This window comes from Helianthus annuus, chromosome 17, assembly GCF_002127325.2.
Source record: "Helianthus annuus cultivar XRQ/B chromosome 17, HanXRQr2.0-SUNRISE, whole genome shotgun sequence".
Lineage (NCBI taxonomy): Eukaryota > Viridiplantae > Streptophyta > Magnoliopsida > Asterales > Asteraceae > Helianthus > Helianthus annuus.
Window position 1 is genome coordinate 27,351,957 of NC_035449.2, and position 72,089 is coordinate 27,424,045.

Here is a 72,089-nt window from a genome sequence, read left to right on the forward strand (position 1 = left end):
GAGAGACTGATGCTTATAATCAGAATATGCTCAATAGGGGTATCGCTAATATCCATATTTTAGCAACCATCGCTGCTGACCCAAACCTGGAACAAATGCTAGCACCCCAACCACAACCACAAAATCCTGACCAACCCATGGAAGTAGAAAATCAAATAGAAATGCCTGATTACAACCCGGAGGAGATACCTAGGGTACCTGCACCAAATCCTCTAGACCCAAACAACTACGACCCCTGGTGGGACGATGTTAGGGACTACGTGCAACAAAACCCAATACAGGAAAATGTGCCAATGCCCAACTTAGGAGCTTACCCAGGGTTAGATCCTCAAGATCCCTACAACATTAGTGATACATATGTTAGGGAAATTTTAGAGAATCCATACCCGTACCAGGCCCCTATGCCTCCATATCAGGAACCCGCACCCTATATTCCAAACCCAGTCCTAGAACCTGCACCCCCAATGAGTGCAGAAAATGTCCAAGAATTTAGGACTTTCGGTGAGGAAATTTTAGAAAGCAGTGAGAGAATGCGACAGGTGGGAGAACGCCTCGTCTGGAAATACGACGAGCGTAATATGGATTTTTGGATGAATCCATATCAGTAAATGTGATGGCAGGAACGGTAGTAATAATAATAATAATAATAATAATAATAATAATAATAATAATAATAATAATAATAAAATAATATATGTGTGTATGTGTTAGAAAAAAAATATATACCACTACGGATGCCTACTACTAGTATTGTAGCTTTACATTTCAGTCGGTATTGTAATTTAAATTTCAGTACTGGTGTGTAATGATGCATACTATATAAATAGAGTAAAAGTCGCAATGCTCGACGCTTTTGGTTAAAAGTGTGTGTTATGTGATTGGCTATATTCAAATATTATTTGTGATATTAATATTTGGTAATGTTTAAAATTCAGATGGCCGACGAGGAAAATCAAGATAATCTGAATAACGATAACCAGAGTAACAATAACGTGATTAATGAGAATCCTGACAACAATAACAATGGAAACCAAATGGATAATAGTGCCGTTCAACACATAGTGGCACAAGGAATTATAGATGCAAAGCCCTTTATTATTCAAACAGTTCAAGAAGCAAATAATAAAAGTAAGCATAGCAGTAAACGGCCAAGTGAACCGGAACACAGCGTGAACAATGGACCCGTACGCGCCCATTCCCAATAGAAGAAGAACCATGCCATATGGTTGTTCTTACAAAGAATTCTGGTCCTGTAAACCAATAGAATTCTCGGGCAATGAAGGACCCATTGTAGCCCTACGCTGGATAGAGAAAACTGAGGCCGTTCTGAAAATAAGCAAATGTGCTGAAGAAGATAAGATAATGTTTGCTTCAAATCTGTTTAAAAACGCAGCCCTAGAATGGTGGAACACTATCCTCCAGTCAAGAGGAAGTGATAGAATTTATAACATGGAATGGGAGGAATTCAAAAATATGGTAGAGAGGAAATTCTGTCCTCCCAATGAAAAGGAACAGATAGCAAATAAGTTTCTGAAATTTTTAATGGTCGGGGTAGACAGTAAGGGTTATACTACCACATTCTTTGAATATGCTAGGATAGTACCAACCCTTGCATCACCAGAACCAGTGTTAATCTCCCGTTATATCTGGGGATTAATTGGAGAGATTAGACATGTAGTCAAGGCAGCTAGACCCCAAACCATAGAGGAAGCTGTAGAACTAGCCAATACCTTGACTGATGAACTAGTGCGAACTAGAGAAGAAGACCAGAGGAGAAACCTAACCCAAAAGCTTACTCAAGAATTCCGTTCAGGGAATTTCAACCGTAGGAATGTAGGTTCTACCTCAGCGCCATACTACAGAAACTGCAAGAAGAAGCATTCTGGAAGATGCTCTCCTTACTGCAATTACTGTAATGCACCAGGACACAAGGAAGAAAATTGCAGGAGAAAAACCAGTAATGGAATGTGTTATAACTGTGGTGAAAAAAGGTCATATTAAGACAAACTGTCCAAAACTGGCTCCAGCCGCCAATACCAAGAATACTAAAAATGCTAGAGCATTCGTTCTAACTGCAGACGAAGCTAGGATGATTCCAGACGTCATAGCTGGTACGTTTTTAGTTAATGATATATTTGCTAAAGTATTATTCGACTCTGGTGCAAACCAAAGTTTTATTAATACTTCATTTTGCAAACTCCTAAATCAATCATTAACTAAACTACCACAAGAATGTCTAGTAGAAACCGCAAATGGAGAAACCGTTAAGATTTCTGAAATCTTGCAAGGAGCAAGAATAGAAATTTTTAATCAAAAATTTATTGCAAACCTTTATCCAATGAATCTGGTAGGATTTGATGTCATATTAGGAATGCATTGGTCAATAGCCAATAAAGCTAATATCTTATGTGATCAAAAGTCAATTCAGATAAAATCACCAAGAGGTGAAAAGATCACAATTAAAGGAGATAAACCATTTAGATCCACTAAATTCATCTCTGTGATGAAAACTGCAAGTTATATAAGGAAAGGATCTATAGTGTATTTGATTTCTATAATCACTAACACTAAAGGAAAATAATTAACAGACATTCCAGTAGTATCTCAATTTTCAGATGTCTTTCCAGAAGAATTGCCAGGACTACCGCCAGACAGGGAAGTTGAATTCAGAATTCACCTGTTACCAGGGACAGCGCCAATTGCCAAAGCACCTTATCGTTTAGCACCCGCTGAAATGCAAGAACTGAAGAAACAGCTAGACGAATTGTTGGGGAAAGGATTCATACAGCCAAGCTCATCACCATGGGGAGCGCCGATTTTATTTGTTAAAAAGAAGGACGGATCAATGCGTATGTGCATTGACTACCGTGAATTGAACAAAGTCACGATTAAGAATCGGTATCCATTACCGAGGATCGATGATTTGTTTGATCAACTTCAAGGAGCACGATTTTTCTCTAAAATCGATTTAAGATCAGGATATCATCAATTAAAGGTACAGGAAGAGGACATTCCTAAAACCGCATTTAGAACAAGGTATGGTCATTATGAGTTTACTGTCATGCCATTTGGTTTAACCAATGCCTCAGCTGCATTTATGGACATGATGAACCAAATATGTAAGCCATATTTGGATAAATTCATAATTGTTTTCATAGATGATATTCTAATTTATTCTAAAAGTAAAGAAGAGCATGCAAAGCACTTGCACTTACTTTTAAGCTTATTGAGAAAAGAAAAGCTTTATGCTAAATTTTCAAAGTGCGAGTTTTGGTTAGAACAGGTACAATTTCTCGGACATTTAGTTAACCATGAAGGAATTCATGTGGATCCAACAAAGATCTAGGCAATTGCTAAATGGAAAACCCCTGAATCACCAACCGAGGTTAGAAGTTTCTTAGGATTGGCCGGTTATTATAGAAGATTTATTCGAGATTTTTCTAGAATAGCCATTCCTTTAACTAAGCTGACCTGTAAATCTGTTAAGTTTGAATGGGGACCAAAACAAGAAGAAGCTTTTAGAATCCTTAAGCAAAGATTAACCCATACACCCATACTAGCGTTACCAGAAGGAACTGAAGACTTTGTAGTCTATTGTGACGCTTCTAAGTTAGGATATGGATGTGTGTTAATGCAACGTCAAAAGGTTATAGCTTATGCCTCCAGACAACTTAAGAGTCATGAAGAAAATTATTCAACCCATGATCTGGAATTAGGAGCCATAATTTTTGCCCTTAAGATTTGGAAACATTATCTTTATGGTAGTAAATTTACCATTTTTACAGATCATAAGAGTTTAAGGTATGTCTTCGGGCAAAAAGAGCTGAATATGAGGCAAAGACGCTGGATGGAGTTACTTAGCGATTATGATTGTAAGATCCAGTATCATGCAGAAAAAGCAAATGTAGTGGCAGATGCTTTAAGTCGAAAGTATCATGAAAAGCCAAAAAGGGTACGTTCTCTAAAATTAAATCTACAAGTAGATTTAAATGATCAGATTAGAAAAGCACAAGAATCAGTAATCAAGGAGGATACTGAAAGACTAAAAGGAATGATTAAGGAGTTAGAACAAGGAACAGATGGAATTTGGAGGTTCCATAAAAATAGAATGTGGATACCTAAATTAGGAAATTTACGTCACCGTATATTAGAAGAAGCTCATAAGTCTAAATATACGATGCATCCAGGAAGTGATAAAATGTACCAGGATTTAAGGAAAAAATTCTAGTGGATAGGAATGAAAAAGGATGTAGCCGCCTATGTTTCTAAATGTTTAACTTGCTTACAAGTTAAAGCTGAACATCAGAAACCCTCAGGTTTGCTACAACAATTAGAAATGCCAGTTTGGAAATGAGAATTGATAACAATGGATTTTGTTACCAAATTACCCAAAACAAGAAAAGGTAATGATACAATCTGGGTGATTGTAGATAGGCTAACCAAATCAGCTCATTTCTTACCAATGAAGGAAACCTTTAGTATGGAACAATTAGCCAAATTGTATGTAAATGAAATCGTTTCATTACATGGAATTCCTTTATCAATTGTTTCTGATAGGGATAGCCGTTTTACCTCTCATTTTTGGTCAAGCTTCCAAAAAGCAATGGGAACCAAATTGAATCTAAGCACAGCTTATCATCCTCAAACAGACGGGCAAAGCGAAAGGACAATCCAGACAATGGAAGACATGCTTAGAGCTTGTGTAATTGATTTCGGAGGTAATTGAGATAATCACTTACCTTTAATAGAATTTTCTTATAATAACAGTCATCACATAAGTATCAATGCGGCACCATTCGAAGCACTTTATGGACGAAAGTGTAGAACCCCAGTCTGTTGGGCAGAAATTGGGGAAAAACAACTATCTGGACCTGAGATAGTACAAGAAACTACTGACAAAATCATTCAAGTCAAGGAACGACTAAAAGCAGCACGTGATCGACAAAAGAGCTACGCTGACAACAGACGTAAACCATTAGAATTCCAAGTAGGCGATAAAGTGTTATTAAAAGTCTCTCCTTGGAAAGGAGTGGTAAGATTCATCAAAAGAGGAAAGCTAAGTTCCAAGTATATTGGACCTTTTAAGATTATTAAACGAATAGGACCTGTAGCATATCAGCTACAACTGCCAGAGGAAATGGCAGGAATACATGATGTATTTCATGTATCTAATCTCAAAAAGTGCTTAGCTGATGAGTCACTCGTAATACCTCTCAAGGATATAGAGGTAAATGAACAACTCAAATTTGTAGAAAGACCTCTACAAATTGAAGATAGGAAAATTAAGAATCTCAAATATAAGAGATTAGTTCTGGTCAAAGTGAAGTGGGACTCCAAAAGAGGACCTGAGTACACATGGGAACTTGAATCAGAAATGCAAAGGAAATATCCACACTTGTTCCAGTAGATCTCGAGGACGAGCTCTAAAACAAGGTGGGGAGGATATAACAACCCTCGGTAAAATTGATGTCCTCCTGATAATTTTTACACCCTAATATATCTTAAAATATCTCAACATGTCTTTATATGCACCCCGTATGTGAAAACCGAGCCAAAATAGATTATAATATATAAAAATAAATTAAAAACCCTAAAAAGTAAGCTGAGGCGGGCTGCGTAGGGCCTCACCTCAACTTAAGGCGGGCCGCATTAGTATGTAAATGAACTTCGCTGCAATCTTTAGTTCATGCGGGCCGCGTATGTGTTTGTCTAAGTTAATGCGGGCCGCGAGCGACCCAGGTTGTGGCACAGCCCGGTGATGACACGTGTCATAACGCGTGTTGAACCTAGGTGGTGACCCGGACCAGCTACGCCTAGACCCCTAGGCCATGCGGGCCGCGTAAGCCCTGCCCATATTTCACGCGGGCCGCGAGAGGGTGCGATTACAGCCCTATAAATAGAAGGCAACGGGCCTTCAGTCTGCTCGTTCAACTTTCTTTTCTTAATCTAAATTTCTGTAGTGGCGTTATTATACCCGGGCATTATACCCCCTAATTAGCGAGGTTCTGCTACGATGTAAGTATTATAACCCCTGGAGACGTATTAGATACGCTGCCCGATTGATCTAGGGTTCCGTAACGGCTGTCGTGGTTCTGCCCGACGTAGTCGTTGGAATGCCGTCTCGGGGAGGGTATTACTAATGTTAAAATGGGTTATTATACTAACACACGTACATTTGTGTAAATTATAGATATTCACCAGGAAACTCTAAAGAATAACCTAAGACAGCAATGTGAGTTGATCCACTTTTTGTTAACTGTTTTTACAAAACCTTACATACTTTTCTATGCGAATAACAGTTATTGAGTATTTGTAAGAATACAATTATCGGGGGTATGTTGGGGTTTTGTATACAAAATTGGTTACAACCTGGTTAAGGAGTAACATTTCCACAAGTCGGGTTTCGACAGTACCAACGGGTGATAATTGATATAACTTGGAAACAAATGTAATTGCGGGATCGCCCTCAATACTGTTCACTGTGAATTTTATTTAAAGCTGATTAAACTGGGATTCACTCACCAGTATTTCCCACTGACAAAATGTTTTTAAAACGCGTTTCAGGTAACAAAATGTGAAAGCCAAATAGAGGCCAGCTGGACAGCACTGGAGGCTTGGAAAAGTGGCAATAAAGTTACCTAAGAATAAAAATGGATGTTTTTATTAAATAAATAGGATTTATTCCTATGAATTGTGTGTATTGAAAACTTGGGTTTTACCCAATATGTTTAATGTTATAAAACATGGTGGTTTACTCTGATTAAATATTTCCTAACTACGGTCCTGATGAAAATTTCCGCTGCCAAATTGGATAAATAAACGCGATACCACCGAAACTGGCTCACGACCGCCCGTTCCCGGGAACTAGGGATCGGGGGTTGTGACAACAATTTTCCGGTTGATGTTCAGGTTCGACAGAATCACAGTATACGCACGGTTTTGGCACTTCTGCTCCAGCCTTTTGGAGCTCGCTCAACCTGAGACAGTTCTTCAGATGAGTTGCTACTACGTTTCTTCCACCTTGGAGGTGGAGGCCACACCAGTGGCACTTGAGCTTGTTGACGACGTGAGCCTCCCGTACAACAACAGTTCCGGCGGGTGTTTCAGAAGGCATTTTTGAATTTTGAAATATACCAAAATAAACTTTATATACGATGAAACATTATATTCTCACCCCCTATGCTTTGGTCAAGATTGCAATATCACCACTATTTTTTGGTCGGAATTGGAATATGACACTTTATCTTTTAGTCTTTTTTTGTCTAATGATATCTTGTGCTTAGGGTTGTAAACAAAGCCCAAAGGCTACTTGTTACCGGCTCGGTTAAAAGCTCAAACGAGCCGAGCTTTAACGAGCCTGAATTAGAGCTCGTTTAGTTATCGAGCCGAGAGCCTAAACGTGCCCAAACAAAAATTTATTTATTTTATAGATAATATCATAATAATAATGACGATGATGATAACATTGGCGAGCCGAGCTTTGGCGAGCCGAGCTTTGGCTCGTTTAAGCAATATTGAAGCGAGGCCGAGCCGAGTTTTTAGCTCGTTTGAGGTTTTTCTTAAAACAGGAACGATGGTGATGCACCAAACAAACTTATGTTCTCAAAATTAGGAATTCAAAAGAAGTCTAGTGACAACGATAATCAAAGAGGGCAAGTTAGAGGCCAAGAATCATCTCGCACTAATCGCGGCTGAGATAGAGGAAGAAATAACTACCATGAAACTACTTTGCACCAGAGTAATCAAACAGGAGACAAAAGTATCGTTCGGTGATACAATTGTAACACACTTGGGCGTTTTGCATGGGAGGGAGATTCACCAATTAACCGGCTAACTAAGCAAATCTAAAGCAAACCACACTTGATGGTGTTTTACTTCTATATATACAAGAGTCATGCTTCTAAACATAACATTAAATTTTATAGATTGTTTATTCGAAAACAGATTTGTTACCTAACCATATCATTATATTGAATGGATTGTTTCTATCAATATCATTAGATTCCGTTGCCTATTTCTCAATAACATATTTAGTTATAGTAGTCATCATATTTCATAGCTATATGTTGTATGTGTATGAACCGGTTTATTAACAATATTCGCACTCCTAACCATATCATCAAATTTCATATGTTATTCCTAATTTCTATGATAAATCAAGAGGCTTTTTTTTTTATTTTTTTCTTTTTAGTCGATCATACCATAGGTGTTGATGGACCCAACACCTTCACACCTAAACCAATCAATATACATACATGTAACACCTTTAATTCTTTTACTAATAAATTCACTCATATTTCACTTCATCTAATAAAATATAATCTCCAAATACTGTTTAATAAACAAGCTCTTCAAGATGATTGATATTTAGCAATTAACTCTCTTTTAACAACCTTGGGTGGAAGAGACGAGCATTGTTGATTAGATCAACCACGATCATCTGTAATGCATCCTTGTGACCCTAAGTCTTAACAATGTATTTCGGGCACATGATGCGTAACTTTATTTATTAATTTATAACCATAAGACCCGTTATCTAAAAACTTTACAATCCTAGGTATATGTTGTATGTATGTGAACCGGTTTGTTTACAAACAACCAATAAATGTAAGTACGTAGTTCTCGACACTTTTGTGAAACCATCAATAGGATTCTATTTTCAGTTAAAAAGGTATTTGGTGATGAAGTGAACACATTTGTTGATTGAAATAAAATTAATAATTAGATTTATGTCGAACATATTTTCATTTCTTGTTTTCTATAATAGCTTTTTATTATGGTTGTATCACATCTTAAGACGTTTTAGTTTGGCTAACATAACCCGTTTGCTTCATCATATCTACCATAACATGACTATTAAACCCTTATATTTCAAAATACCGTTGCAAGGCTTCTAGCGGGCTAAGTTAGAAATACATAATTGTACTACACACTACCATTACATTCATTCAAAATATAAGTTTAAAGAAAAGTATTTAACGACAAATTTTAGTACCAAAGATTTTGACCCGTTGGCCGTGGATCAACTCGGAAGCGCATGATGGCATGTAATTTGTTCTTTCCAAGTTCGTCGACAACCTATTAGGAGGATTTACCTACGAGCATGTAAGTAGAAATTAGACACAATAAGGCACAGAAGCATGGATTTAACCTTCTCATTCAATATGGTAATCATTCTATCAAATTTCATTCTTAACAAAACTTCCATTCCATTCAAACTTCATTATTTTCCTTCTAAAAGTCTTTCTAAACATCCTTGATATTGAATTATTTAAACTACACATACCGGATTCGGTATCTTGGTTTTCCTTTTATTTTGACATTCTTTATTCGTTTGACTCGTTTCGACAGGTCTACTTTATACCATCTAAAATTATATATTTCATAAACCTTAATTCATTTGACACAATTAACAACTAATAAGCAAACTTATAAGCTAAAAGAACTTACCTCGATCGCACGACCCTTATGATTTCTTATCGCTTGGACCTTCTCCTTTCACATCTACACTTCACGATTTCATACTTAGCCTTTTCATAACGCAACTCAAACACAAACTCATTCAAAAAGGTGATTTGAATTATTACATATATTAATTTCTCACATTCCCAAATGATATTCAACAAGAGTTCATCATAAAAATAAACAAACCATCTTTAATACATTTCATCAAACACTTGGTACGCGTTCATTTTTAATTACTTGGAAAACCTACATTTTCATATTATTATCTCCTATTGGCATTCCAGACATCAATTTCCTACCATCATATTCATCATAATATCTCTTGATCCGAAAATTCACCATACTTCCTCACCACTTTGTTTTCTGTGTTGTGGTGAATGTGAAATGTGAAAAACTGTGTCACATAGGCGCCACATAGACGATGGAGGGTTTCACATTTCACAACGAATCATATTTGTTGTGGAGAGGTGAAATGTGATATAGTGGTAGTTAGGCGGTTTTATGTGACTGGGTTATATCTTATTTGATATTAAAAAAATCAAACCACCATCGTCTGCATGCCCACTAGCTGCCCCGGTGCCCTCCTCACCCCTATCTTAAGGGTGTGGTCATGACCAAACCACTATCCCCTTATTTATTTTAATTTATTTTTGTCTAAAGAAAAAAGAAAGGAAATCTTGGAAAATGGAAAAGAGGATCATGTTTGCCATGGTTTAATACATGCAAACCATGGTGGATAAGCCAAGAGGGTGATGTAACCTTCCAATGATGTTCCTATGTGACGAATCATATCCCAAATATAACTCTCACATCCTTCGCCTTATATATATGCTATATTAGAATACAATACGTTTGGAAATCACATTTTACAATACCATTCTTTTAAATTTAGTGCATAATGGTTGAATCTTAAAATAACAGTAAATTACTTTTTTAAATACTAATTATAAACTTAATTACACTTTAATCACTAATCTTTAACTAAATTCTAGTTAATTAATTAGTGGTTCACTTTATCTTCATTATAAAAAAGTAACTACCTCTCGATTTTTAAATGATCATAACCTTTTCGTACATTAATATATATAAATTACATCATCAAAACGAGCACGTTATTTTATTTAATTTGAGTATAACATTGCTATAGTTTTTTAATTGGAAAAATGATATGTTACGTGATTAACAGTGTATATGGGTGATCAATAACTGAATTGTTAGCTAAAATCAAATCGAAAATAGACGAAACTGAACCAAAATCAACTAAAAACTGAATTATTTGAAAAGCACATTAACCAAAAACCGGGTATCGTTTTTTTTTACCCTCGTGTAACCAAAATTTACCTGAATCGAACCGTTTCTTTCATATATTCATATAATATATCTATATAATATATCTGTAGCTTTTATGCCTCCGGTTCATGTATTTCATATTTTATAGTTTTATGTCTTAATTTCATTTATTTATAAAACTATTTCATATGTTTATACCTCAAATTTATGTATATTTAAACAAAAATTTTAGCCACGGTGTAGTTTTAGCTATTAAACGAAGCTAAATGAACCGAACCAAAAACATGTCAATCTAATTGAATAAACCAAACTAATTTACCGAAAACTGATTGGTTAATAAAAATAGACTAACCGATGACTTCAATTGAGGATACTGACTAAACCGACCGAACCATACACGCCTTCATACTGTTTGTGTTTCCCACCGTATCGCGCAAGCTGACTTCTAGTTTTTATAATGAAAAAGGTTTTCTTCACGTGTTTCTTAATCTTCACTTTTTATAGTTTACAGAACTGGATTATGTGGATTATGTAAATGGCCCAACTTCCTGTGCATCCAATTCGACCCAATGAAGCTATCTAAACTTGAGCCTTCACCAACCACAAGTATAACCGGGCGCCTTCACCAACCACAAATATAACCGGGCAATCGGCTATTGTTTTTTTATCATATTTTAGCGTTGATACGAAGTGATTTATGTTAATTATTTTACACAAAAATATACTTGAAGAATTATACATTGTACTCGCTATTATAAACGTTTGTATGTGTGCATATGCATGCGGGAGTGGCGGACCTAGAAATTATTTGTTGGGGGTGCGGATGAGTGGTTCAAGCGTATTTTCAGGGGGTGCGGTCGGGTTTTTTGCCTAAAAAATACACTAACTTTTTTTTTGTCAAGGGGTGCGCCCGCCCACCCTGAGCTTCACCTAGGTCCACCCCTAGCGGGGGCGGCAGTCCCTGGACACAATTGAAAAAAGAAGTTTTAGGTTGGCTGACATAAACAGTTTTCTTAAACAGGTAAATGACACGTATAAGAAATGGATCAACCCAAACACGGCCATTATAAAAGCGGGTTGACCCAGTAATCCCATAAGAATTTTTAAAGAAGTTAATATTTTGATTTTAGTGATGATAGTTTTTAAAAATTTAAAGTTAGATATCTTGAATTTTATTTTTTCATATAACTATTAACTTTTTAAAGTGAAAATAAAAATCATCATAAAGATTTTTATCTACTTTTCACTTCGATTCGAACAATTTTTTTGTATTAGTTCTAACTGTCCATCCTAAGATTATTCCAATTCGTTTATTTTAAACTCAAGCTAAACTAGTTTTATACTCGTCTAAGTCTAAGTCTTAGTCTGATTAATAAAATTCAGACGTAACAAAGATATTCCCTCAAAATAAGGTTACAAATTTGTTGTTTAAATTGGAAATGGTGGATTTAAATCAACAACTAATTGTAGATATGTTAAAATACACAATATGTAAAATAGGAAACATGTCGTAACACCCGTGCGTGGTTCAATAAGCTTAGGTCTATTTTTTATTTGGTTTAACATTCCCGTTGCAACGCACGGGTCCTAATGACTCGTTTTTATTAGAGAGCAAAAATATAATAGTTATTATTTCTATAATAATAATAATAATAATAATAATAATAATAATAATAATAATAATAATAATAATAATAATAATAAGAAAATGTTTTCACTTGTACATGTATATGTATATGTGTATAATTATCGTATAATATAGTATCGCATACTACCGTTTCGCATCGTGTCGTATCGTATAATGTCGTGTAGTATACTATTGTACAATATAATGGTACAATATAGTATAGTCCAGTATAGCATCGTGTCGTATACAGTATCATAAAGTATCGTATCTTATGTATCACATAGTATCGTATAGCCCTATATTAGGCCCTAGTATCGTATATCATTGTGTCGTATAGGGTCATATCATATCGTATCAACTAGGCCCTATAGTATCGTATAGTATAGTATCGAATAACACTGTGTCACATAGCATCATGTCAGTATCCCCTCATACAATGATAGAGGGGCGAAGTCCTTATCGGACGAGGAGGATGAACATCTCCTTGGACAATTTTGCTAGGAATGATGGGATAGAAAAAAGTGGCCACGTTAGGGCACTTGGTCAATGTCTTAAAGGTATGCCTCGTATGCTCAATATGAAACTTCTTCCTAATGGAGTTAAGAAAGCAAGCGAGTGAGGCCGTATAGTAAAGCATTGTGTCGTATACAGTATCATAAAGTATCGCATCTTATGTATCACATAGCATCGTATAGCGCTATATTAGGTCATAGTATCGTATATCATCATGTCATATAGCGCCATATCGTATCGAATAACTCTATAATAGGCCCTATAGTATCGTATCGTTTAGAATAATATAGAATAACACCGTGTCATATAGCATCATGTCAGTATCCCCTCATACAATGATAGAGGGGCGGCGTCCTTATCGGGCGAGGAGGATAAACATCTCGATCCTTGGGAAATTTTGCTATGAATGATGGGACATAAAAAGTGGCCACGTTAGGGCACTTAGCCAATGTCTTAAAGGTATGCCTCGTATGCTTAATATGAAACTTATTCCTAATGGAGTTAAGTATCGTATATCACCGTGTCCTATAGCGTCATATCGTATCGAATAACCCTATACTAGGCGATATAGTATCGTATAGTATACGTATATGCATGTGTTTGTTGTGTTATAGTGTAAGGGATGCGTGTATGCATATGTAATTGTGTATGTATATGATGTATGTGTGTGTACGTATGGTTTTGTATGTGTACATATCCTTCGAGTAATGATTTTGACTTTTGAATTATGCCTTATAAATATAACCACATAGTGCTTAAGAAACGTAAAAGCGAAAACTAGACGAAAAGTCTCAAGTTGATGCGTTATTGAAGTTGAGCTTCATGAATACATATATATATGTATATGCAATTGTGTCCGTTTGTGTATGCGTTACTTATATACATATGGTTTTATAATAAATTTACCTGAAGAATAAATAATATAATATAAAAAGGAGTCTCCCAAAAGCTGGTAGGATGGAGATAGGGGAGTGCAGTCGTTTTCCGGCGAGACAAAGAAGAACACCAAGGGAAGAATACTTTGACAACATTGAAGATCTACGTCGACGCAAAATCGAGGAACAACAGAAGCTGGCAAAAGGAAAGGGTCATCAAGATGAAGATTGGGAAGTCCAAAGAAGCAGGCGTGCAAGAAAGCAAGAGGCTAGCAAGAATCAGAGATGGAAAGTGAAGATTAAGACGACCAATGTCTTTATCTCGAACCTTCCGGATGATATTACGGAATCAACTATCTGGAAGAAATTCGAGGGTTTCGGGGAGCTAACGGCGGTGTACGTTTCTAAGAAAAAAGACAAGAGAGGCAACTTCTTTGGCTTTCTACGGTTCATTAATATACAAGATAAGGAGGTTCTGATCAATAGCATGTCAAACATTGTTATTGGAGGAGCCAAAGTGGGTGTCAATATCGCCAGGTATGACAAATGGTCGACTAACCATCAAAACCCGGATGCGAAAAAGATACCAGTGCAGAATCCCAGAAAGGCTTTCAGCAGGTTGGCGGCCGACCAGTGGCCACAGGTTATTCAGAAAAAGAAGGTTGGTTCAAGCTCCTACGCAGAAGTTGTGACAAACATCTCTACTAACAAACCGCAACCCAAATCCATTCTACTTTCTCACAACCCCACCACTGATGCTGATTCTTGGATGAATCTTTCTTTGGTCGGAGAAGTTAAATCTTTTACCGACCTTTCCAAGGTTCATGCCAGTCTGGCTTTGTTAGGGGTTGACAACTGCTCGATCAAGTATCTAGGAGGGTTGAACATCTTCATGTCTTTCCAGAAGCAGGAACTGGCCCAGGATTTTTTGCAAGACAGGAGAGCGGAATGGAGTAATTTTTTTGTCTCCGTCGTTCCTTGGGACGAGAACTACAAGCAACAGGACAAAATTGCTTGGATTAATATCTGGGGCTTACCGGCTCATCTTTGGGAGGCCGAGTCGTTCGATCTCATAGGCAATAGCTTTGGGATTGTGTTCCATGCATCTGGTGCATCAGTGTCAGATGTGAACCTCACCACTGGTAAGGTGGCCATCCTTACTCGTTGTTCAGGTAGGATTAACCAAGAGGTAAATATCCGTTGGAAGGCGCGGTCCTACCCTATCTGGGTGGAGGAAGACCTCTCCCCGTGGTCACCGGATCTTAGGAAGTATGGGGATATTCCGCTTGTTTCATCTCCGACACAGGTAACCTCACCGGAGACGGGGAGACCAAAGGTTGCTGGTGACTCTACATCTTCTGGGAATGGTTCTCATGGGGAAACGGGTTTTCTGCATATGGATGTCCTCATGCATGCAAAGACGGCGCCGAACAACTCTTCTTTTTTCCTATGGATATTAATGATGAGGAGACCCACATGGAAAATCAGTCACATGGCTCTCCACCTAACCATTGTGGGCCTGCCTCAAGAAAAAGGCCCAGGCTCTACTCACCTGGGTCAAACGATGACCTTGTAACCCAACAAGCTTTTTCTCACTCATGGGACCTTAATACACCACCCCCTGGATTTAATTTTAAACGTATATTGGGCTGCGATGGTGGGGCTCAGCTCGAGTCTAAAAAGGTTTCTTTTGGGGGGAAAAGAAAACCTCGTTGCAGAGCTTCATATTCACAGGGAGAGGGTGAAACCCCTTGGAACTTCCCTCTTCCCAAGGTTAGTGATCAATTCCCTGAAACACAGAAGATGACGAAGCTCCCGTTTGACACAGAACACTTACTAGTGGCAGTAGCAACAGGGAACTTGACAGGTCTTTCGGTTGACGAAGAAGCTGCTAGCACCATGGAAGTCGGAATCGAGGTTGGTGTGGACCTACACAATCGTGATACCCAGGTTCGTTCACTAATCCCAGGCTAGGAGTCTACAGTAATGAACAAATGAATTATCTATCCATAAATGTTAGAGGGATGGGCGATTCTGTTTCAGATAAGCCAAAGTGGATTAAGGATATCAAGCGTAATCACCGTATTGGTTTCATGGGTCTGCACGAAACACCATTTGCTAACGTTTCTGGGATTAATATCCCAGCTTTTTGGGGTCTTGCCCCTTTTGACTTTGATTTTGTAGATGCTCAGGGGCGCTCAGGGGGTATCATCTCGATTTGGGACCCCGACCTGTTCATCAAATCGGGAGCTGAAAAGAGCAGACACTGGTTACTCACTAGTGGTTTTATTAAAGGCATTAATTTGGAGGTTCACATCTTGAACATTTATGCCCCGCAAACTGCTCCGGCTAAACGTTTACTTTGGGAAGATATTTCAGCTCTAAAAGCATCCAAGCAAGGAATCTGGATCATTTTCGGAGACTTTAACGCGGTTTGTATTCCGGAAGACAGGAGAAACTCGACTTTCAACTCATCTGAAGCCAAGGATTTCAATGAGTTTATTCATAATTCAGGGCTAGAAAAGTTCTCTATGAAAGGTAGGCGGTACACTTACGCTAAAAAGAAAGGCGCAAAAATGAGTAAGATTGATCGCTTCCTGATTTGCACCAACTTCATGGAAAATTGGTCCGACGCTTGTTTAACGGCCTTACCGAGATTTTTATCGGACCATTCTCCACTCGTTTTAGCCACCAATCCGCTTGACTTTGGCTCGATCCCATTCCGCTTTTTCAACTCGTGGTTGACCGTCCAAGGTTTGATGTGATTATTCGTAATGCGAATGCCTCTTTTATTTTCTCTGGAAATCCAGATGAATAATTTCTGGCTGCAAAATTAAGACACTTTAAAGGGGCTATTAAAGCTTGGGGCCCATAACCTTAAGGACGCCAAACCTTAAGGATGCCAAACAAAAATCCCGTGTTAAATGGGCTTCATTTGGCGATGACAACTCAAAATATTTCCACGGCATTATTAAGGCAAAATCTCTGAAAAATCGCATACATGGGATGGATATCAATGGAGTTTGGTGTAAAAATCCAAAGCTTATCAAACGTGAGGCGCTTAGTTTTTTTCTTCCTGTTTTAAAGAACGAGATAAAAACCGACCTTCTCTCAATTGTTACAATATCAAGAAAATTTCAGATTCGGATGCGGCGTTTCTTATCTCCTCCTTTTCAGCAAATGAGATAAAAGACGCCGTTTGGACTTGTGGGGATGACCGTGCACCGGGACCGGACGGTTTCAACTTTAGATTCTTCAAAAGACATTGGGACCTCATCAGGGAAGACTTCATTAATGCTTTAACTTTCTTCCATGACACGGGTAAGTTGTCAAATGGTTGCGGGTCTTCCTTTATCACCCTTATTCCCAAAGTCAATGATCCTCTTGGGTTCAATGACTTTCGCCCAATTAATTTAATCAGGGCCATCAGTAAGGTCTTGTCAAAAGTCCTTGCTACTCGACTAAAATACGTCATCGGGTCAGTCATTTCGGATACTCAATCAGCTTTCATCAAGGACCGTAACATCATAGATGGACCTCTCATCATCAACGAGCTTATCTCTTGGTTAAAGAAGTCGTAGTCCAAAGCTTTCCTCTTTAAAAATGATTTTGAGAAGGCTTTTTATCATATTAGTTGGAATTCTTGGACTCGGTACAACAACAAATGAATTTCCCGGATACTTGGCGGAAATGGATTTGGGGTATTTTAACTTCGGCAAGGTCTTCGGCGCTTGTCAACGGCTCTCCAACTTATGAGTTTCAATATCATAGAGGATTGCAGCAAGGCGACCCTCTTTCACCTTTTCTATTCCTCATTGGTATGGAAGCTCTCTCTTGTATGATTAATTGTGCGTGCGACAAGAGCATCCTCAAAGGGATTGGCACTCCTAATGGCGGCCCGGTAATCTCTCGCCTTTTTTATGCGGATGACGCCCTTATAATTGGTGATTGGTCGGTCTCAAATGTGCGTAATATGACCCGAATCTTGAGATGTTTCTTTTTGGTTTCGGGGCTACAAATTAATTATAATAAATCCAAGCTTTTCGGTGTTGGTGTGGATCATGTTGCTATCGAACACTTTGCTGAATTTATCGGTTGCTCCTCAGATTCGCTTCCCTTCTCCTACCTTGGCCTCCCGGTTGGGGCAAATATGAGCATAATTTCTCATTGGGACCCATCCTCAACACGTTCGACTCAAGGTTATCCTCTTGGAAAGCCTCTACACTCTCGATTGGAGGTCGTCTCACCCTCCTTAAATCGGTGTTGGAAACTCTCCCAACTTATTTCTTTTCATTACACAAAGCTCCATCCAAGATCATTGATCAACTTGAGGCGAAGAGGAGGAAATTTTTTTGGGCAGGCAACTCGGAAAGTAATAAGCTCTGTTGGGTCAGCTGGGCGAAAGTCACCTCTCTTCTCAAGGATGGGGGCTTGGGGCTTACTCCACTTAGGGAAGCAAATATCACGCTCCTCACCAAGTGGTGGTGGTGTTTCAAAACGGAGCATGAGGCGCTTTGGAGAAAAGTCATCATGGCCATTCATGGGTCGAGTAGAACATGGCCAGCTCTTCCACACTCCAAACGGGTTTCCGGAACTTGGCGTACCATAGCACATCTGAACAACACCTTGACCCCTTTCAGCATTAACCTGGAAAATATGCTCATCGGCAAAAAGTTGGAAATGGTTGCAACACCCGTTTCTGGCTGGATACTTGGCTGTCCTCTAGCCCGTTAAAGGAGACCTTCCCCAACATCTTTCGCATGGCCGCCAAAAAGTCCTGTTCTGTGGCTGATTGCTTTGATCGTGTCAATCAAACTTGGAGTTGGAACTGGAAGTCAGGTAGTCCTAATGCAATTCAAATGTTGGAACATGAAAATTTATTATCACTTCTCCAACAAATGATAATGATAAATGGTCTTAGACTTTAGAAAAGGATGGGAATTTCATGGTTTCATCTATGAAAAAGGCTCTTTGTAACTCTCATGGATCTCATTCCTCCTATATTGTGCCTTGGAATAATTGGGTTCCAAAGAAAATTAATGTCTTTGTATGGAAAGCTGTTTTAGACCGTCTTCGGACTTGTGAAGGCCTTGCTAGAAGAAATATCCACGTTGATTCAGTGTTATGCGGCTTGTGCAATGATGATACGGAAAATGCGCCTCACCTCCTTACATCATGTACTCGGTCCAATCCAATTTAGAGCCATATTTCAGCATGGTGTAAACAGGGGCGCAGGATAAGTCGGGCGGCCGCCCCTCGAATTTTTCGCTCAGTAGTGTTATATATGTAGTTTTCGTATAGAAATTTTTGGGTATATACGTTTTCGCGCCTCCCCCCCCCCGCGGTTCTATAGAAATTTTTGGATATATACATTTTCGCCCCCTGGCTTTCGAGGGCAAGCTTCGTCACTGGGTGTAAGGTTCCCCCTATCTTTCGTTTCTTAGTAGAGGATCTCTTATCCCTCCATAAAACAGCCCCTATGGATAAAAAGAAGAAAAAGGTTTTTCAAGGTATCATAATGACGGCTAGTTGGTGCATATGGAAAACAAGAAACAAGGCGATTTTCTCTCAAGAAGTTTACTCGGTTCGGAAGGTGATTGAAGACATAAAGTCTTTTGCTTTTCTTTGGATTAAAAATAGGTCGACTTATAATTCTCTAAATTGGAACGATTTGTGTAATTTCTCTTTTGAGTAAATTGTCATTTTGGTCCCTGAGGTTTGGCGAGTTTTGCCACTTTAGTCCAAATTTTAAACCTGTTGCCATTTTGGTCCCTGTGATTTCGTTTTGTTGCCATTTTGGTCCAAATTTCAAATTTAACCAGATTTTTCAACTTAAAACTTTCTATTTTGTCTTTACCCTCAGAGGTATTTTGGTCATTTTGGAATTATTATAACACATTTTTAATTAAACAATAAACATTAATCAATAAACCCAATAAACCCATTTTGGCCTCCTACATTAATCAATAAACCCAATAAACTCAGATCCATTTCCCCCAAATTCATCCACCTTCACTACCGTCAACACCACACCGTCAACCAACAACCACCGTCAACACCGTCGCAACCAGCACCACCACCGCCTCCCCCCCCCCTTCGCAACACTGTTGCAACACCACCCCCTCTCTCTCTCTCTTTCTTAGTCTCTCTCTCTCCTGAACTCTTCTTATTCCAGCGATGGCGGATAACAACCACCGTCAACACCGTCGCAACCACCACCACCATACATCCACCCCCGCCCCGAGCCATTTGACCATCACCACCGCCACCTCCTCCCCCTTCTTACCACCACCGCCACCATAACCGTACTCGGTTCGGAAGGTGATTGAAGACATAAAGTCTTTTGCTTTTCTTTGGATTAAAAATAGGTCGACTTATAATTCTCTAAATTGGAACGATTTGTGTAATTTCTCTTTTGAGTAAATTGTCATTTTGGTCCCTCAGGTTTGGCGAGTTTTGCCACTTTAGTCCAAATTTTAAACCTGTTGCCATTTTGGTCCCTGTGATTTCGTTTTGTTGCCATTTTGGTCCAAATTTCAAATTTAACCAGATTTTTCAACTTAAAACTTTCTATTTTGTCTTTACCCTCAGAGGTATTTTGGTCATTTTTGGAATTATTATAACACATTTTTAATTAAACAATAAACATTAATCAATAAACCCAATAAACCCATTTTGGCCTCCTACATTAATCAATAAACCCAATAAACTCAGATCCATTTCCCCCAAATTCATCCACCTTCACTACCGTCAACACCACACCGTCAACCAACAACCACCGTCAACACCGTCGCAACCAGCACCACCACCGCCTCCCCCCCCCCTTCGCAACACTGTCGCAACACCACCCTCTCTCTCTCTCTCTTTCTTAGTCTCTCTCTCTCCTGAACTCTTCTTATTCCAGCGATGGCGGATAACAACCACCGTCAACACCGTCGCAACCACCACCACCATACATCCACCCCCGCCCCGAGCCATTTGACCATCACCACCGCCACCTCCTCCCCCTTCTTACCACCACCGCCACCATAACCGTTCCCCAAAATCAACCAAACCGTCATTTTAAACCCACAACGAATCACTCGCCAAAAAGCTCTTAAACGCTGAAGAACAGCTCGAACAGCTGTACTCATGGAGAAAAGAGGATTATAAAGCGAATGCGAGGGTTGTTGAGATATTCGCCAGCCACCGTCACGGGTGGCAGCAGGAGGAGAAGCGGCTGCTCCGCTAGATCGATGATGACGTGGAGGAGATTGCTAATTTGAGGGCTAAAGTCGAGGATCTTGAAATTAGGGTTCTTGAGTTGCAGAGAGAGGTGAGTGAGAGGGATGAGTTGTTGAATTTTATGAGTAATAATAATAATAGGGATGATGATGATGATGGAGAGTTTTATGGGAAATTTAGGGGTTCAGATGAAAATGTTAATTGTAATGAAAAGGATTACTATAATGTGGATGATTTGGGGCTACAGTGCCTCCCTTAACTGTGTTTCTTTAGATCTGACACTGTACAACTCCGGTGATGATGGGGGTTAGCAGATAGTGTGATGATGGCTGTGGGTGGTGGTGGTGGAGAGAGAGTGAGGGTTTTGGGGCATCTGGGGAAGATGAAGAACTAAGAAGATGAAGAACATTGATCTTTTACAGGGATTAGTTTTATATAATGTTTAATAATTAATAATTTGTTATAATAAACCTAAAATGATCAAAATGCCCTTGAAAGAGCAGAGTTGCTCCCAAAGAATTATGAACTGCGAAAGTGGGTTGACCTTATTGATACACTGTTCTTGGATCCTGCCTATGTAAGACGACGATGCAATGCAAATAAGAGAAACAGAGAAAAAACAAAAATACCCTAGTTATCATGGTAGTCAATCTAATGCTCAAAAGCGATATATAGAGGTAAGAAAAATTGTTAGTTTTACCCAAGCATGTATTAACTTGCTTATTGAATCTCAATAATAATAGTATTTATTTATTTATTTATTTTTTTGTTTACATGGAGCAAAAAAATGGAAGCGCGAACCATATTGCTGTTTTTGAAAAGACACATTACAAGGAAGGGCAGGGGTGGGCAAACGATGCTTGTGCAGCAGATTGGGTGAGTAAAAAACTTTCAGTTGTATTTGTATGATTAAGTATCTTGTTATTATGCGTGGTCAAATGACCCATACCTACTTTAATACACTAGAAGTCGGATATTTTAGTGCTTGACCCAAATCTACTTTAATGCATTTAATATGTCCATCCTTTTAGTTTAAATGGGTCAAAATGAACAGAACCCACTTTAATACACTTATTCTGTCCATTTTTTAGTTTAACGGGTCTAAAGTGGGTCGGGTGACTTTGACCCGTTTAAAGGTATTACCCGGTTTCATCATTCTTCATTTAACTACATGTATAAAAAAAGCAAGTATTTTTATACAGGATGGCCTGAATCTGAAATAATTAAAGTTAATATACATAACAAGTGTGTCATATAGGTTCATGACAACTATATATATCAACATGACAAGTTTTTTTTCCACTTGTTTATACTGTTTTTTCTTGGACAGAAATGTTTAATTTAATTTAATATCAAATTATGTGTCTACTGAACTTTATACCAGTGATAAACTATTTTTTTTAACATTTTCTTTTTAAATATATGGAATTACCAGGTAACTCAAAATTTTAGGTAACATGGTGTTTCATTAACAAGAGAACTATTTGTGTATGTTCGGACCTAACAAGTTTTATTGATATACATCATTTGGTTTATTAAAATATCCAACTTTACGTTTAGACGGGTTAAAATGACCCAAACCCACTTTTATACGCTTATGTTGACCCGAAACCACTTCATTAGACTAAACATCGGATGTTATTGTTAATATAGTTGCATTTATTGAAATAAATTAATCGTTATTTTTTATTATTAATGATGGAACGGGTTGGTTTTATTGATTTTAAAGCGGTTTTGTGTCGAATTTTAGTAAATGAGTCGTTATTTTAACTCTATAGGAACAATAAGTCTTCCCTAAAGGTTGGCCTATTGGAACAACATACAAGGACGGCCTAGGTAACCTATAGGGAGGGGCCTGTAGAAACAAAAGTTGTGGATACCACGTGTCGTCCCTATAGGGTTAAAAAAATTGGTTTCTATAGATTGTTTTTCTTGTAGTACCCCCTCATTATTCGTTTCTTTTTGTATTTATACGAAGACTATAACGACCCTTATATCATGGCGGATTCGGTTCTTACTCCAACTTCAATGTGTGGAAATCAATCAGCATCTCAGCCAACAACATTTAATCAAGTTATAGATCAGATGTCACAAAAGCTACCCCTAAAACCTCTAATTTGTATGTGGCATCCACAAGTGAAAACAAAACGGTGTACGTGACTGACTGCACAGTGTGTCGAAGGTATGACTCAGGGCCGTTGCCAAACCTGCATGAATACCGACCGCATATGACACATTAAATGATTGCTTCCAATAATGTGGTGGCAGTGAAGAAAGTTCTAGTAAAGCATAATGGAGCAAAAGAAGAATTTGAGAGTGAAGTTAAGCTTATAAGTAACATTCATCAACGTCTCCTTGGATGGTCCATTGAAGGATCTTATTTACTTCTTGTCATGGAATGGATACATGTCGAATGGAAGTCTTAACTCGCAAAATTTAGAACGAAACGTAAAATGAAAAATTTGCGAAAGATGAAAAGTACGGGGACCAAAGTTGAAAATAAAAAGTGTTTGAGTTAAATTTCAAAAGATGAAAAGCTTTGAGTTAAAAGTATAAAAAATCAAAAGTGTTAAAATGTAAAAGATGAAAACTTTGGGTTAGAAGTGAAAAATCATTTTTTCACATGCATGTGGTACATCTCCATGAAGCACAAAAAAATTGCTAATTAACCGTATGAAAATTAATAGATGTTAATCAACGAGTATTAACCAAAATAACTACACTAATCCACTCGTATCTAACCAAAATAACTTATTAAGTTCACTACATGCCACACGAAGTTTATCGGCAATTGCCTCAGCTTGAAATGGCATCTAATCGACTGGTGGTGTGCGACCGGTGGTCGAACGGAGGTGGTGAGCCACGATGGTGGCAGTGGCGAAGCTTGAGATTTCCGACCGGGGGGTAGGAAGTCACCGGACCTAAAATTATACCTTAAAAATTATAAAACCAGGGGGTCGAAAACGTATATATCTAAAAAATTCCATACGAAACGTACATACATAACACTACTGAGCGAAAAGTTCGGGGGGTCGGGCGCCCCTCCCGGCCCCTTCAAAGCTACGCCCATGGATGGTGGTGTCCGATCTTCGAATCGAAGTTAAAAGGAGACTGATGGTGATGTGCAACAATGGAGGGACGATGGTTGTATCCGATCAAGGGTTCGAATCAAAACAGACTGGGGAACGGTGGTGGTGGTGGTGGTGTACGATTGTGACAACCGGTAATTTCCGGTTATAATTACGCGCATAATAGATATTAAGGCTGTCGCATCCTCAATTTCCACATGCGATAGAGAAGTAATTGACTCAAATTCTGGATACTCTCTGGATTGTTACATAGCATTCAATTTATAAAAGATAAACTTACACATAAGACCCTCAAACAAATAGAAAACAACCCTTATTACCCCTTACATAATGCATAATATGAAAAACGCAAATAAACTAAAAAAGACACGTAACAAAGACATGGATAGAATTATAGAGGATGTATATGAGAATCATAATTCTGAAAGTGAGGGTGATGCTTTTGAGTCAAGGCAACAAAATAACGAAATAAATAGCGCAGACCCTTTTGTGTTAGCTAAGATTACTAAGGGTGGTGTAGAGGCACAACAACTAGTTAAGGGTTTTGGATGTTTTCTTCTGATTCATTTAGAAGAACAATGGGAGTGGAATCTGGCTTGTGATGAGGAATTTTCTGTTGTAGGGGTTAGAACTTAGAAGATGTATTAATTGTCTTGCCCTTTAGGATTAGGGCTGCAAAGAGTCGGTATTCGTTTGTTAAGAAATATATGTGTTAACAAACTGTTTATGAACACTTACCGAACGAAATTTTGTGTTCGTGTTCGTTTGTTAAGGAAATGAACTTGTTAGTGTTCGTTAGTGTTTGTTTGTTAATTTCAGGTAAGGAACAAAAACGAACGTTGATGAACACAAATGAACACAAACTAATGTTCATGAACATAAATGGAAACGAACAAGCTTTCGTTAACAAAATATATAATATACTGACAATTATCAAATATTTAATTTCGGAATTTTGAAGTATTTAAATAATATATAAAAACTTAAAACACTAATGAACTATCGAACACAAACAAACACGTTACCGAACGTTCACGAACATAAATGAACGAACACGACCTCTGTTCATGTTTGTTCATTTAACTAAACGAACGAGTTCGTGTTCATTTGTTTAATAAGCGGACAAACACAAACGAACTTTTCGCCGAACGGTTCACGAACTGTTCGCTGAACGTTTGGTTTGTTTTGCAACCCAATTTAGGATGGTTTGCTTGCTACGAGGCAGAATAGAATGATGCCAAGGAAAGTGAACATTCATGTGTGGTTATGTATGTTTTATTTAATATTTAATAATTATAATTTTTTTATTAAAAAACAATCAATCATTAGATAATTGATAATTAATCAATGCAAAGGTGGGTGAACCGCTACACCCCTTTACCATGTGGTTTGGCTCCTCATTACAGATTTATATTTTTCTAAGAAGATTTAGTGTATCTAATCTAACAAAAAAGTACTGATTAATTTAAAGATATATTTTTTCAAGTGAGAGAGATAAAAATTAAGATAAAAAAATTAAAATAAGCAATATAGTTTTATTCTTTAAAACCATTTAATAGAAGTAGGATTTAAGTGTTAGGGGGAAACATTGAAACTAGGGGGTGTTTGAGATTCCTTCTCAAAAAGGATTTATTAACTTATATAAGTTATAAGTGAGAAGTTGTAAATACTAACTTTCTTAAAAAAAAAAGTAAACGTCTGTTTTGCCCCCAGTGGTTTGGTCGTTTTAACAGTTTTGCCCCAATCCTTTAAAAATAGCCATTTTACTCCCTGATGTTTCAGTTTTATCGCCAGTTTGCTCCGCGGTGTTAACTCCATCCAAAATGCATGTTACAAGGGAGGGCATTTTAGTAATTATATATATATATATATATATATATATATATATATATATATATATATATATATATATAATGTAAGTATCTATAGAAAACCCACTTTAATTTAGAAAACCCGGGAAACTCAAAGCTCCTGATTTTTTTTTTCTTGAAAACTTTTACGCATGTTATATACATGTTTTTAAGGGTTTTGGTAAAAAAAATCAAAAAAGCGCCAAGTAGATATTTTTTAAAAAAATAAACAAGTTTTGGTGTAACACATGTTACAAATATGTCAAATGAATGTAACATGTGTTACACCAAAACTTGTTTATTTTTTTAAAAAATATCTACTCGGCGCTTTTTTGATTTTTTTTGCCCAAAACCCTTAAAAACATGTATATAACATGTGTAAATTTTTTCAAGAAAAAAAAACATCGGTAGCTTTGAGTTTCCCGGGTTTTCTAAATTAAAGTGGGTTTTCTATACATCCTTCTCCTATATATATATATATATATATATATATATATATATATATATATATATATATATATATATATATATATATATATATATATATATATATATATATATATATATATATATATGATTGGGTTCATTTGTGAACCCTTCCTATTTTATGAACAAAACGAACAAATCCTGACCACAGATTTTGTTAACTATAATATCTTAAGGGTATGATTGTCTTTTAACATATATAGGATTAATTATAATTTTCATTTTTAAAGATAATGTTCAGTTATCAGAACCAAAATAACCGCCAACCAGGTTTTGTTCATAATTGCAATTCCAGTTCGTCATGGGGAAAAAAAACCGCTGCCATATTTTTTTCAGATTGTTCTTCACATCAAGAGAATTCATACCATTAGCCAATTCGTTTCATTCTTGTATTTTTTCTACTAAGGATTTATAAATTATGTCAGACGCGAACACGAACGATCTTGTAACACCCCGTGTTACCGAATGTCAAAGTCAGAGTCAAAGTCAAGATTGACTTCTTTGACTATAGTTAGTCTATTCTATGTTGGTGTTTCTGTTAGTTGTATTATGTGGAGTAAGTGTTATTAATCAAAGTAATCGAATGTTTATCGACGCGAAACGACTTGCGACTGTGAATAATAGGAAGTAACAATGCGATAAAGTCAATCAATCAATAATCAAGCTAATCGAATCATCATCGAACTCGAAACTCGAATTACGCAAATTCTGGTGTTAGTATATGTGTGTGTGTGCCTTATGTGTTACTTGTGCATGCTTACTTTATGTAATGTGTGGTAATCAATCGAAACTCGGAACTCAATCGAAATCGAATTATGATAAATGGTGGCGAAAAGATAGTGTGAAATATAGATGCTTGTATGTAGATATAGTGGTTGGGATAAAAAGTAATTTGAATAGGAAACTCTATCGTATTCGTATCATCTTCAATCGAAATCGAAATATCAGAAATCGTCGCACCGAACGCTCGAAACAGGCTGTTGATCGATCAGGCTCCTAGCCGATCGAACAGCCCAGCCGATCGGACGGACTGTCCGATCGAGCAGGCTATCCGATCGGGATGCCTGGCCGATCGGCCAGCCCTTTCCTCTTTGGGAAGCCTATAAATAGCCCTGTCATTGTCATTCTTTCCACTTTTGGAAACTCTCTGACCGAGCAGCTCGTGCTCTTCACTTTTCCTCAGATTTCTCTCAATCCCGGTAAGATTTCGTCCTAAATCTTGTACTTTCTTGATCTATACACACTCCTACACCTTTCTATCTTTCAAATCTTAACTTTTAACCCTGAAATCATCAAGATTCAAGCATTCTAGGATGATGTCATCATGGCGTTCTTGAGAAACTTCATGTTTTGGCCTCAATCCACCAAGAATAGCTTGGATCTAACCGATTTCCACATAAACAAACAAAGATCTACCACAGATCTAAACATATTCACGGTGGAAGAGAGTGAAAGATGGATTTTCCAACTTTCTTTCAACTCTTTTACACTCAATGCCTTCAAACCGGTAGAAACGGAGCTTGAGCCCACTCACTAATCACTCTAGTAGTTGTGCGGTTCGAGATTCAGGATTCTATCCACGAGGTTCACCGATTTCGGGTTAAACGTCAAACTACCGTTCTGAACAGTTCACCGGCCGGACTTGGGTGATTCCTGTCCGAGCAGGGGAAACAAGTAAGAACGAAGGTTCCATGGTTCAGCTCGTTGTCAAATTACCTAGATATAACGTCAAGCAATCAGAACAGCCAATTGTTAGACGAACAGGCCGACCAGGTCAGGATGCTGACCGATCGGACAGGCTGTTCGAATGAACCGCCCAACCAATCGGACATGTCAGCCGATCGACCAGGCCAGCCGATCGACCATGCTAGCCGATCGGCTAGCACATGGCCCCACACTTTAACAATTTCATGAAGTCTAGTATTGAACGAAGTGCTGTTCAATCAAACTACGGTTTGATTTGAATTACTCTTCGGATCATGAGATACTATGCTTCAACACTTAATCGATTTTCAAATCGTTCGACGTATTGGAGTGCCACCCGATCGAACATGCCGTCCGATCAGGTGACATCCTGCTAAGGACTTATTACTGAAGCACCTAACCGATCAGTTAAGCCGACCGATCGAACGGCCCGTTCGATCGATCGACCCGAAAGGTAAGGACACTTCAATGTTCTCGAATACTACAACGAAAACTTCAAAAGGACAAGCCATCATACACAAACACATCCTACACAAAGGAAGAAACAATCCACTCGAACAACCCAACCGATGGAGCCCACCGGCCGACCGAACAGGCTGTCTGAATGGACTGTCAAACCGAACGAACAACCCATCCGATCGAACCTACCGTTCGATCGACCAGGCTGTTCGACCCATCAACACTTGTATTCGTTTTACGCGTTGCTTATCGTCATGCTATCGAACTATTCAGGCTAACCCTACTCTCAAGTGCTCCCTTCAATCCATCAATCACTGTGAGTATACTCGAATCCCTTTTTGTTTTTAGCACTTTTGGGTGTTACATACGTTACTTATACGAAATCACATCAAACACACTACTCAATCATTTCAAACGCTAACCGTTACCGCATGTATTACGTGACTAAATGAATGCTTGTTGTTATGTTTACACATGGAATGCTGTCTACCTGCCTTAACCACGATAGTACTATAGTTTGGACTCAGCACCCGTTCACACGGGGGTTGTTAAGGGCAATTACTTGCATGGATTACGGTAGTAATCATGTATTGCGAACTGCCTCGGGCAGTCAACTCGCAGTCATTGGTATCAATAGATCCATGTCGATAATTAACATGCTTCGTTTTCCTCTGTGTACGTGCTGGTTATGCGTAAACTATTTCGAACTCTATTATGCTATTATCAAACTTGTATGCTCACCTTTACATTTTATGTATTGACTTTATTTTAACGTATGTGGCAGACAATTAGGATGCTTATCTGCTAGGAAGGCGAGCTTAGAATAAGCGTCTAGAGCATAGTTGTCTGTAGATCTTGCAGATCGAGTCTCTAGAAGCATTTGAACAATTTTTATATTTAAAATCTGAGTTGTCTGAACAGAATATTTGACTTGATGTTATCTGTAATAATTTGTTTGCTATTTGAGGTATGGTATGGACGTATTATATAAATTGAATAGTGATAATAATTGTTATGGAAACTTCTGGACAATCTGTTTCGCTCAGTGCCATGACCCGATGATTCCGCCATCGGTTGGGGTGTGACAGATTAGTATCAGAGCCATAACTATAGGGAATTAGGCTAGACACGACCTAGTCCGGGTCGCTGTCTTAGAGACCTAGACTATAGTTAGGAACCAACAGACCAAGCGTATGTGCTAAATCCTGCTATTCTCATCATCACTGCACTCGAATTTTTTAGACAAATGACAAGTTACTCAGTCGGGATTAGGTGTGAAAACCGCAAACTCTCGACTAAGCTGCTAAGTCAATATTGTTTTATCAATGATTTCTTCACTATTTTTCAATAACGAACGCTTGTTTAACGAGGAGAATTATACCAAATCAGGAGTTAAATCCATATTTTGATGAATAATCTCCTCAATATTGCTAAAGCAAGGAAGAAGTTGCTAAGCTAGGGGTGAAACCCTAATCTTGACAACTTGCTCCGAATTTTTATTTTATCTCACCAAAGCCTCGACGGACTCCAACGACCTGAACTCACGAGTATAACCTAGGGAATGCGTGCTGAATGCCCAAGAAACGAGGCAGAGACACGATCCCGAAAGTCGAAATGTGACGACAAGTCTATTCCGAATAGTCGAATCGCTTTGGGTAGTCAACGTCTAATAGCTGCAGACAATCTATTTCTCGATTTTATGTGTTTCGATTCTGAGCCCACGATTGCTTACTCTGATCATTCGTCGATTTATATGTTTTATGTGTATATATCTGTTTATGTGTTTAAAATTTTGGGGAATTATTCGATTTTTGCTATCACTTCGATCGACACGCACGACTCGCATTGCTCTTCTATCTCAACACGCTAACAAGTCGCTACAAATCTAAACGACATTATGCTACGATATACATTTATACTATACTCAACTTGCTATACGATTATACTATACTACTCGATGTATTATACGCGATCGCTATATTCGAAAATACTCGCAAACTTTGAGGCAGTCAGGATATTGTATGTGCTTCTGTGTGTTGATAGGAGGATTACGTGATAGTATCTGCCTCTGTGATTAAATAGGAATGTGCTTCTGTGTTTATGTGTCTCTGTGCTCTACGTGCTTATGTGCTTCTGTGACTATGTGAATCTGTGATTATGTGCTTATGAGTTTATGTGATACATGTTTCGACGTGTTCCTGAGCTTTAGTAAGTAGTAGACGTGTGAGGTGAGATTCGATTTTGATGTGTGTCTGAGACCTACGACGATGTCTGTTGCAGACCAAGTCGTCATCCGACACCGAACCCCATTTACCCGCCAAGAGAAGAGAGACAGACGTCTTGCTGCTATCATCGCCAAGCAAGTGGCAAAAGCTGTGAGCGATGTCTATGAAAACGTCAGCAAATCTTCTGAGGAGCGAAGAACCGAAGCTCTTAAAGATGCTAACAAGACTGTTTTCAGCTTCAAACAGTTCAAGGCATGCATACCAAAAGAGTTTACCGGAGAAGATGGCCCAACGGCTATGTTTCAATGGTTTGATTCTATCGAAGCCACTCTGCGCCAAAGCGGCTGTCCTGCAAATCTCCATACCCTAAACGCAACTGGCGTCTTCCAGTCTCGAGCTCTATACTGGTGGACGGCCGAACGAAATAAACGCGGGAATGATGCAGCTTATGAGCTGACTTGGGAAGAGCTGAAAGCCATAATGATGGACGAATTCTGCCCTCCCCATGAACGCCAAAAGCTGGAGGACGAGTTTTGGAACATCAAGTAGAAGGACGGAGACAACGCTGCCTTGAACGCTCGCTTTAAACAACTCAGCATCATCTGTCCCGATCAAGTCAAGACGTCAGACATGGCCATCAAGAAGTACATTCGAGCTCTACCCCATTGCGTTGCCGATTTTGTTCACGCCGCGAAAACCTCATAGATAGAGGAAACTTACTTGCTTGCCGCCGAGATCAATGACAAGCGAGTAAAAGCTGGTTTCTGGGATAAGCCCTCCAAGTCTCTGCATCAGGCCACCACTGCATCGACCGCCGACACCACCACTGCTCAACCATCCAAGTCATCACGCCGCAAGAAGAAGCACAATAATAGCAGCTCCAGCAACAAGAACTGTGCTGTCACTACCGTTGCTACTCCTCTGCAAGCCGTACCGGCTCAGCAGCAGTCTCATCCTCGACCAGCACCAGTTACTCAAGCGCCGCCCACAAAGCGTGCTTACACAGGTCCCCACCCGCTCTGCCCGACATGCTCATATCATCATCCGGTGGGACTTGCATGTCGTTTCTGTGCTCATTGCAACCTATACGGTCATTTCACTGCCAATTGTCGCTATGGTCCTCGTCAAGCCCCAGTTCAAGCCACTGCTCAACAAGCTCTACTCCCAGCCCCGCAAGGCCAACACGCAGCTCAAGCACCCGCGATCAACGCTCGAGTCTGCTTTGCATGTGGTGACCCTAACCACTTTGCAAACATGTGCCCGAACAGGGTCGTGAAGCAAGAACCCCAGCAGCAGCAGCAGCCTCAGCAGCAGCAACAAGCAGCCCGCGCCAGAACCTTCAACATCAATGCTCGTCAAGCCTAGGCTGACAACAACGTGGTTAATGGTACGTTCCTTGTGAATGGTATATATGCATCATGTTTGTTTGATACTGGAGTCGATAACAGCTTTGTGTCATTTGAATTCGAGAAGCTCCTTAGTCGTAAGCGTTCTTATCTCCCCTCGTCATTCGAAGTTGAAGTCGTTACTGGAAGAACTGTCGCCGTTAATTCTGTTCTTCGTGATTGTATTCTCGAGCTCAACAATCACGTCTTCCCAATCGACCTTATTCCGATGCAGCTCGGAAGTTTTGACCTCATAGTAGGCATGGACTTTCTTCGTGAAAACCATGCTGAAGTTGTGTGCTTCGACAAGATGATTCGATTCTCGCTCGCGAATGGTGATTTATTATGTGTGTACGGTGAAACTGCTTCGAAAGGTCTCAAGCTCATGTAGTGTATCCAAGCTAGCAAGCATCTCCGCAAGGAATACAGAGCTTTCTTGGCTAACATCGTGGTAGCGGAGAAGGAAAAGAAAAGGAAGACAGAAATCAGAGAAGTTCTAGTGGTCCGTGAATTCCCTCAGGTGTTCCCTGATGATCTTCCCCGGATTACCGCCTAATCGTGATATCGACTTCCGCATCGATCTCATTCCTGGAGCTAACCCCGTAGCCAAAGCCCCTTATCGACTCGCGCCATCCGAGATGCGGGAACTCTCGAACCAACTCCAGGAGTTACTTGAGAAAGGCTTTATTCGCCCGAGCACCTCTCCTTGGGGCGCGCCAGTCCTTTTCGTCAAAAAGAAGGATGGTTCGTTCAGGATGTGCATCGACTATCGGGAGTTGAATAAGTTAACCATCAAGAACCGATACCCTCTGCCTCGAATCGATGACCTATTTTATCAGCTACAAGGCGTTAAGTGTTTCTCGAAGATCGATCTACGCTCAGGTTATCATCAATTGCGCATTCAAGAAGAAGATATACCCAAAACCACTTTTCGCACTCGTTACGGCCACTATGAGTTCGTTGTTATACCTTTTGGTTTAACCAACGCACCCGCGGTTTTCATGGATCTGATGAATCGCGTGTGTAAGCCTTATCTTGACCGTTTCGTCGTCGTGTTCATCGACGATGTCTTGATTTATTCTAAGTCGGAATCCAAACACGCGCAACATCTACGTTTGGTTCTCAAGCTACTCCAGGGGAATCAACTTTATGCCAATTTCTCCAAGTGCGAATTCTAGCTGGAGGAGGTTCAGTTTCTGGGTCACATCGTTCATAGTCAAGGTATTCATGTCGATCCCGCGAAGATTGAAGCAGTTAAGAGTTGGATTACACCAAAGAATCTGTCCGAAGTCCGTTCTTTTCTCGGACTAGCGGGCTATTATCGACGATTTATCGAATGATTCTCTAAGATCGTTGTGCCGCTTACCGTTCTTACGCATAAAGACAGGTCTTTTGTTTGGGGAACCGAACAAGAGTCTGCTTTCCAAACCCTCAAGCATAAGCTTTGTAATGCTCCTATTCTCTCATTGCCCGATGGGAACGACGACTTCATTGTCTACTGTGATGCTTCCAACCTTGGTCTTGGTTGTGTTCTCATGCAGCGGGACAAGGTTATAGCTTACGCATCTCGTCAGCTCAAAATCCACGAGAAGAACTATACAACCCATGATCTCGAGCTAGGCGCAGTCGTTTTTTGCATTAAAGATATGGCAACACTACCTGTATGGTACCAAGTGTACGATCTTCACCGATCACAGTAGTTTACAACACATCTTTAATCAGAGGGAACTTAATATGCGTCAACGCCGATGGGTAGAACTCCTCGATGATTACGACTGCGAGATTCGTTATCACCCAGGCAAGGCACATGTCGTTGCCGACGCGCTCAGCAGACGGAGTTATTTGCTCAACATTCGTAATACCCAAGCCCAACACGATCTCGAAACCCTCATCCGCGAAGCCCAACATGCTTGCTTTAATGAACGCACCTTGAAGAAGGAGAGAATCTATCATGATGGAGCTCAGCTTGTAAGCAAATCGAATGGGATCTTCTATTTTCTAGACCGAATTTGGATCCCTAAGCGGACCGAATTGCGAAAGATTTTAATGGATGAAGCCCACAAATCTCGGTATTCTATTCATCCCGGTGCCGACAAAATGTACCAGGACCTTCGTTACAAGTACTGGTGGCCGGGAATGAAAAGAGATATCGCCCTCTACGTCGGAAGATGCCTGACTTGTGTTAGGGTCAAGGCTGAACATCAACGACCTTCTGGCTTACTCGAACAACCGCCAATTCCGATATGGAAGTGGGAGAGTATAGCTATGGATTTCATAACCGAACTTCCGCCCACGCCATCAGGTAACGACAACATTTGGGTTATAGTTGATCGTTTGACCAAATCAGCCCACTTTTTGCCAATACGGGAAGACTACAAGGCCGAACGACTAGCCCGAATCTACACCGACGAGATCATTTGTAATCATGGTACGCCTCGTGACATCATCTCTGACCGTGATGCTCGGTTTACCTCGCGATTGTGGGAAACGTTTCAAGCAGCGCTCGGTACGTCGCTTAACCTAAGTACCGCATTCCATCCTCAAACCTATGGACAGACTGAAAGAACGATCCGTACTCTTGAAGACATGCTCCATGCGTGTGTCATAGACTTCGGTGGTAGTTGGAACAAATACCTACCGTTAGTCGAATTCTCGTACAACAACAGCTATCATGCCAGCATACAAATGGCACCATTCGAAGCCCTATATGGAAGAAGATGTCGATCGCCTATTGTATGGCACGAGATCGGTCACTCGCAATTAACCGGTCCTGAGCTATTACAAGAAACGACTGACAAAATCCTCCAGATTCGAGACAACTTGTCGAAAGACCGGGATAGACAGAAAAGTTACGCCAATAGAAAACGCAAGCCCCTTGAATTTGACGTTGGCGACTACGTACTCCTAAAGGTATCACCTTGGAAGGGTGTGGTCAGATTCGGCAAGAAAAGGAAACTAGCGCCTCGATATGTTGGACCTTTTAAGATTCTGGAAAGGATCGGAAAATTCGCCTACAGACTCGAACTACCGGAGGAACTTAGTAACGTCCACCCAACTTTCCATGTGTCGAACCTTCGAAAGTGTCTAGCTGACCATGATCTGATTGTACCTCTCGATGACCTTCAAGTCAACGAAACGCTATACTTCATGGAAAAGCCTGTCGAAATCATGGACCGCCAAACCAAGTAACTCAGGCGCTCGCGAATACCTATCATGAAAGTCCAATGGGAAGGCAAACGAGGCGCAGAGTTCACTTGGGAACTCGAAAGCGACATGAAGGCAAAGTACCCGCAGTTGTTCAGGTGAGAGCCTAGAGAGAGAAAGTAGCAAGAGGTGATCCACGGTGCTGTGCAGCTTTCAGTCTAATTTCGGGACGAAATTCCCTAAACAAGGGGAGGCTGTAACACCCCGTGTTACCGAATGTCAAAGTCAGAGTCAAAGTCAAGATTGACTTCTTTGACTATAGTTAGTCTATTCTATGTTGGTGTTTTTGTTAGTTGTATTATGTGGAGTAAGTGTTATTAATCAAAGTAATCGAATGTTTATCGACGCGAAACGACAAGCTAATTGAATCATCATCGAACTCGAAACTCGAATTACGCAAATTCTGGTGTTAGTATACGTGTGTGTGTGCCTTATGTGTTACTTGTGCATGCTTAATTTATGTAATATGTGGTAATCAATCGAAACTCGGAACTCAATCGAAATCGAACTATGATAAATGGTGGCGAAAAGATAGTGTGAAATATAGATGCTTGTATGTAGATATAGTGGTTGGGATTAAAAGTAATTTGAATAGGAAACTCTATCGTATTCGTATCATCTTCAATCGAAATCGAAATATCAGAAATCGTCGCACCGAACGCTCGAAACAGGCTGTTGATCGATCAGGCTCCTAGCCGATCGAACAGCCCAACCGATCGGACGGACTGTCCGATCGAGCAGGCTGTCCGATCGGGATGCCTGGCCGATCGGCCAGCCCTTTCCTATTTGGGAAGCCTATAAATAGCCCTGTCATTGTCATTCTTTCCACTTTTGGAAACTCTCTGACCAACCAGCTCGTGCTCTTCACTTTTCCTCAGATTTCTCTCAATCTCGGTAAGTTTTCGTCCTAAATCTTGTACTTTCTTGATCTATACACACTCCTACACCTTTCTATCTTTCAAATCTTAACTTTTAACCGTGAAATCATCAAGATTCAAGCATTCTAGGATGATGTCATCATGGTGTTCTTGAGAAACTTCATGTTTTGGCCTCAATCCACCAAGAATAGCTTGGATCTAACCGATTTCCACATAAACAAACAAAGATCTACCACAGATCTAAACATATTCACGGTGGAAGAGAGTGAAAGATGGATTTTCCAACTTTCTTTCAACTCTTTTACACTCAATGCCTTCAAACCGGTAGAAACGGAGCTTGAACCCACTCACTAATCACTCTAGTAGTTGTGCGGTTCGAGATTCGGGATTCTATCCACGAGGTTCACCGATTTCGGGTTAAACGTCAAACTACCGTTCTGAACAGTTCACCGGCCGGACTTGGGTGATTCCTGTCCGAGCAGGGGAAACAAGTAAAGAACGAAGGTTCCATGGTTCAGCTCGTTGTCAAATTACCTCGATATAACGTCAAGCAATCAGAACAGCCAAGTGTTAGACGAACAGGCTGACCAGGTCAGTATGCTGACCGATCGGACAGGCTGTTCGAACGAACAGCCCAACCGATCGGACATGTCAGCCGATCGACCAGGCCAGCCGATCGACCAGGCCAGCCGATCGACCAGGCCAGCCGATCGGCTAGCACATGGCCCCACACTTTAACAATTTCATGAAGTCTAGTATTGAACGAAGTGCTGTTCAATCGAACTACGGTTTGATTTGAATTACTCTTCGGATCATGAGATACTATGCTTCAACACTTAGTCGATTTTCAAATCGTTCGACGTATTGGAGTGCCACCCGATCGAACATGCCGTCCGATCAGGTGACATCCTGCTGAGGACTTATTACTGAAGCACCTAACCGATCGGTTAAGCCGACCGATCGAACGGCCCGTTCGATCGATCGACCCGAAAGGTAAGGACACTTCAATGTTCTCGAATACTACAACGAAAACTTCAAAAGGACAAGCCATCATACACAAACACATCCTACACAAAGGAAGAAACAATCCACTCGAACAGCCCAACCGATCGAGCCCACCGGCGGACCGAACAGGCTGTCTGAATGGACTGTCAAACCGAACGAACAACCCATCCGATCGAACCTACCGTTCGATCGACCAGGCTGTTCGACCCATCAACACTTGTATTCGTTTTACGCGTTGCTTATCGTCATGCTATCGAACTATTCAGGCTAACCCTACTCTCAAGTGCTCCCTTCAATCCATCAATCACTGTGAGTATACTCGAATCCCTTTTTGTTTTTAGCACTTTTGGGTGTTACATACGTTACTTATACGAAATCACATCAAACACACTACTCAATCATTTCAAACACTAACCGTTACCGCATGTATTACGTGACTAAATGAATGCTTGTTGTTATGTTTACACGTGGAATGCTGTCTACCTGCCTTAACCACGATAGTACTATAGTTTGGACTCAGCACCCGTTCACACGGGGGTTGTTAAGGACAATTACTTGCATGGATTACGGTAGTAATCATGTATTGCTAACTGCCTCGGGCACTCAACTCGCAGTCATTGGTATCAATAGATCCATGTCGATAATTAACATGCTTCGTTTTCCTCTGTGTACGTGCTGGTTATGCGTAAACTATTTCGAACTCTATTATGCTATTATCAAACTTGTATGCTCACCTTTACATTTTATGTATTGACTTTATTTTAACGTATGTGGCAGGCAATTAGGATGCTTATCTGCTAGGAAGGCGAGCTTAGAATAAGCGTCTAGAGCATAGTTGTCTGTAGATCTTGCAGATCGAGTCTCTAGAAGCATTTGAACAATTTTTATATTTAAAATCTGAGTTGTCGGAACAGAATATTTGACTTGATGTTATCTGTAATAATTTGTTTGCTATTTGAGGTACGGTATGGGACGTATTATATAAATTGAATAGTGATAATAATTGTTATGGAAACTTCTGGACAATTTGTTTCGCTCAGTGCCATGCCCCGATGATTCAGCCATCGGTTGGGGTATGACAGATCTGCCAGCCAAATCGTTAAATCCTCATAGCCCTGATCGAATGGGGGAAGATCATGTGTATGTAGGTTCCATGGATCATCAAAGTATAATTTATAAACATAAGTGTATATGAGTTTGTTTCCAGTTCCACTGTTTTGTCAAATTCACACATGCATTAGCTGTAAAATCCGCCTCCATGTTTATTTAGATTGTTACTCAGATCAAGAAACTTCATTCTATAAGCGTAGTCGTATCATTCTTTGTTGTTATACTAAGGATTTATGAATTTTTACAGGCACGAACAAGAACGAGCAGCGTGTTGTTTCACCCAATTTGATAAGTCCTGATGGTTCTCAACGACCAGTAGAAGATCATGTGTATGTTGTAGCTGCCATTTGTAATAACCTTACTTATTGGTTGTTCCGCTTAAACCGTTTATTGCTTTATAACCGTCCTTGTACTCAGAGATTCGATATTAATGGAGAACAATATTTTAAACTATTTTAAAACGCATTTCATCTCGCTAATTATCACATTTATGTACATATCAGATTGTCCATCATGTTCGTATCAGATTGTTCATCAATAATACACATGTGTATGCTGTCACTTACACATGTGTATTATTACAGAGACTAACAAGAAAACCAATTCAGAATGTATTAGAATCAAAGAGACTAACAAAAAAACCAACTCATAATGTAACAGAATCAAAGAGGTTTCAACATTAATTATAGGAGAATGTAATAAACATTAGTACGTAAAAAAAATTGCGTAACATACATATGTGTACATATCAGATTGTTCATCAATAATACACATGTGTACATATCAGATTGTCGCATGTGTTTTTGGTTTTTTAGATTACTAGGAGAGAGAATTAATAGGGTTGGAGAACATCTATTTACTATTTTGCCCTTGTGCAGTTATTATAATTCAGTTTTTTGGTTTTTATTAATTAAAAAATCATGTAAATTCAAAGATCTTGATCTCCTCATCCAACGGCCAGGATCTGTTCATTTTTGTTCACTACATTAACATTGTTCACTCTTGATCCCCCACCCTATATATATATATATATATATATATATATATATATATATATATATATATATATATATATATATATAGGTAGAGGATCCTGTAAAAAGGCCTAAAGTGTGAGAAGGGTAAGAAAGAATCTCAGCCATTAGATCTTTTGATCTAATGGTTGAGATCAATAGGGACCAAATTGTAAAATATTTTCATTAATTTGGACTGATTTGAAATATCTAGGGGCAATATAGTCTTTTAAACCCACTAGAAATTAGGTAATGCATATGTAACTTCCCCCCGTCTTTTTTTAAACGTCAATAACTTTTTATACGTAACTTTAAAAAAAATTACACCATAATAACAACGAGCATTTTTTATCTTTAATATGGGTACCATATTGCTATACTTATATAGAGAAAAAAATATGTTTCGATCAGATGTTTAGTCAATGAATGATGTTATATACTTGCTGAATGATGTTATATACTTGCTGAATGGTTTATATACTTACTAAATGGTGTTATATACTTGCTGAATGGTGTTATATACTTGCTGAATGGTGTTATATACTTGCTGAATGGTGTTATATACTTGCTGAATGGTGTTATATACTTACTGAATGGTGTTATATACTTGCTAAATGGTGTTATATACTTACTAAATGGTGTTATATACTTACTGAATGGTGTTATATACTTGCTGAATGGTGTTATATACTTGCTGAATGGTGTTATATACTTGCTGAATGGTGTTATATACTTACTGGATGGTGTTATATACTTGTTGAATGGTGCTATATACTTACTGAATGGTGTTATATACTTGCTGAATGGTGTTATATATACTTCCTATAATTAAGGTGGCGGTTATTGAAAGTTTTTAATTAATTGAATTAATGATAAAATTACTTGTTTACCCTTTTCAATTATTTTATATCTAATAGCTGAGATTCTTTCTTACCTTTCTCACACTTTTGGTCTTTTTTTACAATAACCTTACCCTATATATATATATATATATATATATATATATACAGGGTAAGGATCATTTCAGAACTATAAATATTTACAGAACTCGCAAAACTCCTAATAAACAATCTTTTTATTTATATGTTTTTAGGTTTAGGATAATTTTATCATTTATTATGTGTATTTTTATGATTACATACATGTTAAGAGTAATTTTATCAATTTTTATATGTAATTTTAGAATTATACATATGTAAACTAGTTTTTTTACATATATGTTATTAGTTATTACACATGTATATAATTTGGCTATTAAACATATGTAAACTACTTTTAACATGTATGTAATCATAAAAATACATATAATAGAAGATAAAAAGATCCTAAATACAAAAAAATATATATAAAATGATTGTTTATTAGGAGTTCTGAAAGTTCTGCAATTATTTAGAGTTCTGAAATGAACCCAACCCCATGTATATATACATATATAGGGTGAAGTTATTGTAAAAAAGAACAAAAGTGTGAGAAAGGTAAGAAAGAATCTCAACCATTAGATCTAAATTAATTGAAAAGGGTATAATTGTAAATGCATTAACAAATTCAAATATGGTAATCCTTGATTTAAGGATTTGGAGAGAGAAAATCCTTGATTTAAGGACTTATAACCGTCCATAAATATAACACTATTCAGAGCATGTTCATACATGGTGTTTTAAATATAACACCATTCAGAAAATATAACACCATTCAGCACAAATATAACACCATTCAGCACAAAAAAACACCATTCACACAAAAATAACATCATTTAGCACAAACATAACACCATTCAACACAAAAAAACACCATTCACACAAAAATAACATCATTCAGCACAAAATATAACACCATTCAGCACAAAAAAAACACCATTCACACAAAAAATAACATCATTCAGCACAAAAATAACACCATTCAGCACAAAAAAAAAACACCATTCAGCAGTAAATAAAATAAACACCATTCAGTACAAGAATATAACACCATTCAGTAAAAGAAATATAACACCATTCAGAAAAAGAAAAAAAAAACACCATTCAGAAAAGAAAAAAACACGATTAAGAAAAGAAAAATAACACCATTCAAAAAAGGAAAAAACACCATTAAGAAAGGAAAATAACACCATTAATGAAAAGAAAAATAACACCATTCAATAATCCTTACAACTCTGTATCATCTTCTTCTCCGCTGCCGACACCACCACTGCCGGTCCGCCACCGCCGTCGTCGAACACAACCACCCGACAGTAAAATCTCATGGTTTCCAACCGCCACCGTTGTCGAACCCAACCACCCGCCGTCGTCGAACCCAACCAATGCCGGTCCGCCACCGCCGTCGTCGACCACCACTGCCGGTCCGCTTCCGATTGATGTTTGATCTTCCGATTCGTGGTGGTTTTGGAGTTGTGCTGTTGGATCTTCCGATTGGAATGTCTCCTGCGGATCCTTCTCGTAGCGGTTGAAATGGGCCACAACTATTTCCGTCTGATGCTATCAACGTTTTCTGTTTGCAGGGATTCTGTTCTGAAGATGGAAGAAGAAAGAGAGAGAAAGAGAGAAATTAGGAACGTATGATAGAGAGAGAACGAAATTGCAGGGATTTTGATTTACAAAATGAAGATAAAAAGACACAATTGCCCCTAGATATTTCAATTCAATCCAAATTAATAAAAATATTTTACATTTTGGTCCCTATTGATCTCAACCATTAGATCAAAAGATTTAATGGCTGAGATTCTTTCTTACCTTTCTCACACTTTGGGCCTTTTTTACAGGATCCTAGCTCTCTCTCTCTCTCTCTCTATATATATATATATATATATATATATATATATATATATATATATATATATATATAGTGTGAGGTTCATTGGGGAACACTAAAAAAGTGGGGAACAGTGGGGAACCGACTCAAACGAACTCCGATTGGACTCATTCCAGCGGCGTTGAAACCGTCTCGTCGAACCCTAACTAATATCTCTTAACCCTAAACCCTAAATCATAACCCCTAATCCCTAAGTATATTAGGGTTTTGCTTTTAGGGTTTAGCTTTAGGGTTTAGCCTTAGGGTTTAGCTTTAGGGTTTAGAGTTTAGCTTTAGGGTTTAGGGTTTAGCTTTAGGTTTAGCCTTTAGGGTTTAGCTTTTAGGGTTGATAGTTTAGATTTTGCGGTTTAGCTTAGGTTTTAGCCTTATTTTTTAGCTTTAGGGTTTAGAGTTTAGGAGTTAGAATTTAGGGTTTAGGGTAGAGATCTTAGTTAGGGTTCGACGAGCCGGTTCCAACGCCGCTGGAATGAGTCCAATTGGAGTTCGTTTGAGCCGGTTCCCCGCAGTTCCCCACTTTTTTAGTGTTCCCCAATGAACCTTACTCTATATATATATATATATATATATATATATATATAGGGTGAAGATCATTTCAGAACAATTATTTTTTTCAGAACATACAGTACTTATTACAACCCTTAGATTATATAATCAGTGGTTCAAAATAATAGTGGTAGTATCGTAATTAAAGGATGTCTAATAAACAATTAATAAAGTAAAAAGGGTAATTTGGGAAAATCTAAAAAATAAACTCCTTATTTACCCTCCATGTATTTCTCAATTTCTCTCTCTAATCCCTTCATTTCTCTTTTAGATCTGAGTTGCACATCAATTGCGTATTAGAATAGTGGAGACCGAATGCTTTAGTTTCTTTATTTTATTAGTGGCATTTGTAACCCTATTTATCAACAAAATAAAATCATTTCATAACCAGATTAAAAAGGATTTTTTAATCAAAAAGTTTGACACTGATTATAAGATTGGAGATAATTAATAAATAAGTTTGTATGGGTTGAAAAAGCTTGAGAGCTAAGTAATAGTGTTTTGAAATAGTTATATAACAAATGCAGACGTTGAATGGCTGCTTTATTAATTTATACTAGGTTATAGACCCGCGTATTACACGGGCTATGTGTATATATGTATATATTATAAATCTCTAAATAAATCATAGAACTGAAATTACATTTTATATATGATAGTGGAAACGGTTAATTAGAGTCGTATTTATCGGAAAGATTCAACTGAGTAACATGTTTCATTTAAAAAAAAAAACAAAAAATTGAAATGACCAAATGTGTCAAAAGTATTCGAATGCTATCGTTTTATTAAAAAGAAATCCTATGTCATACTTTTGATAATATGTTTTTGTTAGTCATTAACAATACATCAAATATTACAAAATGTCTATGTATAAAAAATTAGAATGCACAAAAGTTGTTGAAACGTTGGCCTAACATGACTCATATCCTTTTGACCCGTAAAAAATCACTCGTTTTGACATGAGCCTGTTACAAGTTAAAAAGAATGATAAATAAGATTCAAACACTTTCCATTAAAAGAGAGACAAAAATCTTATTACAAAAATGTGATTGAATTGAGTAGTTTATAGTATTCACCTTAAGCATAAATTATTGTAAAACACAAGAATAAATCGGAAACCACAACTAATATGTAGAATATGAAAATTATAGATCATATGAAAAAAGCATAATTATTCATTTTAAAAATATTAAAATCATAGGTTTTAAAATTACAGATAACCGCCGTTAAAAGAAAAGTTGAAGTATTATTTTAATAAAAACTTTAAGTATTTTTTTAATTATCAATCTTGAATTTTAATTAATACAAATATCAATAGCATAATATTATTAATAATAATCATTAATTTGAATTATAATATAATATTATTAATGATTTGTATAAGAAAATGCCATATGACATTATTTGAAACTTTAAATAAGAAAATGTCATGTGGCATTTATTGGAGTTTTTTATTAGATTTAGATTGCTTTTCACTAAACTAGTGGGAATGCCCGCGCGTTGCGGCGGGTGTCCGACTGATATCTGATTAAATTACTAGGTTAGTAACCCGTGTATTACACGGGTTGAACAATAAAAACGATAAAATTCACAAAATTGTAACACGAGTGAATGTTTAAAACCTGGTATTATTTTTATTTTTATTTTTTGAATATGTTGTAGACAATGGATGCCTGAAAAAACAATATAGAAGAACAACAGAAATTACCAAAGATATTGGAAAATGCAGGAATATAAACTAAAGATAATAGGCGAAGGCAAGGATATAAGAAACAACATATTATGTTAGAAAATTTACCCTTCAAACTTCATAATTAGATAGACATATAGATTGTTTACAAACGAAACGATATTCATTAGTTAATACTTGTGTAAGTTATAAGTGCTCATAAATCATCATTTAGGGGAGATGACGTATATACAATGTGTGGGCGCTCGGGGGGTAAAAGTGAAAGTGCACTAATATTAAACTAATTTCATGAAAATAATGTTAAAAGAGGGGATGGTTAATCATGTATTATGTGGTGACGTTGATAGCCCAAAGACAAGAGGGTACATGCATTAATCGGTGTTTGTCTCAATTGCTGAGTGTTATGTGCCTTATGTCCAAGGCTTAATGCAAAACTACTATCGAGCTGGGGGTCTCACTGGAAGCAGCCTCTTTATTCCTACGGGGTAGAGGTAAGGTTGTCTACATCTTACCCTCCTCAGCCACTTTTGCCCCCTGAGCGCCCACACATATATACATTGGATGTGCACACCGCAAGCGGGGCATTAAACTTACTCATGTTATCATCATACTTAAATATCCGAAATTTCTATTTTACAGTAGAGCAACTAATACAATCATAATTATATGATGCATATCCTTATATTGGTCACATAAAAAGTGTTTTGTGTTAAAATGCATCTGCAACAATCATAATCTCGCCCATAAAGCACCATACAAAAGTTAGAATAATAAACCTTAGGAAGCTTTAGAAAAACATTGCAAAATATCATGGTTCAATCAATAACATTTCTCAGTTCAACACTAAATTTAACACATCGAGTGATGCATATCATTATATTTGCCAAACTGATTCTGTTTTTTTTTAAGTTGGACAAAGTGTTTCGGGCCAAGAAGCGATACCCTACCGGTGAACGTCCTGCCCACTGATTTTCTTACCACGAAAAATTACCTTTCGAACTGTAGTCATGGACAACCCTCTACTCACAAGTGTGTCAGTTATCCATCCTCCAAGATTGGCAGAAAATGCCAAACACCCCACATTCAGTTTGATTGAAACGCATGACCTGTAGCATTTTCATTAAAAATAACATTTAAGCAAAAAATCTGTGATTAAGATTAAACAACTCAATTGCTTATTAGTTAATAGATTGGGCATTGTTTTCTTGACATAAGCAGATAACCATAAGCAGTTTAATTTAACTTATAATCACAGCGTACCTTCAATTGCTATTATACGCCTGTGGTGTTATAACTTATAAATCAAAGAATAATGGTGATTCTGAAACAAATTGGAGAGCATAGAAGAGATGAAGAGTAAATATAGGTTGTAGGAATATAAATGGATCCATGGAAGCCGTCCTACCGAATCGTTTAAAAAAAATGTTGACTGATTTGAATAGCAGCGTGAATCAGGAAAAATCGTTGGTGGAGATAAGCAATCGTAGCGCGTGAAACTCTGAAGTCTGAAGATAAATATGGAACAGGTATTTCGGAATATAGAGATATTAACTTGTTTCCTTGATTAATTAGTTAGTTATAATAAAAAAAAGTTTTATATAAAATTCTAAATTGCAGAAAAATTTCCCTCCAAAATCTTGGATTGTCAAGGGTGCCACGTGGCAACCCAAGTTCTTTATTTATTAGATAGGATAGATGATGTGTATTACGAATCATAGCCATTCCAAGTTCCTAACATTTTCATTCCATAACCCGTGCGATGTGAGGCGGCACATTTTAAAACACAATGGAGTTGCCACGACCGGAATGTAAATTTCAAATCTTTTTCGTGCTTACTTTCTGAAAATGACCAACTTGATTTGTGCTATCAACAAGATGAGCAGCTTTCCCAAAGAGCATGTAGACCTCGGTACTGATAACCGCCTCAAACCTTTTGCAAGTCGAGCCAGAATACACACCATCCCCGGAACCTTTTGTGACCGGAATGGACTCACCAGTTAGATACTAAAACATGATTAAAAAACAATTTTACATAATCGCAAACGTTTGACCACTAACCTAGACAATCTTTAAGGGTTCGCCATCGAGCAAACGAGCATTAGCTGGAATAATATCTTCATCATTCCATTTACCATCTCGCAAAAGTCTTAAAAGTCTTTTTATATAATCACTTTGAAATTATAGTTGTTATAGTCTAATTTAATATATTAATTATTAAAGATTAAAGATAATTAAAAAAATGAACAAAGTATAGGCCAAACCAGCTGATACGGATTCATTCTGACCTGTTAGTCCGTTACCCAGTCTGCCCATTTGCCACCACTAAAAAAAAATAAAATAAAAGCCTTAAATGAAATCTCACAATTTGTTGACGAATTTTAAAAGATTGAAGATAATTAAAAAAAGGATAAAGCATAGGCCAAACCAACTGGTATTGATCCATTCTGACCCGTTAGCCCGTTACGCAATCTGCCATTTGCCACCACTAAATAAAACACAAAAAAAAGCCTTAGATGAAATGTCACAATTTCTTGACGGATTTTTGTTGCTTGGTTGAATAGCAGCATTCTTTACGTTGGTCAACATTGAAATGAGAGATCTTACCTGCAAATGCATAAATCTTTAATCTAAAACTTTAACGCAACATAATTACCAAAAGTAAAATGACTCTTTTTAGAGCTGTTAACTGATGGCAAAAGAAAATATATGTCAAAAATTTAAGAATTCTACACATTGTCTATCCAAATGTATACGCGTGTTTGCTCACCGAGTCATGATACTGCAACTTGATGTAATAGTTAATGTAAATTTAAAAACACCACTTGAAGTCAGCAAAGCCAATGTACAACATACCATGGGGTTGACGACCTCTTTGATTGTCAAATTTATTAATCTTTTAAATCTGAAGATGTGATAAGAATTGTTTCTTCTTCTTAGAGGTGGCCGTTTCATACTTTCAACCCATTTCCAAATGGGTCGTTTTAGGTTATGTTTTATCTTTAACACAAAATTAAAAAAAAACTGAACGAAAAAGGTTTAAAGTCATCCTAAGTGTAATAGACTGGTCGAAATACACTGGATTTGGCCTTTAAAACGTGACTTTTGTTCATGTTACAAACCTAAAATTCAACAAAAGGAGTGTACCTTTGCTTGCCCTTGGAGGTTTCCGAACACCGGTTTCCAACACTGAGTTCTATGAGCTCAAGAAACTTAGGTGTAATGAAAAACGGTTTATTACGCATCAAAAGCCCACAACAAAACCCATTTCCAACGGATAAACTAACAAATTGTGCATGCAAATGGGACCCATGTAATGGTGTAAACATCTAAAAATGTACACTTACCTTCTTCATCTTTGAAAGTCTTTCTTTGTTGTTCATAGAAAATAAAGACCTGTTTGTTTCCAGCCAACATGTGTATGAACACCTCAATATTTCAGAACCATGAGAGCTTCAAATGGGCATTCTTCTTCAGCATCACTTTTTGCAAGAAAAAAAAGTGGATATTAAGAGTAATCATATCAAAATCACCCCAAATAAATAAAAACAAATCAAAAAAATCAAAAAAATTAAAAAATAATTTAAAAATCAAAAAAATTTAAAAAAATAATTAAAAAATCAAAACAGCTTTAAAAAAATCAAAATATTAATAAAAAATTAAAAAAAATCAAAAATTCTTTCAAAATATCGTTTTCGTTTTCGGCAGAATCTAGTCTCGAAATCAACTCGTTGAATCCGATTGAAGCTTGCGACATTTGATGACTTGCATCTTCTATCAGTTCTTCTTTCATTAAAAGAGCGTTAGCAAGTTGCGCGTTTTCGACCGTTAAATTCCCTAAAAGAAGATGGCACAGTTAACGGTGTATGGTAACGCAACACAGTAAGCCACAATACCTTGTTCTCGAAGTGCAGTTGAAGCATTCATTTTGGATACCAAATCGTTCTGCGTCATAAACGCAACAGGATGATGATAATTTGGCTGGTCATCGAGAAAGTGAAAGATATCATTCAAAACAAAGTATCCTTTCTCCTGAGGCGCGAGGAAAAACGCCTGCACGAAATTCCTCTTCAGGCTAAAATCTTTAACGTGCACAGAACCTGAAACCAACACGACAACACCTCTGTCCCACAACTCGAGCGCGTGCACCGTCTTGATTTCTATTCCCGTATAGTTAAGCGACATAACAAGCGCGTGTATTTGCTGCAATATACGCAACCGTGAAACGCGTGAGCACAAACACAATGTATCACAAATAATCATATCATAAACCGACAACCGCATAACACTAAACGCGCAATTATTATTTACTAAATGCAGCCCACGCACATCAAATATCTCTCATGAAAAGAGTCTCAAACCTAATAATCAATAAACAAACAAATAATAATCAAGTTATACTGTAACCTAATAATGCATAATCAAACAAATTACCAGCATTGAAGTGGCAGTTTCTCTGTTATGACCATCAACACGAAGCAAGGTGCTCCTATCACTGTAAAACTGGTGAACATAATCAGTTTGCGTTTGAAGCACCTGATAATAATGTCCAACAAAGTATGTTCCCACCTGTACACACCAAAACCCAAATTAACTTCACTCTGTGTATACATACAACATACATATACACACCGATACACTAACAGTATATATATATATATATATATACACGTGCCTGAGCGGCGGTTACGGGTAAATGAGACGGTGTCGTCATCGAAACCGAAACCCTAGTAAAACCCTAGATCTGCAATGCTGCTGAAGATCTGAAAACAAAATTTTCACAAACTCCTATTAGGAATAGACAATCAGCAATAATGAAATGATAAATAGAAATGATTGTGTTAGATTATTGAGAGATTTAGACCTGTTGAGCCTACCGATACAAATTACAAACCCTAAATTTACGAATTTTACGGTACCTTGGATCTCTTTCCTATAGGAATTGGAGGTGAACAAGATGAAAACATGCTTTTGGATGACAACGAACTCCACCATTATCAATCTGTCCTCAGTTACGTACATGTTTCCTGTTCTTGATGACTTTGTACCGATTGATTAATCTAATGTGGTAAAACTGAACGACACCATTTGCTTAATAGCCGGACGATTCGTTTACAGGGCTGTAATGAATTTGCATTAGTGAAATCCCTATGCTAACCCTGAAGTGTCTTAAAATTTTGATGAAGCCCTATCTAAAATGGCTTGTATACTATTGTACATTATGCTTCAAAACTTATACTTGTGGTAAAATTACAATTGTGTACATCACTTCTCCTTTTTATCTATAATCTATAATATATTAAAAATGAGAAGTGACGTACAAGATGGTAATTTTACCACGCGTATCAATTCTATAACAGCATGTACAACTAATGAAAGCTTGTTTTATGAGGGTAAAATTGTAAAGAAGTCAACATTTTAAGACACTAAAAGGGTATAATAGTAAATTCCACTCACATAATTAACACTAATTCCATCTATTAAATAAAGAGCTCAATCGTCAATTAACCCTTTTGTTTCCATCCACCCCGGTTATACAATCCGTAACCCTTTATCAATTGAAATTGAATGCCGTAGTATCCAGAGCTCTTTATTCTATCGTATGACTGACTATTGAGCATAGGAATCGACATCATCATCTAACTCCAATCATCAAATTCCCACCGCTTCACCGATCAATATTTGTGTCAGCACCACCAGTTCATCTTCTTCACTCCCAAAGATGGTGGTACTGGTTTTGACGAAAACCTAAATACTTGTGGTGGCGATTCGTGACAGGAAAGTGAAGAGACAAAAAGAGAGAACCACGAGCAAGAGTGTGGGTAGTGACCAAAGAAGGGTTCGATTAGGGTTTCCCAAGGAGGAAGAAGGTGGCATGTTCTTGTTCGATTGGCGTTCTGACCAGGTAAGATTACTGAATTTGCGGCTTTTAATTCCTGATTGAATGCCAAGATTGAAGCGTCTTGTGTTTACGGTTTATGGGGCACTGGTGGTTCAGATGATCGGATTATAGAATTCATGTGATGTGATGTGCTGGGACATTGGTGACCCTCTCATATTTGGACCAATTAATCTTGAACATGAATATTTGTCACATATACGAACCAATTGTCCAATGAAGATACTCAGTAATGAATTCTGTGTTTTAATATTCTATCATTTCTGTCTTTTTTTTTTTCAGTTTAGTATGTATATTGATTACTTTTACACTGTTTTGAAGACTGTATAAAAGGAGGAAGAAGAGAAGTATTGATTATCTTGCACTTAAGAGCGATGATAAATCTCACAAAAGTTTTGCTGGAAGTAAGCTTCTTTCTTTGTTCATATACTTTGTTTCCTTCTTTTCTTTATCTTATACCGACTATATTGTTGATATTCTTCCTGTTATATTTTATTTTCAGTTCTCAACTTAATTATTTTGGTTTGGAATTTAAACTTCAGGTGAGAATTTTTCACTCACCTGATCATCCTAATTTGTGTTAGTTGCATGTACCAACCTCATGGATACCAATGAGACCTTATTCCTTTTGGATAATGATGAGGTTTAAAAAATATCTTGTTTGATTAATCTTTTATGGTGTTCTTTACGTTTTATAATATCTATAATACCATTAATGTATAATATGATAGGTGGAATATTATAATAAACTGACAGTAAAAATGGCTGCTGGAAGCCTGTGTTGTGATGCAATTGCTTTAAAACATGGACGTCTTTCCCTAATAAGCTCAATTTATTGGTTGTTTAATTATTGCTTAGCTTTTTTTTTTCTGGTGCAGATAAGAAAACACTTTGAATTTTGGACTTGAAAGGTTCACGTAGGTAAGTTGTTAGTTAGTTATATATTTGCACGATTTAGAAATTGTATCATATCATTTAAAGTCCTAGGTTTATCTTCATTCTCCAGCTCATTGTGTTTCCTGGTTCTTTTTATCATTTTTGTGATTGGTGAACATGCTTCATTCGGCTGGGATCTTTATTTGGTGAATATTCTGATGTTATTTTTTTCGGTCAGAAATTCTGTAACCAACTCATTTAGTATCTTGTTCCACTGTACAGGGTCATCATTAGATATGATGAAGGGACCATAATGGAGAGAGTTGGTCATGAGGAGCCTGTCGTTAGTATGGATAATAGTGGAAAAATTATATGGCCTAAGCATATGAAATTTTAACACCAAGAGTGTGGGAGTTGATTATGAGGTCTGGCTTTGATTGCCCTACAAAAAGTTAAAATGGTTCATTAATGTTGGACCTCCTCTGTGCAATTGAATTTATGGCGCCTTTGCTTCTCAGGTTTCTGATGGAGAGGGGTTGCCTTTAGCAGTCAAAGAGTTGGGAACATGTGATATGTACCCCATAAGTAAGTTATTCTTGTTTTGTCATATAACTTTCTCTTAAGTTTAAATGTTCAAACAAAAGAAAAGAGCCTTAGATACATGGTTAGTAGAGGTGGAAATTTCAACCTATTTTTTTTATGAATGGGTTGATTTGGGTAAACAAACCTTAAAACTTGCTAAAGCAGAATACGAAAGGGCTTGTAGACAAACGGTATCAAGGTGTGTGTTAAATGTGTTCATCCCAAAGTGGTTGAGGGTTCTAATCCAGGAGTAGGTTGATTTGGCTAAAAGTATCCACAACTATATTTTAAATGCATACAATGTCTTAATTTTTTTTTTTAAGATTTAGAATATTTTAGATTGTTATAAAGGGTTGAACTAAAAGGGATTAGGCAAGCTATGTCAAACACGTCGAAAGTCGTAAGAAGTGTAGTCAAATTGTCACATGTATAGAAGAAGCCTCTTAAATCATTATTTAGTAAGTTGGTAGTGTGAGTTGTGAATCAATGGCTTATTTTGTTCGATTTAAGGATTTCAATGCATGTCAAGACAAGTCCAGTCAGTTAAAGTAAGTAGTGTACAATTAGATGATGATTTATGATAAAGTGGGCAACATCTTACGATTGGTTATTTTCAGGTTCTTTGGCCCGAATTTGGTCGGCAGCTCGTTTCATTAATTAATTTAAACACTGGTGCAAGTGTCGAAAAGTATACACAAAGGCTATCTGATGGATTATGCTGAAGCATCATTAGCTTCAGTTAAAGATCGGTTGAGAAAAGAAATGACTATGTACGGTGTAAACTTAAACTAACAACAATTATTAGATGTTATTGAACACTTTTGACTAATAGAAAGTGTTGCAACTTTGTACATGATAAGAAAATAGTAATAACAATTCACAGGTACCTGTGATATACTTCAAAAGGAAACACTTCCTCATGTATGGTAAAGAAAATTGTGAAGCAAAACAAGTTTGGGTAAATCTTGTTTCTTTTCATTTGTGATTGCCTTTGCTATAGTCCACCTTTTTAATTATATATTTTTTTGTAAAAGTAATGTTTTTTACGATCATCAGATACATTGCCCACTGACTTTTTTTGTTATGCGTGTGATCCGGATCATTATGGTAACAAGATGATTGATCTTGCAGGTGAACAAAACTACCAGGTGGATGCAAATTTGGTCTTGCTAATGGTGAAGTTGAGAAGCGGCTGCAAAAGTATGAGACAAATGAGTTGGAAAAGCATGAAGGGCAATCTGTTTTCGGTCTGATATTGTATCAGTTTAATGATAATTTCGTTAGAATTTTACTTGTTGCAGCTGTGATTTTCTTTGTTCTGGCTTGGTATGATGGTGAGGTGGGGAGTCGAGTCGCATATGAGCAAGTTAATGTTAATATAAAAGTTTTCTTTAAATATAAAATTTTAGGTTGAATGTACCGAGTCGAGTCGCATATGAGCAAGTTAATGTTAGTATGGACTTGTTAACAACTCGAATCGAGTCGGCTTAAATCAATTTTGAGCCTAAATTGAAGCTCGCTTTTGGTTTTGTTTTTTCTTATATAAAATTTCCGTTGAGTAGTGCTTTTTTCTATCTAATTTTGTTAAAAATCATCCATCTTTCCCCGCCGCGAAGCGCGGGCTCTCCCACTAGTAGTATTATAGATAAGTTTTCTTAGTAAAAACCTTTTATATACGATTGTTGTTTTAGGCTACAGGTCTTGAGGTGTTCATTACTCTTTGGGAAACACCACAAAAATCAACGGCAAAAAGAGCTAGTTGAAGATGCATAATGAATGTGTAGGTTAAAAATACATTGTATATTTTTTAATAGTTTGAATGTGCACATATGTAAATATCTATTCTTTCTTATCTACATGTGTGTAAAAATCTATATACGTTTGTGTAAATATTGATTTGAATGTGTATATATCGATTTGAATTATGTTTGTTGATATAGATTTCTTATATCTGTTTTTTTGTTACACACATATGTGTAAACATTTATTTTTAGTTACATGCATATATGAAAAGTGGAGGGTTCAAATGAGAATAAATTTTTTGTAAGAATAAAAACTTCAACCAATAAGAATGCTTTATTTTACTTCATTTAATTTTTGTATTTAATATGAGTGTAAGGGTATATTGGTAAAATTAGATAGATCATTAATTGTTAGTCTTCCTTTTTAATAGCTAACTAAATTAAATTTGTAACTTATTTTCAAAAAATATATATATCTTTTTAAAGAAGAAAAAAAAGTTAATTTAAAGTGTAGGATAAATTATGAGGTGTGTAGGATGAATTACGAGTTGTGTAGGATAAATTTCAGTATGTGTAAGATAAATTTCAAAAACGTGTAGGATAAATTTTGATGTGTCTAGGCAAAAATTTTAGTGTGGAGGATGATAATCTTTAAGACTAATTAATTAGTCAACAAGAATAATAAATGAGATGAGAGAAAAACTATTTAATGTTTTACAATTGTACCCTTTGTTCTTCTTCTTCTCAATTTAATTTTCTTCTCAAATGAACCTCCCTCTATATGAAAATGCATGTAAATAGTATAGATAAACATACGTAGAGTATTGACATGTATGTAAACAGACAGTTCGTTATGTTATCATTTAAAAATTGGATGATAAATTTAAGGATTTACATGTATGTAAATGGGAATCAATCTGTAAATATAATATAATAATTGTGAAGATCTACATATATGTAATTTTTTTTTGAACGGCCAACGAATCCTCCAAATATAATATAATAATTGTGAAATCTACATATATGTAAATACAGGGTAAGGATAGTGTAAAAAGTGCTCAAAGTGTAAGAAATGTGAGAAGTGTATTATAACACTATATATAATACTATATAACACCATATAAACACCGTATAACAATATGTAACACCATATACTACCATATAACACTATGTAACACTATATATCATTATATAACAAATATAACACTATACATCTATCATAGACATGCTATCAGACAACCTATAGTGTTATATTTGTTATATAATGATATATAGTGTTACATAGTGTTATATGGTATTATATGGTGTTACATATTGTTATACGGTGTTTATATGGTGTTATATAGTATTATATAAAGTGTTATAATACACTTCTCACACTTCTCACACTTTGAGCACTTTTTACAGGATCCTCTACCTGTAAATACATTACCTTTTTGAAAAATCACTATGAACATTACTTGCCAAAGAATTACATATATGTAAATAATATACTTACATATGTGGAAATATGCACTTAGTCAGTATCTTCGTAAGCAGATTAAAAAAACAAATGATTGTGTTAAAGATGAGGTTTGTTGTTAACATATACATAAATCCATAAAAATCTGATCAAGAGAGAGAAATTAGGAGAGAGGTTTAATTAACTAATTAGGCTATAGGGTATGGTCATGACACTCATGACCACCATGACCCTCCATGTTAGTGTTATATAACACATCTCTAATCCATTATCCAAAATCACTATCTTAAGGGTGTGGTCATAACCCAAACCATTAGTCCCTTATTTATTTTAATTTATCTTTGTTTAAAGAAAAAGGAAATGATTTGTTAAAATATGGAAAGGAGGACCATGGTTGCCATGGTTTAATCCATGCAAACCATGGTAGATCAATCAAGGGGATGATGTAGTCTTCCATTCATGTTCCTAAGTGGCAAGTCATGTCCTAACCATGACCTCCACACCCTATAGCCTTATAGAGAAATATTTGGTAAATTACTATTATAACCTTTTACTTTAGTTTTAAATTTTTAATATTAGAAATAATGAGTGGTTTAGATTAGTTCTGTAAGTTCTTCTTAAAATTAGGGTTCTGTAAAGAACTCGACTCTATATATATATATATATATATATATATATATATATATATATATATATATATTAGAATCCTTTTTCAATATAAAAATAGGCACAGGGTTGTTTTGACTCTCTAACAGTTTTTCGATCTTGCATGAAAGAAAACTAATTAGATGTTTGGATATAAGTTTTAAAATGTGTAACTGCGAAGAAAAGATAAAAAGAGCAAACCTTCATTTCTGAATGCTCATGTCTTCCAGGCGTTTGAATCGTGGTGATCTGCTTGTTGACATTCACATTGGTTCAGCGTTCTACATTTGTAGGTCGGTTCCATCTTAGATAAAAAAAATTAAAAACAATTTCTAAGCTACCACTTCAAACGTAAAAAAAAAAAGAAAAAGAAACATTATGCACTTTAAGGGTTTACAACAAAACTTACATTCGAATTATGTAGTGTTTTTTATCAGTATCTTCATACGATTTTGCTTTGCTTGCAAGTCTGAACAAAAGAAGTAAATACGGGTTTTTGTGTCTTGAGAGGACAAGGTCATGATTTGTTTTTCACATTTGTCTCTTTAAACAGATGTGTAAATGACATGTGAAAACAACAACATACTGCTACGTGTAATCCAAACAACCCACATTTTTCCCATAATAAAAAACTGCCAAAATTTTCCCACAATAAAAACTGCCAAAATTTTCAAACTTATACCACATTTTTTTGTTTTAAATTGAAGGGTTGAGATCCTGGACAAATAGCGCTAACTGTAAGAACCGTAAGAATAGATCTAAACCATTGATAGTTTAAATCAATGGTTGAGGTTGATTAAAAATAAAACTCTTATAATTAAAAACTAGTACTAACAAGTTAGGGGTAATTTCGTATAATTGCTAGTCATTTGACCATTTTCAATTAAATACAAATTCCACCAAGGTTTTTTAAACTAAAATAATTTTTATATACTTTTTATTTTATTTTTAAAAAAACTATACCATAAAATCAAGTATTTTTTTTTATCTTTAATATGAGTACCATATTGCTATACCTTTTTTTATTTATAAAAGTAACTTTTAAAAAAGTTACCAAAAGTTGTTTTATAATTGTGATGATAATGTGTTCATTATGTGTTAATTACAATATAATACAAACAAACAAACACCAAAAGTAGATATAATCAGCACATTAGATGTGCTGATAATGGAGAACGATTGAGGATGTTGTGCTAACATCGTTTATGTTAACAATGGAGAACGATTGAGGACGATGTGCTGATAATGGAGAACGACTAAGGATGTTATGCTAATTATATAGTGTTGTGCTGATTATATTTTTTGTGGTGGTTCCTACAGGTTGGTTCGATCATGGAAAGTTACTAGATCATGGATATGTTAAGATTTGAATTAAACTTGCATGGATTTAGGGATGTTTTAATAATTATTTTTAATTAGTTATTAATTAATATGGTCAAAAGGTCTAAATTACCCTAAACTAATTTTTTATTGAAAGACACTTGTCAATTATGTGTTGGTTCTTATGGTTCTTATAAACATAAGTGTTTGTATTTGATCACATTCCTTAAATTGAAAACATACTACTTCTACTGCAGATAATTTGAATATTTTGGTTTTATGGTACTTTTGGGTAGTTTTTTCTTTTCACATCTCAATTTGGACAACATTAAGTTTTTTATAATATTAAAAAGTATTCATAGTACTTGTATTATTAATAATTTTTCTTTTGTATAATTACATTTAGCAATGTTACACGGTTCAGGGGCGGAACTAGCATTCAACGAGCCGTAGCACGGGCTACGGCTCAACTTCGTATCGGTAGTGTATTATTTTTGTCGGTTTTATACATAGATACCCCTAAACAATTACGAGGATACCCCTAAGCAAATGTTAGGATACCCCTAAATATAGGAGGTAAAAATAAAATGGAATGAAATTTTATGTTCGAAGAAAATTGAAATTTCCGGTTGACGGAATTCACTACTACAAAACAGAGCTTTAGACGGGGTGATATGGGTTTTAAGACGGTGTTTTCAACACCGTCTTAATGTACACCGGTTTAAAATCAAGTCTTATTAGACGGTGTTCAATTTGAACACCGGCTTAAACTTGGTGAACACCGTCTTTTGGTGTTCAATTTGAACACCGGCTTAAACTTGATGAACACCGTCTTTTGGTGTTCAATTTGATAAACTTATTTAACACCGTCTTTTGATATTATCGCTGTTATCCTGTCGTCACAATCGTCACCATTTCTCCGTCGTCGCTGATGCTTAAAAAACTTTTTTTTTCTTGTTTTTTCAAAACAAACCTGCCAATTTCCGGTTCACGACACACAAAAACAAAATAAACATAAACTAATAAGCATAAACGTAAGCATAAATGGTTGCCTTTCAAAAAAAAATATAAGCATTAATCCTTGAAAACTAGAATACCTGAAGCTTGAGGACACTTGTTTGAGCTGGAATTAGGCTTGTAATTATAGGGTAAGACATTAAAACCAGCGGAAATGTTACGACAGTTGGAGCAAAAACAAGTTGTGCATAATAACCGACCGGATTTCTGGTCCTGTCAGGGTAAGAGGATGCTGCCGGGCTGCTGGTCTGAGTGGCCCTAAATATCAAGTTTTAACAATTAGCTTTAGATATCAAGGTCTAACAAACCCTAGACTATAAATTATCCAAATTCCAAGTGCCAGAAGAAAAAATTAACACAATATATAAAAAGTTACCAAATTCATCAATTGTTGAGATACGGTGGTGAGTTCCTTGAAACCGGCGGTGGTGCGACATATTTCGGTGGTGGTGAATGGTGGGTCTCGGACACTGCAGACGTGAATGGTGAGATACGGTGGTTATTTAGGGGTCTCGAGTGGTGGGTGCCTAGTGCTCCGGTGGTGGTGCCCATCTCAGGTGGTTGTGGTGTCTTCTCAGGCTTGTACGATTTGGGGGGAAAGTGGGAAGCAAAGGCCGGCTAAGGGTTTTGTTGATGTTAGTGTCAAGATATAACACCAACCGTTGGATCTTTTTGTTGATCAAGGGCCAGACTCTCATCTAAGTTGCCAAAACCCGGGTTATAAGACGGTGTTCAAGACAACACCGTCTAAAGGTTGCATAAAATAGCATAAGACGGTGTTTAAGCATTAGACGGGTTTTTTTTTTTAATTTTCTTGAATATTTTAATCAAAACCCCTATGGATATTGATTTTAAGACGGTGTTATTGCTTTAACCCCGTCTAAAATAAAACTTCAACACCGTCTAATACTCCATTTTGTAGTAGTGATTGCAGCGGCATGTAAAAGGGAAGAAGATGAAGATGTATTAATTAATATAATAAAATGACCCTTGGGATGATAAATGGAAAGGCAAAAATACTATAGAAAAGTCAAAAGTTACATTTAGTCAAACTTTAGCATTTAGTTTATTTAATTTATTGTAAAGATTACTTATTTACATTTTTTTTCATTTTGTTTATTATCACAAGAGATTCCCTCGATATCTTGAACGTGTATTTTTTTCACAAACATTACTTGTACATGACATTTTTTTTCTAAATAACAAAAAAGCATAAAAAGCTAAAAGTGAAAATAATACATCAAAAAAATATTAAAATAGTTCTTTCTTAAATTAATATACAATTTAATAAATTGTTTTTTTTGTTTAAATGTAAAGAAATATTATATAAACAAGAAAAAAATATGAATATTTTATCTAAAAGATTATACGGATATATGAATAAGAAAGTTTTTAAACTCTAATTATATGAAACTAAAGATAAAGGTTTTAGATACGATTCATTCTAAAGCCTAGGATTTCTAATATTGAAAATTCATATAAGATTACATACTTTAACAAATATCGAAGGACAGTGAGTTTTCGGTTCTTTTTGTTGTTGAAGATATTTTTATAACAAACTAAATATTATTTATAAAACTTCTAAATAACATTTAATGTTTTATAAAAAAAAAATTGATAGCGTTCTCGTGTGTGTCGTACCCCATTAACAAAACAAATATACCCAACGTGTGCTTTAAAATGTAACATTATAATTATATTTGGATTCTATAATTAAATTGTTTTCATTCTCTTACTTTATTAGAGAGACACTATATTATAAAGTATAGATTAGAAAAAGTTGAATAGAGAGTGACAATATACTACAAAGTATGGATTAGAAAAGGTTGATTAACAATTTTGTTTTTTAATACTAGTTTCACAACATCATATTAATACATAATTTTAATTATATCTTATCTAAAATAATCATATTATAATTTCTAAATCTTATATAATTTTTTTTATATAACTTGTGTAATATACGAGTCTACAACCTAGTCGCATAGGGCCCCTAAGGGCTCTCGAATTCTCAGGGATGAACCTAGGTAAAAGAAAAACTTAAGGGCCCATTTTTACTAGCCGGTACAGGTACTCTCAAATTCTCAGGAACGGGTCTAGATAAAAGTTTTTTAGGATACCCCTAAAATTTTCTTCTAGATCCGCCACTGACACGGTTGGACCTTTACATGAGTATTATTATTATTAGTTTTTTTTCCTAAGAATGTATCTTTTAACATGTCATTGTTTTTAAACAGGTACAGTCGGTGGTGTCATAATCGTTGTCATTAAACAAAGCTCATTGTCTATGGTAAGTATAAAAAAAATCAGATTTTTTGGCAATAAACATTTTTGTAAGTAATTTTATTAAAATATTTATGCTGTTAAGATACTTGTTTTACACTTCGATATATTAACAGTTTTCTTTTTCTTTTTTTTTTTTTTGTGCAGGAGGCTATTCTTGGCAGGAGGCTCTTCACACAATTTATAGCTTTTAATTAAGTTTTGTATTTATTTTGATATGGTTTCAAAAGATAGAACGTGGGTCTTGTAGTTATCCGTGTTTGGTTAATGGTGAAAATTACATCAGCCACTACAAAATCTAATACAATCAGTTATCAAGAACAATCATTTGGTATGAAGCTAATACTACTCTTCATTTCCAGCTAACTCATGTTTTGTTGATTTCTTATATTTCCAATCCAATTCTCCATTTATGATTTTTAACAGATATATGGAAGAAAACTGTCAAGAAGTTTTTCTAGATATTTAATCGACAGGCATGCTGTCATTAAGGTCACACGTTCTGTAGTAGTCATTCAACGTGCCATACGGCATTGGATTGTCCAAAAGAGTCATCCTAAGCGTATTTTTGATACATACGTCATCTTAAGTTGATACATACATCAATCTTAAGTTGCTTTATTCAGAAATTTATATTAAGTAATGGGATGTTTTCATATTCATATCTGTTGAATCACTTGCTTTTTTTAAAGAAAAATGTGCCTAGGTATGGCACTTTCGGACCATTTACTATGAAGAAGTTTAATTTGGCTTATGTTAAGTTTCAAAAGGGTCAAATGGATCAAATGGGTAGTAAGTGCTGAAAGTCACTAGAAAATGGATCAAATTATGTGTAAAGAGGGAAGCACAATACAGTGGGCCTGGGCATGGAAAAAAAACCCGAATACGGAACAGGAGTGGAAGGAGATTGGAAGACTTATGTCGGGTTGGGAAAGTACAGCTTAAGGGATCGGCCAGATGAATGGGAATGGGGTACAGAAACGGGCGAACCATTCAATGTAGCTGTTGTTCGAAGGGAGATAGGCCTGGCAAACAAAACAGATAATGACAGAATGGGAGTTCTGGAATAATTGGATACCACCAAGAATGATTTATTTTGTATGGAGGGCATGTTTCGATAGAGTTGCGTCAAAAGAGGCATTAGCAAGGCGGGGTGTACAGATCATGAACCAACCGTGCTGCAGGCGCGGAAGAACGGAGGAAACTATGGACCACATGCTAGTAACCTGTATGGACGCGCAATCAGTCTGGGGGCAAATTTTCATTTGGTTAAAAAACCATATCGCAACAGCAAAGTATCATGTAACGAGATACTTTAGACGATAACCAACTCAAACGGGTCGAAGCAATGGAAAAAGGTAGTGGGGGCGATCTTCCTAACAACTTTGTGGCGGCTTTGGAAGGCACAAAACGACAAGGACATGGCAAAACCAAACGGGTGGGGTTGGACAGCATGCCCAGTCAGAATGGGTCGTTTCAGAAAAAAAAAAAAAAAAGTTGTATTTAGTTCGGGGGGGGGGGGGGGGGGGAGTACGAGTTTGGATCAGAATAGATCAGTTAAAAAAAGGTTATTTTGGTTCAGGTCAGAATGGGGCAATTAAAAAAAGGTTGTTTTGGTTCGGGTCAGAATAGGTCAGATAAAAAATAAAGTTATTTTGGTTCAGGTCAGAACGGGTCAATTAACAAAAAGGTTATTTTGGTTCGGGTCAGAACTGATCAACTGAAGAAAAAATGTTTTTTTGGTTTGGGTCAGAACGAGTCATTTTAAAAATGGCTATTCTAAAAATTGGAGACACCCTAAAACATTCTAGAATCAATTAGCAGCTCGTACAGTGTATATTCAATCTCTGTTGATCAGTAGGAGTAGGCCCATTAAGTTGATCATACTACTCATAAGTCACCAGAAGTGTTTTATTAAACAAAGTTATTTGCAATTATACCAAATAATAACACATAAACGGTCAACAAATAATAATATATAAATTGAATATCACTTGCAAACAAAACATAAGTAATGCCTACATGATAAGGATCTAAACATAAGCAAGTACTGGTTACCAAATGATCAACAACTGATAGTCAAATACTCAAATACTATATTTGAACAGACAACTTACTTTTACCAACATATATAATAGATAAGCAAATACCAAAGGTCGACATAAATCAAATGACCACAAAAACCCTAGATCATATGTAAATATAAACTAATTTACCATATTTTGCTCCACTTCTCCTCATGCTCAGCCACCGGTTATTCTCCTGTCAAACAAAATATATACATAAATAGTACTTTCATATTGTTTTGTTTTATTTATTTAACTAGTGATATAGAGTATTACCATCCAAGCATTTCATCATCCAGCCATTTTCCTCGCCTTTTGGGGTAGTGGCAATATTCCACGATGTTGAGGTTATCCGCAATATGACAATTAACCCCAAGTTTCACAGGAAAGAAGGCGCACATAGCCACCCCACATTTGCCACCAATTTCTGTAACATTCCGTTGAATTCTGAAACACCCGTCTTCACCCCACGTGGGCCCCCATGAATTTTTAAGTAGCCAATAATCTACTCCATTTTCGGTACCATAACCGATAATAACCGCTCCGTGTTTCACCGTTCCAGTTTTGCCTTTGAAAATGCCCACCTAGACGATGAAAAACTGTTAGCTTTTTTCAAAATGAAAACCTCCCAAGTTTTAACTAAGAAATTACCCCACGCTAAGCTTTGAAGGATCCATTGATACAAAGACTTACGGCAACCGGTTGTGTTGCAACCGCACATTTTAGGGCTTGCTCGTCAATTTTAACCTTGCAATAGCCGTCGATGGTGGCTGCTATTCCATCCTGCACAACGGAAACATAATGTGTTAGGGTGACATTATAACAACGTACTAAACATAGAGTCACATACTCACCCTACTCGCTTTACACACCCCGAGAGTACCGGTGAATGGGTAGTCCTCATCGCTACATATCCCTCCTCTCAACACGATAAAACGATATGCGTCATCAACAGTACCCGCTGTGCATCCGGAATTGAAGACCTGGTCACAATCTATCAACTCTGCGCAGACAAGGTTGTTAGTATGCCGGTTTCAATGTGGTGCAACGTCTCGATGGTCGATGTCGCGGCAAATGCCCAACAGGTGGCTATTAACACAAATGATCAAATACAACCAGATTAATAGGAATCTCATATGCCCGATTATATATGCTAAACGAGTCGGCTGGTTAGAGGGTTCAACCCGAACCCGAAAATTGTGTCATACATATGAACCCAAATATTCACGTGTTGACCCGAACACGACCCGTTTAACCCGAAGTTTTTAACCTTAACTTTTCCTTTTCGCAAATTAATATATTAAATCTAAAATTTTAGTAAAAAAACAAAAATATGTATTATAATTTTTTTTTGTCAATTTCTCTTTTTAAGTTATAGTTATACTTATGGCATAAAATACTAGGGGTGCTAAACGAGTCGGGTTTACAGATTCAACCCGACCCGAATCCGAAAATCTTAGGCGAACCCGACCTGAACCCGAAAATTGTGTCATACATATGAACCGAACACGACCCGAATATTCACTAGTTGACCCGAACGTGACCCGTTTATATATTAAATCCAAAATTATATATATATATATATATAAAGAGAGAGAGAGAGAGAGAGAGAGAGAGAGAGAGAGAGAGAGAGTAGGGTTCCCACGGAAAGTGTGTTTTTCCTAGAAAGTCTAGGAAGCGATCTGGTCTATCTGATTGGTGTGTTTAAGGGTTGAGATTAAATCAATGGCAATCTTGTAATATTTAACTATATTTAATAGATTGTTTTAAATGAGTAGGGGCACTTTCGTCAATAACATTGTTTTAAATTAATCAAAAATAACTGTCAGCATATCATATCTCCTTATTACATGCGAATTTCCCTCTCTCTCTCTCTCTCTCTAAACCCACAACGAAAACACCCTTAAATCATACCAAAAATACCTAAAATCATGGATGAAGATAAAAGATTTTCCAACTTCTATATACGTAAGATCAAACAGACATTGTGTTCTGTGTTTTAGTAGGCGATTAGGGTTCAATCGTGTTTTACATTGAAGTATTTGATGTTTGCAGGGAAGAGATTCAAAAAAACAGGGGGATTTGAACAAAATGGATGGAAGCAGACTTGAAGTCGCCGGAAGAAAAGTTGAAGTCGCTGGAAGCAGAGTTGAAGTCGCCAAAACCGTAGGTGTGTGTTTTAAATAACAAATGTATGTAGGATTTCTGCTTGTTGGGGATGACTGTGTTTTTATTGGTTGTGTTTGGTAATGTGTTTTATGGTCAGTTTATGTAGGTTTTATAGAGTAGTAATTTGGGTTTGTGGAAGTTCTATAGAGTAGTAATTTGGTTGTGTGGATTATGTTTTAAAAACTTCTTTTTTAATGGGTTTTCTCACTAATGTGTTTTATGGTCATGTTATCTAGGTTTTATAGATTAGTAATTTGGGTTTGTGGATTATGTTTTAAAAACTGTGTTTGTTAATGGGGTTTACCTAAAATGTGTTTTAATCAGATATGTTTTAAGGTCAGTTTGTCTAGTTTTTTTAGATGAGTAAGTTGGGTTTGTGGATTGTGTTTTAAAAACTTTGATTGCTACTGGGTTTTCTCAAAAATGTGTTTTACCATGTTCCATGAACCGGTACCTGTGTGTTTTACAATTATGATTGATTTGTTAAGTTTTGAAAGCCTAATGAACTGTGATTAATAAGGGGAATGTGGGATTGAGAATTGTGTTTTATAAATCCTAAACAAGTGTTTGTCAGTCAAACTGAGAAAGAGTGAGAGAATAAAAGGAAAATGGCTTTCAAGAAAACCCGGAAACAAACCTGACAAACCAATTATGCTGGATGAATCGGACACAGAAGAAGCATCACCTTTACAAGGTGCGGTTAGTTGTGGCGGTGAAGGGTGGGGGTTACTTATATAGCTAGTTGTCTGACCAGTTGTGTTATTTTGTTACTAACAGTTGAACCTGTTAACAAAACTACAAAAACGGTAGACAACAAGGTAGATTGCGCACAACAACCGCATGCTGGCACCCTTCTGTCTGACATTGCAAATCTGTTTCCGAACGTAATGGATAAAAATGACGATTTACAGTCGGAACCCAACGAAAATCGTGAAATGCCCATATGTAAGTTATATGAACAAACGTCAAACCATATGTTTGTTGATGTAAAACACAATGCATAAGACTAACATCAACTTTTATGAGATTTATTTCGTCCGACGCGAGCAACAAGGGTATCGAAACGGGAAAGAAGCGGAAGGACAAAAAGGCTGGAATCCAACCGAAACAAAAGAACGTTGAGGTTATACCAACAGTCAAAAAGCCTAAAGAAGTAGCACACGGTAATATGAAATTATGAACTAATTTTAATTACTAAAAAGGTCTGACTTGCTGATCCGCTTCATGTGTTGGTGTTTTGTCAGGTACCACGATAGAAGATTCAGATGATGATTTTGACAACCCACCTTGGAAAAAAACGAGGTCGGGTGCTAGCCCACAAGTTGTTGAAAAACCACAACGACCCCCAGATGCTAGGTCAAGCAAAGACTCAAAAACACGCAAGAGGGCAACAACGGTCAAAAATTGCATACCACTTTCAGATGGGAAACTAACCTTGCGATTAGCTCTTAAGCACATGGGGGAGTTGATGGAATCTTTGAACGAAATTCAACGGGGGGCTGTTAGAAACATAGGTTTCGGGTCAATACTTAAGTTTAGAATGGGTCCGATTCCCTCAACTCTGGGTTGGTGGTTGGTAAATAACTACGACACTAAAACACGGGTCTTGAATTGCGGTAGCCACCACATTCAAATAACGGAGGAATTGGTGCACGATGTGTTTGGCGTACCAAGAGGGAATGAAGAAATAAAGGAAGTTGAGAGAGCAAGGGCAGATTTCCACGAGGTTGTGGCGGAATGGAAAGGACAATTCGGAAAAGCTCCTGCACGTTTGACGCCTGTTCAATTCAAAACATACATGCAGGGCCAAAAAGCGAGCGGGAGAATCTTTGTGTTAAACTTTTTGTTGTTCTACAACACACTGCTGGGAGAGACAACTACGAATTCATCAATTAATATGAAGTTTCTACCAGCCTTGCATCGAGGAAAGGATATCAGAAGTTTTAACTGGTGTGAGTACATGATCAGGTGCTTGGATCGAACAGTGGAAACATGGACACGGACACCAAAGGAACCCTTTCTTGGACCAATGCCTTTGCTAGTGGTATGTTCTGAATGCATATATAATTTTCTAATCACACACTATGATTGTGCATTAAAACACATATGTTTGCTGGTAAAACACATTAAGATATAAAACTCTTAAAACACATCTGACATCAGTTTGCTCGTAACACATCAAGATATAAAACATATCTATTTACTGGTAAAACACATTAAGATATAAAACACATTAAAACACATCTGTTTGCTAGTAAAACACATTAACATATGTTCTGAATGCATATATAATTTTCTAATCACACACTATGTATATAAAACTCTTAAAACACATCTGACATCAGTTTGTTATTCCTATTTACAGGCAGCGTTGATACGTGACCAAAAGAAATACGAGGAGGGTGAGCCAAGAGCAACTCATCTCATCGAAGATATCAATGATGACTATATCGAGGGAGTCAGCATAAAGTTGGATTCGGTCAGATTTGATCAAATGTTAGTGGATGCATATGACTTGCAACCGGAACAAAGCTATCCGTTTGCAAAAAAATCTGATGAAGAAGTTCAAGCAAAAGAAGTGAAAGCAGATAAGAAAGATGAAACCAAGAATGTAAAACATATTAGCAAATGTGATCCGGTAAAAAACAAAAAGTCTGTTGTGAAGCTGACTGGTAAAACGCATGGTAAACCTATGGTCTCAGAGTTACCGAAAAAAGTCAAATTGAAAAAGAACGGGCGAAAACCAATCAGGTTGGGAAGAAGAAAACAGATGTTGAAGGTGGCCCGGAAACTGCGACTGTTGTCGAAGAAATTCCCGTTAATGCGGGTTTCCATGCAGAGTTTAAAGAATGCATGAACGTAGATGTTGGCCCGGAAACAGTGCCTGTTGTGGATACATCCGATATAGAGAAATACTACATTGAAACCGACGAGTGGGGGCAAACACAACAAAGTCAGCCGGGAGTAGAGATTAGGGCAAAGCTTGAAAACGCTGAGGTCTCAGTCAGCTTATACACGAGTTGGACCTTGGAAAGCGGAAAGTAAGACCGAAAAGACAAACAGAGTTGACCGATGCTCTAAGGTCTCCATACGTGAAGCGGGCAGTAGAGATTAGGGCAAAGCTTGAAAACGCTGAGGTCTCAGTCAGCTCATACATGTTTTGCAGCCTGGGGTTCAATGTGGTATGTTATAAAAATGCCATTTATAATACGAATGTTTCTACAAAATATGTTCACACAATATTTGAAAGTGATTCTGATGAAAATATTATAACACATTGTTTAAAACACATTTGTATACATTAGGGATGTTGTGTTTAGAACTAAGAGAGGAGTGCCGGTTATGAGATCACCGCTCGAATCATTAATGTCGGGAATGGAATTGCACATATTGGTAATAAGCGCATGGGCGGATTTGTTGAATTATGAAGAAACATTCAAACAAAGGGGGAGCATCGCACGCTTGTTCTGTTCAGTAAATATGTTGGTAAGGCCGATCATAATGACCTTGTAATATAAGTTGACTACTTTTGTAATATTGTTTAACACAATCACTTTAAAATGCAGAATGAAGAAGACTACATAAAAAGTGCAAAATCGAGGTAAAAAACATTCGCAGAAAACATGGAACCGGTGTTAATTTCTGCTGATGTGAAAAAGATACCTGACAAGTCGCTCATCTTTGTACCAGTCTTACACGACGGTCATTTCTATTGCGTATGTTTTAATTTAAGGGACATGAAGGTAGAGGTTTTGGACAACAGCGCTAAGGATATATCGATGCAAGCCAAATACAACAAACGGCCAGAAAATTTGGTACGACCCTCTATATATAAACTACAAACGTCCTTTGTTATACAAATGCATGCCATTTGATTACATATTTGTTAAAACACAATTAACAAACTGCAAAAAGTTTAAGATAGTTCATAAAGTTCTATAAAGTTTGATGTTATATAAAGTTAGATGTTAAAACACAATTGATACTGAATGATTCGTTATCAGCACTATAAATACTTTAAAACACAGTGTAATGTGACACTACATAATAACAAATAATATTAGAATATGTTATACTTTAACATTTTATTGGTGATGTTATATTTTGGAATTTATATATTAGAATATGTTCAGTGTGTTCAGTTATCTTTTTTTCGTGTTTCCTGTCGATAAAAATGTCAACTATAACAGTTTGAACCTCTTTAACAATGTAAATTTATGTCGATAATGTTACTTTGTTTGGATCTACATAAGACATACAGTTTGTATTAATGTATGACCTCTTAAAACACAGCCTATATACATTATGAAAATACTGTGATCTGGAAACCAGGCTATCTATTTCATCAAGTCTCTATACTTTAAACAAAGTTAAAACACATTTTAATAGCTTTATAAATTAAACTGTATGCCAAAACCTGCATGCTGGGAGAAACTAATAACCATGGGAAAAAACAAAAATAATGCAAATTAAAACACACCCCTCAATGAAAGTATAAAAAACATTGACTTCAACCTCAATATATGTTAAAACACATTACTGTTAAAACACATCATTAAAAGGAAACTATAAAAAACATTGACTTCAACCCCAATAACTGTTAAAACACATTACATACAACATGCTGATGGTTTCTCAGAAAGTTAAAACACATTTAAATACTTTAAACAAAGTTGAAATACTGTGATCTGGAAACCAGCATATCTATTTCATCAAGTCTCTATAGTTTAAACAAAGTTAAAACACATTTTTTACAAATTAAACTGAATACCAAAACCACGAACAAATCAAGCATCATAAACACTGGAGGCTATTTAGAAAACAAAGTTAACACTAAAACACAAAGCAACAAGAACATAAATGTCGAACCCAACAAGTCTTAAAATCAACAAAAACAAATCCAAAACAAACACACGAGAAAAATAAAACAGAAAATTGAATAGTTCAGCAACAGACTTAAAATTTTGATAAAAAAGATCCTACTCTGCCATGTCTTCATCATCCATATCTGCATCGTTTCCAGATGTGTAAAACACATCATCAGCATCGTTTGATCCAGGACCATCACCTTCAACAACTGTAGCAGCGTCTCCTTCACCAATTGTAGCTTCATTACCTTCAGCATTCCGCGAATCACCTGCCTCAGGCACAGACACGATGTATTTCCAACACGTTACTCTGTTATGACCATATTTTTTACATACTGAACATTGACGACGTTTAGTTCCATACTGACTTATGGCTCGCTCCTTTTGAGATTTAAGGCGTTTATGAGAACCACAACCCTTGAACCTGGTACCAACTAGAACACGGATAATGGTCGTGCTCTCTAGAGCAACTCCTAGTAGTTCAGCAAATCGATTACGTCGTGTCTTGGGAAGTGCATTTATCTGAGCTTCATCAGCGACTGACATAAACTGCTTGATATGATCACGAAAATCACACAAATGATCAAATTTTGAAATCAACTTGTTCACAACATACTCAGCTGCGTGACTAATCTCACGAACACACCGGTTAACCTCCTCACTATGATCTGGATCTCCACCATCCGTAAGAATGGACCCGGGGGAACTATTTGGAACAGCTTCACGCATCTAATGCCTCAATGTATATTGTTTCGGAAACTCCCTTACATCAAGAATCCGTAACACACAAAAAATGTGACTGCACAACAATCCAAACTACTCAAACCTGTTGCAGTTACACTTAACAGTAACATCCTCCTCGCGTATCATAACCTGTAACATTAAATATCCATAAAACACAGTTCATATAAAAGATGGATAATTAAAAAAACAAAAATAATGTATACATAACCTAGAACAAAATATCACCTCGAAGAACGAAGAACATGGCTGATCGAGATCCTTTATAAAAAAACTTAATGAAATCACCGACGTGATCTAATGTGACACTAGTACAACGATGAATAGCATGTTGAATCTCGAGTTGAACATCAAAAAATATAGTTTTGGTATATATCTGAGCTGCTTGCTTCTCGAGAACAAAAACACTCCACTCTCCAGGGTTGGTGTATCGAGTGTCATGATCGTTTTTTCGATACTCGTGTCTTTGCGCTTCAATAGTTGTGTCGAAGTGGCTAAGAAATTCAACCAACGTGCACTTTGGATTGCCAATCTTGCCAAAAAAGTGATTCTCGCTTTCGGACCTAGATGATTGTAACACCTCGAAAAATTTCGTCCAAATAATGTCTTGACACGTGTCATAAGGTTCCGGTATGTGAAAACAAACTTTAGAGGGACTAAAAGTGACAAACAGTGAAAACTATGGAACGTAAGGGTCCAAAGTGTCAACAATGGATAAATAGACTCTATGATAACCCTACATAATGTTTATAACCTTAAACGGGTGGTTCATGGATCATACGACGCGGAAATTGCACAAAAGTGAGGAATTGCAAACTATAGGGGCCAAAAGTGTCAACATGTTTAATTTATACCTCTGAGTGAACTTTTGGCAGACCCGAAGCTTTGAGAAGCTAAAATATACTCACTAGAATATGTGGTTAAAATTTCGTGAAGTTTCGTCAACATATGAGAAAGTTATGGCCAAAACCGTACTTGAGGGGTTAAAAGCGTCAACGTCGAATTTCATGGCTTTTCGGTTGAGCGCAAAGTTATCCGAGGACATTACCATGTTGGTAAATGTCCTAAGGTTCTTAGAAACCAAGTTTGGGGGTTTACGAGTCGAGAAAAGTAGCCGAAACACCGCGTGCAAGACCAGGGACCAAATCTGCCATGTTTGAAACTTGTTTGGCTGATCAGAAGGTCAGGCGACCCGCCTGGACTGACCCAAGCGGGCCGCGTGGGACTGCCAGTACCAAAATTCGCGAAAATGGGTTGTTTGAGTCCGAAATTGAGTGCTAACCAGCTGCCATCACCTCCTCAAGCTCCAATAAAATGTCATGCATGCCTAGTGCCACAGTAACCTCCTTCCAAACATCTGAATTCAGCTTTAAATCAGATTTTCATTCATTTCTTGGCACTTGCAATTGTGAACAAAGAGCTCTCTACTCTCAAGAACTCTCAAAACATCTCTGGAGCAAATCTGAGCATTAAGGCCGATTCCTAGTGTTAACTAAGCTTCCATAGGACCCTTGTAAGCTTCTAATTCAATCTCTAAATCGTTCTTGCATCGATTATTAGTAAAAGTCAAACTGATTGTTCATACACTTTGACTTTCTGATTAAACGAGTTTAACTCAGTCATTTCTCAAATTGAAACCAGATATATGTTGGTATTTATGTGGGAAACAAACCCTCAAAAGGGTATTCTCTGATTCCCACTTAATGCATGCTAATTGTCGAGTCAAAGGCGTTCTTAAAAAGTTAGCAGAAATGGTTTTTGTGAAAAATAGCTTAAATGGGAATGTTGTTGACATGCAATCTGTTTGATCATCATAAATAGCTTTATAATGAATATAAGAATGTGTTTTACCATGATCAACTCGACAATCTTTAGTATAAATACGAATCGGAACCGAAAGTCTTGTAAAATGACTATTTCGTAGACTATCGATTCGGATTCGTACATGCATGTTTGAGATCTGTATTGGAGAGTATTTT

The 72,089-nt window shown here is 36.9% G+C and overlaps 3 protein-coding genes across 16 annotated transcripts; 2 read left to right on the forward strand and 1 right to left on the reverse strand.

The window, feature by feature from the left end:
* Positions 1-15,764: 15,764 nt before the first annotated feature.
* On the forward strand, positions 15,765-16,535 carry LOC110923927. Its single transcript, XM_022167981.1, has one exon. The coding sequence runs from the start codon at positions 15,765-15,767 to the stop codon at positions 16,533-16,535; it is 771 nt and encodes a 256-aa protein (XP_022023673.1).
* Positions 16,536-17,434: 899 nt separating this feature from the next.
* LOC110923928 lies at positions 17,435-18,379 on the forward strand. The gene has a single exon (XM_022167982.1). The coding sequence runs from the start codon at positions 17,435-17,437 to the stop codon at positions 18,377-18,379; it is 945 nt and encodes a 314-aa protein (XP_022023674.1).
* A 26,830-nt stretch (positions 18,380-45,209) lies between these two features.
* Positions 45,210-49,592, reverse strand: LOC110921724 (nuclear transport factor 2). 14 transcript variants are annotated; one of them, XR_004886480.1, is made up of 7 exons: positions 49,360-49,592; positions 49,116-49,203; positions 48,875-49,009; positions 48,337-48,643; positions 47,788-47,922; positions 46,869-46,928; positions 45,210-46,765 (listed from the first exon to the last, which is right to left on the reverse strand). XR_004886480.1 is itself a non-coding variant. In XM_035986797.1 (5 exons), the coding sequence occupies exons 2-5, from the start codon at positions 49,152-49,154 to the stop codon at positions 47,879-47,881; spliced, it is 525 nt and encodes a 174-aa protein (XP_035842690.1). In that variant the 5' UTR covers positions 49,155-49,203; positions 49,360-49,592; the 3' UTR covers positions 45,210-47,878. The 14 variants fall into 14 exon arrangements, 1 of the variants encoding a protein (XP_035842690.1); XR_004886482.1 differs by having other exon boundaries at positions 45,210-45,549; positions 46,729-46,765; positions 46,869-47,922; XR_004886475.1 differs by having other exon boundaries at positions 45,210-46,589; positions 46,729-46,765; positions 46,869-47,922.
* Between the last annotated feature and the right edge of the window lie 22,497 nt (positions 49,593-72,089).

Bases quoted from the DNA above. Each gene is read 5' to 3' on its own strand.
- LOC110923927 (XM_022167981.1), top strand. From the start codon at position 15,765: ATGAATTATCTATCCATAAATGTTAGAGGGATGGGCGATTCTGTTTCA.
- LOC110923928 (XM_022167982.1), top strand. From the start codon at position 17,435: ATGAATTTCCCGGATACTTGGCGGAAATGGATTTGGGGTATTTTAACT.
- LOC110921724 (XM_035986797.1), bottom strand. From the start codon at position 49,154: ATGACGACACCGTCTCATTTACCCGTAACCGCCGCTCAG. The intron at 49,010-49,115 runs GCACGTGTATAT...TGGTGTGTACAG, and splicing joins TACCCGTAACCGCCGCTCAG to GTGGGAACATACTTTGTTGG. The intron at 47,923-48,336 runs GTATTGTGGCTT...TCTTGCAAAAAG, and splicing joins AACTGCACTTCGAGAACAAG to TGATGCTGAAGAAGAATGCC.